At 43.5% G+C, this 61,270-nt stretch overlaps 1 protein-coding gene across 1 annotated transcript; it reads left to right on the forward strand.

Annotated features, from left to right (window-relative positions):
• The first annotated feature begins 24,843 nt into the window (after positions 1-24,843).
• Positions 24,844-50,911, forward strand: LOC106924468 (transcription activator GLI2.S-like). The gene is made up of 14 exons (XM_088003962.1): positions 24,844-24,853; positions 25,661-25,766; positions 27,989-28,058; positions 32,877-33,198; positions 33,868-34,050; positions 37,785-37,986; positions 38,276-38,468; positions 40,139-40,246; positions 42,289-42,429; positions 43,399-43,548; positions 45,015-45,179; positions 45,842-46,108; positions 48,153-48,489; positions 48,645-50,911. Exons 1-14 carry the CDS (start codon positions 24,844-24,846, stop codon positions 50,477-50,479), a joined length of 4,089 nt encoding a protein of 1,362 aa, XP_087860088.1. The 3' UTR covers positions 50,480-50,911.
• The last annotated feature ends 10,359 nt before the right edge of the window (positions 50,912-61,270 follow it).

Consider the following 61,270-nt stretch of genomic DNA (forward strand, 5'->3'; position numbering starts at 1 on the left):
TTCCTGCAGCCTCGCAGGAAGCGCTAAGCTACCTCAAAGAAAGGTCAAGGTCTGCGGAGCCACACAGGTGGGAGGTGCTCCTCCAGTTCACCCGGATGGGTCAGGAGGGGAGCCAACCCTCCCCTGAACTCGGCTGCCACATCTGTTTGCTGTTGCCGAGGCCGGGAGGAGATCAGCCACAGGATATTGAACATCCAGGCTCATTCCTCCGAGGAGAATCACTCAGCCTCTCTGCTGAACGTGTTGAAACCAGACGCGCTCTGCTGGGAATACGTTTCCCCTGTGTTCTGTTTTTAGCCGATACATCAGGGACTTTGGGTCTCATTTGCTTCTCTTGAAGTTTAGAGGAACCGCTTGGTATAAATTCAGATGTCACTGTTAGCCTCTATTTGTGCTTTCTTGGCTCATACAATAAACAACCCCGTCTCGGCTTGAAGCTGCTTTCTATTTTAGAGTCGCCACCGACCCGGGCTTCTTTTACACCACAGCTATTATTCAAGAGGAGAATAGGTGCGAGGCCCCAGCCATAAATTCCAGCAAGTGGTCCTTGGTAAGGGGTGCCGCGCCGAGGAATTGACTGCATGCTCCGTGATTTTACTCTGCTATGCAGTGACCTTTCAGGCTTAGACAGAGTCATTTGTTTGCTTGACAAGAGCTGTTCTAAAAATTCAGGAGACACTTGGTGCTGGTTATACTTGGTGATGAGCCAAGGTGGAGTCTGGTTCACCTGAGCAGCTGGGCATTAGTTTTCCTGACGTTGTGATCCATATTCGCTCCGGCTCTGGGAGTTTGGTGGGTTTTGATCAACTTGACACACATTTTGGTCTCTTTTCTGCCTCGATAACTAGTTCAGCATGTTAGCCCAACACTCACAAATGTTAATGAACAGGTGAGAGTTCCTCTAAAAGAGATTAAAAGCAGAAATGTCACAGAAGAGAACAAACAGTCATTGACTTCAATGAGTCGGCAGAGAGGGGGAGGGTCCCTGTGAAGCTGTTAGTCCCTTAAATAACCTTATTGTGGGGTCCCTTTGTCATCTGTTGCTCTTAAATAAATCACTGTGTGTCTTTGTGACGGGAGCCTCCAGTCCGCCGCAGGGGGCCGCGCTTCATCGGCTAGCCTGTGCCACACAAACGGCTGCTCAACGTTTCTACAGTCACTTCCTGTAACAACCAGCATTTCTGCAGCTGATCAATAATCAAACTACATCACACCTCAGCGTTTCTGTCACAGCAACATTTTAACTCACAGAGCAACACACACACCAACACACACACAAAGATCATCTAAAAATAATCCAAACATAATAAATTATCACAGCACCAATTTAACTACCCAATGCTAACGCTAATGCACTCTATAATGACCTTAGATATTATATTCATGTTTATATTTTGTTTTTTACCATCTGTGTTTTACTTAATTTGGAAAAAGAGACAAAATGAGAGGAAATGGAACTGCTGGGTAGACGGACTTCAAAATAAGAGCATGAATATAGACGTCTAACTACCTTAATAATCCTTAACAGTCAATAATAAAAACTTCAACACAAACGTTGAACTTCAGAGGAAAGCTTATAAAACAATCAACAGTTAGGGAAAGCTAAGTGCGCTAAATATTTTTGAAGTTAGCAAAACTTAAATGCTAAGCTAAAAATTAGCACTGCTATTAGCAGGTTAGCAGAAGCTTGTCCAACACAGGTAGTTAGCTAGTTAGCATCACTGCTAATCTCTGGTTTTCCAAGCCACCATGTTTCTGTGTGATGGTTTATGATGGGATCTGTGAGGAAAACAAATATTTACCATTTTATACGTGGATAAATACATAAAACAAGATGATGACTAAAAATCAGGCTGAATGAATCTGGTTTTAGTTCCAGAATGGATCCATTTAAAGTCCAGCAGGACGGAGCTGAAGCTGGATTTTCAGTCTGAACCTTCGGTTTCCTCAGAGAGCTGCTGGACGTTTCAGAGCAGAGTCCGAGTCTCTCTTGGATCAGCTGTTACTTCCTCCTGCCCCGCCGTTCTGCTAAATGTGTGAGCAGCAAATGTTGAGCCTGACTAATATTGATTTGTGAGGCCAGATCAGAGAACGGGAGGCGTGAAAGACTCCCGTCAGGTGGCTCGTATATCACCTTCTGAACGCGGCTGTGTGTGGTGAGGACTTCCCATGAGGCCGCGCTGCGTCCGCCCACACCTGTTAGCCGATTCATCCGCAGCAATAAAGACGATCCAGACAGAGCTGTCAGTCAGGCGCTGCTTTGTTACCAGGCAGTAAATGAACTGGAGGTTCATCAAAGTCTGAAACCTGCAGCTGCTCAGCGGACGAGACGTGATGGAGGGAGGTTCTGAGGAAACCGACCTCTCTGGGTTCTAATTCGACCTCTCTGGGTTTTCCAATATGGACGCCTGGCTGAGGTGATGTCACAGCATCTCCGTCAGATTCCTTAATTTCCCACAATCCTGCTGGAAACTAGCAGGTCTGATGAGACAGTTGGGTTGTGTTTCCTTTACAAATGTGGACAAATCTTCGTCAATATTCTGCTAATGCTGGAAACTATTTTGCGACATCGTGTTTAAATTGTTCATGCAATAAGTCATTAAAAATCATGGCAGTTAAATGAGATATTCACAATTCAGCCATGGTGATGCTAGCACTCATCCATCAGCCAATCAGAGGAGCCATTGGCGTCTCATTCAGGCGTTGGAGGACATGTCCGGTGGATGTCCGCTTTCAGTCCGGTCCAAAGTATGGAGGCCTGAATTCTGAAGTTCTGGTTCTGTTGACTTCATCCAGACGTAACCGGACCATCGCCTCCTATCGGTCCACAGAGGATTTCCTCAAAGGTTTTGGAGATCATCACAAAGTTTCTGGTAAATGTGAGAAGTCTTTGGGTTGTTTTGGGTTGGCAGTGGTTCTGGACAGTCCAGGTTCTGTTCTTACTGCTGAATCCTGGTTAGATGTTCTTCTGGGTTCTTCTGGACCTCCTCATGGTTCCTGAAGTTTAAGAAACGGTTCAGTTCCTGGATGTCTTTAGACTTGATGTGCTGCTTCCTGTTGAAGAGATTTTTCTATTGATCTGTCAGTGATCGGGTCCGGATGTGGAGCAGAACTCAGATTCTGATTGGTTTGGAGAAAAGTCTCTACATCTGGGATTTGATATCAGTGAACATAAACTACATAAACTGATTTTCCAGGTGAGGCATTGAAGGTTCCTGCTCTGCTGAAATCTGGTGAATGTGTGAGAAACCGATCCGATCAGTAGGTTCTGGACCAGAGGGTTCTGGACCAGAGGGTTCTGGAGCAATGGGTTCTGAACCAGTGGGTTCTGGACCAGTGGGTTTTGGACCAGAGGGTTCTGGACCAGTGGGTTCTGAACCAGTGGGTTCTGGATCAGAGGGTTCTGGACCAGTGGGTTCTGAACCAGTGGGTTCTGGATCAGAGGGTTCTGGATCAGTGGGTTCTGGATTCTGGATCAGTGGGTTCTGGACCAGTCGGTTCTGAACCAGTAGGTTCTGAACCAGAGGATTCTGGATCAGTGGGTTCTGGACCAGTAGGTTCTGAACCAGTGGGTTCTGGACCAGTGGGTTCTGAACCAGTAGGTTCTGAACCAGAGGGTTCTGGAACAGTGGGTTCTGGACCAGTGGGTTCTGGACCAGTAGGTTCTGAACCAGTGGGTTCTGGACCAGTGGGTTCTGGACCAATGGGTTCTGGACCAGTAGGTTCTGGACCAGTGGGTTCTGGAGGAAGATGCCACTTTCTGCTCCCCAGTCTTCATTTCCATCCAGCTTTGAAGATAAAGTAGCATTGTTCTAACTGTTGAGGCTCTGAATGGGCCTGTGGAAAGGTCAACAGCCAAATAAACTTTGATGACATGCAGCCTGGACCCCCACCTCCTTATCCTCTGCGCCCTTTGACCCCAGAGCCCCCGGTCCGCCCCCTGCCAGAGAGCAGATTGAGCTGTGAAAGGCGGGAGCTGCAAACTGCACAACAAGGCCGGGTTTATGAGCAAATCCTCCGACATGTTTGCTCAGCGCTCCAACATTATCTTCAGATTCCTGGAGAATGAAGGGGTGCCAACAGGCTGGGTGCCAACAGGCTGGGTGCCAACAGGCCGGGTGCCAACCGGGACGTCCAGCGTCACGCTGCGGTTCACATCGAGTTTATGTAAATACAATATACCACAGATGTTGACCTGTCGGCTGAGCTGCTGCTGTTGCTGCTGGTTTGGTCAGAGACGAGTTCACAGGCTGAGGTGACTGCAGACAAAACTGTTAATATCACTGATTTTACAGCAAACAGAGGAGGATTCATTTGTTGTTTCACTTGGTAACTTGGAAAAAAAAAAGGGAAACTGTTTTATTTGGTGGAAATAACCAGAAGAAATAAAAGGTGCTTATTTTCAAGATTGTAAAAATGGCCAAAAAATCAGCAGAAACTCACTGAAACGTTATGAGATACGACAGAAGATCAGGATGAAAAAATAAAAATCTGCCTTTTTTTGAACATTTTTTTATTATTTTCACAGAACTCAAGTTATTCTGAGAGTTTGTTTTTTTTACTTTTTGCTTAAATCCAGGTCGACTCAGTTCGATTAGGAACCCAAACTGCAACATCTGTTCCATTTCTAGCCGGTGTGGTTCTCGTTCACACTGCACTGAGTCAAATGATCTGAACTAATTGAAAAACCTGTTCCCCTCCTCGCCTGTGGGGGCGCTGCACAAAAAACCTCTGAAGACACTGAGCGCAACTTCCTTCTTTACCAAATGGAAACTAAAATGGAGTGTCAGATCTTAGCGGTTGGAGGATTTCTCTTTAGTCTTTGACTAAAGACCAGGAGCCATTTCTGCTGTTAGCGCTAAGCTAGCGCTAGGCTAGCATGTCAGCTTTGGTTGTATTTACCCAGAATGCCCTGCGCTGAAGTCTACTTCTTGCTTTGGTCTGCTTGGTGTTCACTATGCATTCAAACTGAACCAGAGTTCACGTCAACTGAACCCAGACCGAGGCTTGGAGGACCAGAGGTCAGAGGTCGATTAGCGTTCATACCAACTGAACCGGACTTTCTAGACAAACAGACTGCAGTCAGGTTAAAGTGGATTAAATGGTTTGGTGTGAATGAACCTTTAAAGTATCAGTTGGTGTTTCTGACTCTGGGTTCTTAAAACAGGAAACGTTTCCAACCGTCTGATTGTCTTTGCTTAATCCATCAGTTCTCGTTAAAGCCGGACATTTAGAGGCTCTTGGCTCGTTGTTGTGACCCTCAGTGGGATCACAGGCAGAGCGTCCATCCAGCCACCTGAGTTCTTCCTCAGTTTGTCTCAGATCGACCTCGTGTCCTCCCAAACTGAGAGCTCTGCGTTAACGGCCTGTTTTATGCTCCTCTCCCCTCACAGCGCCTCAGTCGGCCATGGAGACCTCATCACCGCCAGCCGCACAGAAAAAGGACAAAATGGACGGCAGCAGCTTCAGCGACCTCCCCAAGAAGCCGTCGCCCTCGGAGACCAGAGGTAAGGCGCCGTTTCAAAGCCGGGTCCGGTTGTCTATGAGCCGTGAGCCAGCTGAGAATGAGCCGGGGTCTCACAGGTGCTCAGCCAGGGGGCAAAGGGGAGCCATGAAATATACATTTCAAAGAAGAAGTGTCGTCCTGGGAGCCGACGCTCTCTGCGGCCTGATGAGGAACCCTCAGCAGTCAGAGGTGACTCACTGCGGATGTCTGACAGGAATCTTAATAGACTGTGACCCATGAAAGAATCATGAATGCAGATGGGCGCCGTGTGCAGGCGCGGCTCGGTAAACGCGGATGAGTAGAAAACACGGAGTGACAGCAGAGCTGGGGGGCCGGAGCAGGTGAGCCTGGTGTTGTTGAACTAAATGAAGAGTAGCAGTGATCCTCACTGGCTGGCAGGAAGAGAGAATACATGTTTAAAGATGCCAGGCAGCGCGTGATGAAAGCTGGGCATAATGAGGCCGAAAGACCTTGTTCTTACCTCCAGAGTATAGAGAAGAAAAAACCTTAAAAAGTGTCCGGGGTTGATGGAGCCGGGGACGACACGCAGCTTCAAAAACTGACAGAGATGCAAGCTGATGGGGCCCTTTGACATGCAAATTAAACGTGTGATTTAGTGACATTTTTACTCATTCATGGAGGACTTGGTGGCCTGCCATTACAAAGAAACGCTCATTAATTGATGAAGAGGAGACAAAGCTGGAAACAGAGTCTGGAACGAGGCAGAACTCAGAGCGGCTCGGCTCTTTGTGAAAACGTTTACTAAGGAGGAGACGATTTGAGCCAGAAACATTTCCTACAGCAGAACCAGAGTTTATCTGCCTGGTTCTGATGCCTCCAAACACCAAACAGAGCAAGACGGAGTTTACCAAGACACACAGAACCTGACAGAACCAAGCAGGATGATCAGAACGCACCGAGTTACGATCATCTACACGAATTCAGGGAAAGTTTCTGAACGTGTCCAAAACTAAAACAGGATTTCAGACCAAATGTCTGGAGCCGCTGAGCTGAACGATGTTTAAATATTCATAAAACCAGAAATCCAGACCTGAATTCAGCCTAAATCCTCTACCGTAACGATAAAAACTCATTAAATTAAAGTCGGTCATGTTCATAAAATCAATAAATAATATTTATATAACAGATATAACATTAAGGTTACATTAAACCATCATTTCCTTCTGGATGTGATAACTATGTTACCACTCAGGCCTGATGTGTTAATTATGATACAAACTGGATTCAATTCATTTCTAAAAATTCTACTTTTGAAAACATATAAACTTTATTTTAGACTTTAATAATGCTAAATGTATCATTTATGACATATATTTCTGAGAATCTGCTGTTTGAACTAAACAGGCCTGATGAGATTTATTGTATAATTATGTTATAAATATGACAAAACAATGCAAAAATTAAAATACATGAAAATTAACATCTCAGTTCTTCACCAAAAAAACATTTTTAGTTAAATAATAAAAGAAAAGGTCAAATGTGTAGAAAATCATGTCATGAAAATAATTTTTATTTATTGTCATGATGATTAAACCTCCTAAATACTCTGTATTGTTGGGATTGTTTATTATTTTTCCACTGAAAGTATCAATAAATATAAATAAAATCTGATTAAGTGCAGCTTAGCGACACAACCAAATCAAATAGAGTAAAGAAAAGTTATTTTAGAGCAGTATTTAGCTTTACCCAAAGTTAAATCGTCCATCTCTGGTTAAAGAAAAGCAGTCGGTCCAGGTCCAGTTCCCTCCTGTTCCTTCATGTTCCCAGGAACATTTTTAGGGTTTTATCAGAGTTCGTATCGGTCCAGAAGGACAGGCAGACGTTGGGTTGGGTAGTTCTGCAGCGGCCCGGTTCCAGGAACCCTCCAGAACCAGCCGAGGTGAGGACGTTTGTTCAGAGACGTCAGCGGCTGCCTGATGAAAGCTGAGCTTAATGAGGTTAAAGGACGTTGGCCTCACCTCCACCGTATCACAGCAGATGAATCAGTGGAAACAGAAACGGCAGCAGCGGCGATCGGAGTGCTGAGCCGGATGCAGAGCGACAGGACACTTTTGAAATGTAAATAGAGCCGGAGGCTGAGCGGACAGAGAACCTGGTGGCCTGCCACGATGAAGAAGACCAACATTAATTGTTCATATGAGAATATCAATGTAGGACACTTCTTTACATTTGGAGCTGCTGCTGTTGCTCCACTTCTCTCCTCTTCAATATTTGAACAAAGCCGCCTCGTTCCCTCGCCGGGTAATAATCCCAGAGCGGTCAGAGCAGCGGCCTGATTGGGTTCTGGTTACTCATGTTCTGCTCACACGCTGCATGTTATATTCACAGGACAAAAGGAGGAACTTTACTGTGTTTTAGGCAGATTTTACCCCGACACTTCAGAGGCTGGTAGTCTGAGCCAGAACCGATCAACCACAGAGGGAAAACCAAACTAGAGCAACTCAAACCGATGCTTTCATGTTCAGACAGAAGATATCAGGAGGAACCGGACTGGATGGTTTATCCTGGTTCTGGTTCCAACACTCTGGTGTTTAAAAGGAAAAACCAACCTGAATGTCCAGACGAATCATCTGTTTAACAGTGGCTGGCTATGCTAACTGAACGTTAGCTGCAGTAACTCTGAAGACCTAGCCATAGAAATTAGTTCTGCTAATGCTACCATGCTACACTAGCATGTAACTCAGCTAAAGCACTAGCTTCAACTATCATGAGAGCATTAAATGCTTTTAAAGTTAGCAAAAGTGCTAAGCTAACAATGTGGAAGCTAATGCTAAAGAATTAACTTCAATTACCTGACAGTGTTAAAAGTTTTCTAAGTTAGCAAAAATGCTACACTAGCAATGTTTTAAGTGGAAGCTAACTTCAGCTACATTGACAGAACTTTCAAAGTTAGCAAAAATACAAAAACACAAGACCAACAATTAGTGGAAGAAAATGCTAAAGCGCTAACTTCAACTATGTTATTAACGCTAACCATTTTCAAAGTTAAAGACACACTAAAACACTACACCAACATGGTATTTAGTTAAAGCTAATGCTAAAGCGCTAACTTCAGACAGTGTTAAATGTTTCTCAAAGTTATAAAATGCACTAAGCAAAATATTAGCTGCACCATTAGCAGATTAGCAGAAGCGGCTTAATTTGCTTAATGAAAACACGGCAACTTAGAAACACTCTTGATTTTTCATAAAACGTTTTGCCACTAGGATGGGGTGGGTTATAAAATGTACAAAATGGGTTGGGGTTACATTTTACATCATACTTTAAATTCAATTGGTGAAATAAACCAATTGAAATGAGTTTATTTCACAAAACTGCAATGGAAACTTTTTTTTCTCATAAGTCGAGTCACATGATCAACAGCTGGATTTTTCTATTGGTCAAACCAAGAAGAAGACAGGAAGTAGTAGGAGTATGACGTGTTGAGAACTTATCAAACTTATTCAGATTCTTATTTAATGGAAACGTGATTGAGAAATTATGCTTTTCAATATTAGAATATTCACGTTACAGTTTTGTGCATGTTTGTAATGAAATGCAGATGGAGAGTCCCACCGAACAGAAACTATTTGGTTAATTCTTACTAGCATTAAAACTATTATTACATCTCTACCAAACTCTACCATCACTGTTTGTTTAAAGAGTTTACAGTTTTTCCTCATTATTTCATCCTCTCTCTGTATGTGACCCAAACTTCTCGGCTCGCCTGTATATTTATATTTCCAATATCAGCAGCAGGTTTTTAATCTTCTAACAGCTAAATAAAGAGTCTCTCCATAAGTCTTCCTCCTATCAGCGCCTAGTGTTTTCATCTTAAATAAACAAGCAGCGTGGCTATCCCAGCCAATCAGATACCAGCGCTTAAACTACGAGCGTCTGCCACCGCCATGAGACAACGCAATTACTTATCTCAGTAATATGCATTATTATTCCAGTTGCCAGCTCCTGATAAGTCAACATGCATGCAGAGAGAGCGGGGTCCTTGAACCTGGAGGCAGCGGCTGATATACTGCAGCTTCCTGCGGGGCTGCTGCCACCTCTGAGCCGACAGCAGCCGTATACCAGCCGCCTGTTTTATATTCCCGTCCGCCTTTATTTATTTACAACAATTTCGTCTCTATCAGAGGACATGGCTAATGCGGAGTTTTAATATGTTATTTACACATAAAAACCAGCTATTTACAGCAGCCTGAGAGCAGGAGGGATGAATGGGCTCCGGTCTGTTGTATCACAGTTTAACAATCTGGATCGCTAATAGAACCATTTATCATGGAGCGGTCATTTATCCTGCAGCCCGGTGCCGGTGCCGGTCCCAGAGGCCTATGGAAATGGGCTCTGCATGTAATGAAGCTCAAGCGGGACTGGTTTAAAGCATGGATGTGCTCTCCGAGTCAATTAGGGCCTCAGGTGTTCCTGTCGGCCGGCCTGATGATGTCTTCCTCCCGCTCCGGGCCAACCCGGAGTCAGGCCGGGTCTGGACGCCGGTTCTGGACGCCGGTTCCGGTTCGGCGGTGTTAAGCAGCAGCAGCTGAAGTCCTCTCTCCGCCCTGACCCGCCGCGGCTCCGCTAATAGATTCAAATGAGAGGCTGAATTTCCTCTGACAGCTCGCATCTGTCTGAACGCGGAGCCCGGACCTGCAGGATCCGCGGCCCGTTGGCAATAACCCATAACCGCAGCGTCAGATGGAAACATTACTGGGAAAAGCAGCAAAATGACACAGAATCCAGCGGAGCTTATTGATGGATGTGTCAGGGCGCAGAGATGAAGGGACGAGGTTTTATTCATAGGCGTTCAGAGGTTTGATTCAGATCTGATTTATTTGGGATTAGTTAAATTTAGAGTTATTGCCTTTTTAAAATAACCTCTTGGTTCACACAGGAAATACGTCACAGCAGCGCCGCGTTTCAGACAGAAACTTTCTGACAGAAGGAAAAGTCAATAAACCTGAAATGTATTAAACATCTACTGTATTATTTAATGTTACACAATTCAAACCAATTCTATCAATACACGTAATTAATCTCCCATAAATTAATAAACCTTAAAGAGACGGGTTTCAGTTTCAGCTAGCTTAAAGCTAAGCTAGCCTTTATCTTTCCACTGACTTACTGTATTAATGTCAAACCTGCATATTTCATTCTGTTAATATGAAAAATATTTTCATATTCTGCTAAATATTATTTGGGATATATTAGAAAACTTGCCCACAACAAGCAGATTTTCAAAAAGTTAAACAAAGTCAGTAATTTTATGCTGTTTATTATAATAAACAATAATTATATAATATTTACAATCCAATAAGGGGGTCAAGTAAAAGATATTTGGATACCTGACATTTATTTAATAAACAGACTAAAAAGATTTAAAACTGAATGCTAAGCTAGTTAGCTTTCACAGTTTCCAGCAGTTTCTACACATTTCTTTTTTAATAACTTTTATGTTTTTATTTAAAATACATTTTGATAATTTTAGTACTTAAATCTATGTTGCTGGTTTGTTTGGGAGTTATTGATATTAAAGGAAGCTGATAGAAAAAGGCAAAATAAATTAATGCTAGCTTTAATGATTTTTAGCAGCTACTTTTTAAAATGTTGCAATTTAAAATAAATGTTGACAATTTTAATGATTAAATATTAATCCCTGCACAAGGTTTATGTATAAACTATCCTGGATTTCTAATATTTATTCAATAAATTGATAAAAAGAAACAGAATATCAATGCTAACTAGTTAGCTAGCTAGTTTTAGCAGTTTTTAGCCATCACATTTTCACAGAAATATTATGTTTAAATTAAAATGATTTTAACTTTAGTATTTAGATATATTTTGTTATTCAGTGTTCATTAAGCAGCATTTGTTAATGTGTTAATAATAAACCAGGATATTAACCAGTCAAACCAGTAAAAATGAAGGCTAGCCTGGCTGATTTTCACCAGTTTTTTTATTTTATATTGTACTTTAAAATTAATGTTGATGATTTTATAAATTAGATATGAACCCATATACAAGGATTATTCAATAATTATTGAGTATTTCAGACATTCAATTAAAAGAAAACAAATGTTAGCTAGTTAGCTTTAGCAGTTTCAGCACTATGTGTGACATTCATGAAATCGTTGTAATTAGATGAAACCTTTACTAAGGTCAGGTCTGGATCAGAACTTAAATACAGATTAACTAAATTTGTGATTTTAAGAATATTGTAACATTTATTTCACATTCTCTGCCCAGATTCAAACCTAGTCATGAATGTGTTTGGTTTTATTTTTTGTCTGAATTTTCTTTTGGTTGTGATTCTTTTGTTTTGGCGGTGGATGTTTCACAGGAAGTGTCTGTGTTTGTCTCGCTGTGTGTTTCTCTGTAAACTAGGCCAGAGGCTGCAGCTAATGATTTGATTAACTGGCTTCGGTGGCTCTTGACATACATCTTGCTGAGAGTGAGTTTGTCGTTGGAGAGGGAGATTGATGAGCGCGCGGCTCCCCGACCCACAGTTCCTCCCGTTCTGCCTCCCAGGCCTTTCTGCTGAGTCTGGCTGGTTCGCAGGGGAGGACCGAAAGTACTTAGCACCTCCTGGGCCGTCCCAGGACACAATAAGTGGGGGGTTGAGACCTAAACAGGCGTAGCATTCCCATATATATCAAAGAAAGCAGAGCGGAAAATGCTTTAAGCTGCTGCACTGCAAAAACACAAAACCTCTCCAAGTATTTCTGCTCCACTTTCTGATGCAAATAACTTGGTTCACTTCAAAAAGGCAAAACTGACTAACAAGTAACTTTACAGCAACATACAGCTCAATGTTCTCAGTAAATAATGCAGAAATATTAACATTACTTCACTTAAAGCAAAACATTTTCCCAAGTTTTAAATGCTTAAGGAATTATTGACTCATCAGCTCATACATTTTGCTAAAAAGTTTCATGTAAATCAGTTTTGTTGTATTTAAATTGTTGTATTAATTAGGGCTGGACTATATGGATGAAAACTGTATCACAAATAAAAGTTTCATATCAGCCAATATCTATAATTATTGATTAGTTTTGTTTAAAATATCTGAAATATTTCCAAACTGGAGTCACATATTTCCTGTCTGATCCACAGTTTTCTCTCCATGCTGTTTTTATTTTTAAATAGTTATGACAAATGGTGGTAAAACTTTAAACTGCTGCTGTGCCTGTTATGCAACAAGCTGTTGCTAGGTAACCAAGGAGTAAGAGAGTTGTTGCTAGGTAACCAAAGAGGCAACTCCACCAACCTCCTGCACACCTTCGCTGTGATAGTTTGAGCAGCTAAAGTTTTTCCTCTGCCTTCAGTTCAGTGAATATTCTATTTATTGAATATTGAATCAGATGGATCATCTATTGATATTGATAATTTATCTGTTCTGATACGTATCATTATTGATTTATTGTCCAGCCCTGATACCAAGATATTTGTTCTAGGAACTGGACCAGAAATACTTGGCAGGATTTTGTGTTTTTGCAGATTAAGAAGAATGTTTTCTACATTCAGAGGCTTGGTAAATTTATTATTAGTATTAATAAATTAGCTGCTAATCAATACGAGGTTTTGGTCTAAAGCTGATAACCTGATGAACTTTAAGCTGGGAGTCGTACTGGGACCACTGGGCTGGGTGTGAGGCTCCCAGTGCAGGAGATGAATGAGCAGGCGGCTGAGTAAATGGTATTTTAGGCGCCATCGGTAGATCAGCGATAAGGACACATTTCTTTATCACCAGGTGGACGGTGAGTAATTGATGGCGGCCGGGCGCGAAGGGCCTCTCTGTGAGCTGCAGGGGGCCGCCGTGGGGGTCAGGGCCCGCTGGCAGAGAAAAATGCAGCCGCTAACGGCCGGCCGTCCAGCGCCCCGCTCCAAAAGGACGGCCACTAATCTTCCTGAGAAGGAGAGGATGAAGAAGAAGAGGGGGCGACGGCTCCTTTCTCTGCTCCTGCCTCTAAATGAGGCCCTGCCCAGGAGGCCTCGCAGGGGCAGACACACACACCCACACACCCGCACGCACGCACGCACGCACACACACACACACACACACACACACACACACACACACACACCCACACACACACACACACACACACACACTTTATGCAAGCAAAACGCATCAGCTTTTAGCTTTGCTTCAGTCAGAAAACAAACCTTTTGGGTTCATTCAGATAAAAACAGATTCATGGGAGTTAGAATAAAAACAGCAGAAAAAACTGGGAGGAAAAACTTTTAGATGCTGAAATTATCACAATAAATCAATAACTATATAGATCACAATAGATAAGTGATCAATATCAATAGCTAACACATTCAATATAACCTTAAATATATTGAATATTCACTGAACCCGGTGCAGAACTGCATTCTGGGAAATGTAAGAGGAAAGGCTTTAGCCACTCAAAGCTAGCTAAGCTAGCCTCAGCTTGCTCTCTCGCTCTCTGGTTACCTAGCAACAACTTGCTGGGTAATGAGCAGTTTCAACTGTTTCATATCCGATCTACAGACACGTTTCAGTGTGACATCCCACCCCCAGCTTCCTGCTGGAGGGCAAAAAGCTGCTCGCTAACGATGACTAGCATTGATTTTAGCTAAATTGTTAATATAACAACTAAATCTTAAATTTACACCTGATACTTAAAAGATGGATGCAGTTCTTTGGTACTAATTGTCAACACAAAGTCAAGTAGATAACCAGGTCAGGAAAAGTTTTAATTAGGGAAGCAGGTCAGCTTTGCTAGCTTGACTTTGATAACCGAAACATGTAGATGTGCTGTGGAATAAGGTGAGTTTAGGTTCAGTTAGCAAAAAACTAAAAAAGGCAACTGAACACCAAATCTGACAGATCATGAGAAGAACAGGAGTTGAAATTAGCTAGTTTACCACCGCTGTGTTAGCCTAGCTAATAGCAGTGGTAGCTAATAGCAGGGATAGTTAATAGCAGCGGTAGCTAATCTTCCACAGCGATCAGCTATAAATAATCACAAAATAAACACCAAGCCTGAAAACATAAAACAAATGGACTGAATGTTCTCTGTGTGGGAAATGATTGAGTGTTTTTGGTGTAGAATCCTTAAACAAAAAGTGTTGTTGTTGTCAGTTGCTATGGCAACGAGTCTGTTTATAATGTAGCAGATGCAGAAAGCGAGTTAACAGAAGAATACATGAGGTTTCAATTTGTTCTTCAAAGTTTTTCTGCATTATTTTTCTGTTTTCTCCTGTAAATGAACAACAGCTTCATCTCCAGGTTTGTTTTTAGTAACATTGTTGTTCTACTGCAGCAGTGTTGCCATGGTGATAAGGAAAACAATCGTGTTTTTGCCCAAAACGTCTGGATGTAAACAATAACATGCAACGTGTCCATATGAACTCCAGATCCGTTCTGGATCCGTGCCGGTAACAGTGACCTCCGCCCAGGTCCGTTTGCGGTCCGGTCCAGGTATTTGGTACCTCAGCAGGCTGGTCCTGTTTTCATTCTCAGTTCTGATCTTCGGTTGGTTTTTGTGTTTGCTGTTGTTAGAAAACTCAGAATCCAGTTTGAACCTGTGACGACGTTGTAGCGCCCCCTGGGGGAACGTGATCCTGTTTGGTGGCGGCCAGTTCCCCCTGCGCTCCCTGAGGCAGCCCGGTTATGGGCCCCCCGTATGGGCCCCCCGTATGGGCCCCTGCAGCAGGCCATATGGGAGCCAATCATGGCGGATAATGGGCTCTCTGCAGCGCTTTGTAAACATTTAGCTTGATGACTTTCCAAGATGGCCTCATCCTCATTTATCTGACGCTGCGCTCGACATCAGACGCTCTAAGTGAAACCAGAAGGCTGCTCTATTTCTGGATCAGACGCTTTCTGCTGCTTGTTAGCCGTTTTCAGGCCTGAGTCATTAGAGCAGCAGCACAAACACGGCCTACATATTTCACATGAATCAACAAACAAACATGAAACCTGAACTGGAAACCAGTCCAGAACCGAACGCAGAGAGTTCAGGATGAAGACTGGAAGCAGATTCAGGATGTTCATGTTCAGGTTGTTATAGTTAAAACAAGATAAACATTTTCCTTTACTGAAACAAATAAAAACAGTAATTAATGTGAAAACTAAAACTAACTGGAACTACAGCATTTATGAAACTAAAACTTTCTGAATTATAGATAATCGTCCTCCTGTTTATCAATCTATAACTGAATCTATTTTTCAACATAAATATATTCACAATACTTTGTGAATTCTGCCAAGAAAAACAGACTAACTTATAAAAGCTAAACAATATTTAACTGATAATAACTAATAAAGACTGGCTGGATTAGACACAAAGTCCCAGTAACGCTCAGTTTAACCCTGATTGCTGTTGCTGGTTGCTGGTTGTTGTTGCTGGTTGTTGTTGCTGGTTGTTGTTGCTGGTTGTTGTTGCTGGTTGCTGGTTGTTGTTGCTGGTTGCTGATTGTTGTTGCTGGTTGTTGTTGCCGGTTGCTGATTGTTGTTGCTGGTTGTTGTTGCCAGTTGCTGGTTGTTGTTGCTGGTTGCTGGTTGTTGTTGCCGGTTGCTGATTGTTGTTGCTGGTTGTTGTTGCCGGTTGCTGGTTGTTGTTGCTGGTTGCAGCAGCAGAGCGGCGCTCCATTGGCTCAACCTCAGCGTCTCTTAATGACTTTAAAGCCTGAGCTCCATCCAAAAACAACATTCCTGGAGATTTACAGCCCGGCGTGGGGAGCGATAAAAGCACGATTCTCAGGATTAAGCCAGAACTCCTCCTCCTCTTTCCCCTCTTTCACCTCCTCCTCTTCTTCCACCTCCTCCTCTTCTTCTGCAGTGTTTTTCCTGCAGCCTGCAGGCAGCTGTGGGTCTGACTGGACTGAACCCGGGTCCAGATTAAAGCGCCTGCAGTCACAGGTGAACCGGAGTGCCGGGGCGTTGTTAGGGGCGACGGGCGTCCAACAGGAGGTTAAACGGCGGAGTGTGAGGGAAAACAGAGGCGGGTGTCGGAGTGTGTGTTGGTTTAACTTGTGACCCGCTGAGCAAACAGAGGGGCTGCTGGGTAAACGCTGCGGCTGACAGGAAACGCTGCGCCGCTCATAACTAAACTCACCGCATGCCGATGACATCACTGTACTGTCACTTCAACAATAACCAAAGCACGGCTTTATACAAAATGGGAAAGACAAGTTGAACAGCAGAACAACTTAGGGTGAAAAATGTCTGATGGAAATTATATTTTTGGATATTTTCTCCACTGTTTCTTCCAGAGAGACTCAGTAAATTAGTAATACAATTAAATGCAGTTACTGTTTGCAGCTTAGTGACATAAATCACTTCTTGTTAAGTATATGAAGAAGAATCCTGTTTCAAATGGGAATGATTTTCTAGAACAATATTCAGTCAGTAATAAATCTTTACTATAAAATACTGTGATTTAATTTAAACCCATATCACCCACTGCTAGCATAACGAGTAACTTTATCATTACCAGTAGTTACTGGTAACGATAAAACGGCGTGGTGTTTCTATCCGTCTGCATCTGAAAGGTCTGACAATCTGCTCAACTTTAAAAACTTCAAACTGGGATTAAATATTCTGTTTTTAGTGTAAATTAATCGAGTCCATGCTTGTAGAATCTGAGTTGTAGGTTTTAAAGTAGAGCTAAATGTGCTAAATGTGCTAAAGTTGGTGAAAACTAATCAATCTTTTACTTGGTAAAGTTTTCTTTAAAGAAGAAAACGTCTAGTAAAGAGGGTGACCAACTTAGGTATGCTAGTTGCTAGCCTAAACAATGCTAACTATAGCATGTGTAATTCTAATGCTAGCATATCCAATGCTAACTAGCAGCTAGCCTCTTTAATGCTAATGCTAACCAGCAGAGGAAGAAGGTAATCCAATGTGTGACCAGCGTTGGGTTCTGGCCTCTTCAAAGCTAACGCTAGCTGGTTCTCTCAGTTAGCGGTGCCTGTCATTAATCAGCTGGACTCAGGATGAACGTAGCTTCCTGAGATAATGACGTAGCCTCTGCTAGGTGCCTGCTAGTCTGAATGTTGGCACCAAAACAATTCCAAACAATCCAGAGGTAAAAGAGAAGAATCTAAATGTGAAGAGTCATTTATTCCCCGTCTTTACACTACAATTATAAGCTAAGCTAGTCTCCAGGAAGGATGGTGCTCATGCCAGCAGATCAGTCTGGTTGGACGGGTGAGATTTAAAACGTTAGTCATATTTTCTACATTTATAGATCTAAATGTACTCAAAGGTTTTTCTTCACTAGCTGAGCACCATGAAGGGAACCAGCCATAGTTTTGGTATCTACGTCCCGCTGTGTGGGGTAAAGGTTGGCGGACGGCTGATTCCTCTTCATAACGAGTTTTGGTTCAGATTCCAGGCTCTGGTGATGCCTTCAGGGCCCGTCGGTCCCTTCTGTTGGCTGAAGCTGCAGCCTGGTGATGCTCTGCACAGCTGCTGCCTGAGAGCCTCCCTACAAAGTTACAGTGAAATTAGAAGAGGCACGCTAATTGCCTTGTAAGTATTGCAGAAAGCAGCTGGAGATTAGCAATAACAGCTAATTAGCTGGGCTACAGTGGAAATCAAAGCTGAGGCGTGACGATAAACACAGTCTGCAGTTTGTCTGCCATAATAAACCCAACAAAGCTCCAGGTTGTCACATTCTGAGTTTTAAAAGCTCCGGTCTGAGATGTTTCATAAACTGCAGCAGCAGCTGCTAAACTCTGCAGCCGGACGCCGTCCGACGAATATTCTCCTCATAAACGCTGAAGTGAGCGTTTCCCCATCAGAGCGGCGCTGCAGCCAGCACAGCCTCGTTACACAACCTGAGTTAGACTCAGAGGTCCAGATCTGAAGAGAAACGCTACAGGATTTTCCAGGATCATGGAAATTTATGCTAAATCCTGAAATCCCCATATTTTTTCACACTAATTGTGGGTTTATTATAAATTTACACAAAAACATAAAGTCTATGTGAAGCTAACTCCCACCTGCAGGGGGCAGGATTCATTTTATTCCACTCAGCCTGAAAGAACAAGAATCACATTTACTGTCATGTCAGCGCAAACAATATAGTCATAAAATACTCAAAACTAGATCAGATTTAAAATAAGAAAATTAAAATAAAAACTAATCGATTATGAAGCACTTATTTTGTGATTAAGCCGGTGATGATGATACATTTTGCTGGATCATAAATTGTCCCAGTAACAATAAATTATTTCCTAATGCGATGAATCAATGAATTGATTATTGTAACATATCTAATGGTGATGCGTTCAGTTCAGAGCTCAGGAAGCGGCTCTGACTCCCGTCAGGATAAAACATGGAAGCTGTCAGGATGTGGGCGTGACAGCGGCTCCGACTGAAACCTGAGCCACGGCGAGGGCCGACTCCCCGGCAGGCGGCGGTCCGCCCCCGCCCACGGCCCTCTGGTTTCCTCACCGGGGTTTCCCTCAGTGGCGGTCTGACCTGGTCTGCTGAAGCATCTGCAGCGCTGCACCTGCTGCAGAGGAAGAGGCAGAACTCCTCTTCCTCTCCTCCTCAGACTGATTGTTGCTCCGTCTCTGGAGGTTTAAACGATGCGATAAATGCCCACCCTTAACAAATAAATAAACATATGTGGATTAAACAGAATTAGGTTTTTATTGATTTTTGGTTTATTTTAAACGTCGTTTAGTTTGCATGTCGTTAAAATCTTTTAATATTTACAGGAATCAGCTACATTTTTTCTTTCTGTTGTTGGAGAAATGAGAGATTGTTGTTAGATTCTCATTTGAATTAAAAGAATAAATCCTGCTGTTTAGTTTGAAGCTAATCTAAACCTGTTGGTGTGTTTTCCTGCGCTGCGTGTGTTTGTGTGTGTGTGTGTGTGTGTGTGTGTGTGTGTGTGTGTGTCCAGCAGTGTGGAGGTCCCGTCCTCCTCGTTAAGACGCAGTAACAATCGTGTCCTGATCTATTCTCGGCTCCGTTCTGAGAGGAAACTGGGTCTCTGCTTCCTGCCCGCCGTCCCAGAAGCCCTCCTGGTGGGGGCGCCGGCGGGTGATATGGATGTTAGCCGGGATCGCTCCGGCAGCCGCAGGAGCGGCTCTTTAATTCACCGCATGTTAATTATCGCTCAGCTCCTCTCTCCTTCATCACAGGAGGATAATAAACTTCAGCTTTAAGGAAATCACCTAATCTGGACAAACCTGGTGTTAAGCAGAGCGATTAGCAGACGGACCATACATCAGCTGGATTACCCGACACCATCAGTCTGGGAACCTGCTGAGGAGCTACGCTACGCTAACACCTGATCAGGACAAAACCTGATCCAACCACATGCAGTGATGGAAGAGGAGACGAATTAAAGGAGATCTGTTATAAAATTCACTTCTTACATGTTTTTGTTCCTCCATTTGGGTCTCAGCCAGAAACACAGTTAACTAAAACTAACTAATCCTAAAATAAACGGTAATTAATTAACTCTCCCCGTTACTTAGCAACCTCAGCGGAACTTTCCCCGTTACCTAGCAACCTCAGTGGAACTCTCCCTATTACCGAGCAACTCAAGCAGAACTCCAGCTGTATGCACTGTACAATGGCTGCTGGAAAACAAATGTGTTTGTTGTTGACTTTCCATCCAGAAACAACTTGTCACATTCTAGTTGGTTGTGCAGCAGGCTCTACTATTGCTTTTCAAAGACGTCCGGTTGTATAATCTGTTAGCAGACATTCTGTGCAAATGCTGAGTTGTGGGCGGGGACAGCGGCGGGTTATCTGGATTTAAAGTGACAGAGACCCTGAAACTGCTGAGAACTGATCAAACTGAAGAGTCTGGAATGATTTTGTTAAAAACATGACGAAGTGTTCATAGAGCACAGTGGGATCAGATCCACCTGTCAGAGGCCCCGCTGGAGGCCCCGGAGCCTCGCTGGAGGCCCGGGAGCCTCGCTGGAGGCCCCGGAGCCTCACTGGAGGCTCCGGAGCCCTGCTGAGTTTCTGGCTGGGAGCCGCTTTGGGAGTTTGGGGCCACAGCCAGGATCTCCAGCCAACATCTCCGGCCTCACGCTGCGAGTCAGACAGAATGGATCAGCGGTGAGAACACGCCGTTACAGTCGGCGGTGAACTGGATGGTCAGCGCTGCCCCAAGGAATGATGGGAGAAAATGGCTGACAGGTGTGGACCCAGATCAAAGTCCTGGCCTACCAGGATGAACTCCAGTCCTGTAAACTGGAACCAGTCCCACCAGTACAGGATCACAGGCTGAACTTCCTGCTGCTGCAGAGAGGCGACCATCAGAGCGCTGGGGGGGCGGGGCCACGCCGCACTCAGGTGAGCCAACTCTCCGGAGCGCTCGCCTTTTGTTCCTCGCCCGACGGCAGAACAATGCAGCTGTCTGGGTGATGGAATAAGACTTCAGGAAGCCGAACCGGACCGGACCGGGCCAGCTGGGACGGAGCCGGCTGCTCCTCTGCAGCTCGTTTGTTTCAGTCTGAAGCTCTGAGCTCCAACTCAGTATAGAAAACTTTTACTTTCCATCTGTTTCTTTCACTTTAAGAGCAGAATGAGAAAAATCTGGAGAAACGTTTCCTCCACCACCAGGGGGCCCCCAAGAGCACCAAGACAGCATGATGGCACATATTTATACTCAATAATACAAACTGAATCCTGTTACACGTCCTACAATATTTTTATAGTTGCTACACAAATCATAATGTAGCCCCAGTCCAAATTGCAGCTCAGGGGCCATTTGTGGCCCCTGAATGATACAAATTTGTCTCACCAGCACAGGTGGTCCAAATTAAAACTTTTTCAAATAAATAAATAAATAGTGACCTAAATCATATTTTTATTGCTGAGTTTTCTTCAGTCAAGCCTAAAATAGAGGAGCGAAGATTTGTAACTACAATAATTCACATGAGCAAAATTCTCAATAAAACTTTCAGTGCTTTATTATTTTTTTTAAATAAAATTTTTGGCCTGAGTGTTGGGGTTAATGTCTTCCTGCCACTGATAACAAATCAAACTGTTAGCTTGTTTTAGTGTTTATCAATGGTCACTTTAAAATGTTTAAACTCATCTGCTACATTCAGGTATATTTTCATCAATACTAAGAACTTATGAACTTAAAACAAGCTCCTATATTTTGCTGAAATGTTGCTTCTAAATTAGTTTTGTTTTAAGTGTATTCAGATGTTGTCAGTAGAAACCACATCAGAAATATTTGGTTAGATTTTGTGTTTTTGCAGTGAAAACATCCAGATCCTGATCCAGTTTCAGCAGCTGGACTTTAATTTCTGGACTAAATGAATCAAACTGTTGGTTTGTTCTGCAGCTTCCAGCCTTTTAATTAAAAAATAAACACCGTTTGGATGATTTAAAGGAATCTTCTGGTGTTTATTTCCCTCTCTTGTTCTTAAAGCGTATTTAGCACAATGATCTCCTCTTTGACCCTCAACCCTCTTCGCTCCGACTGCCATGAATGGAGCATTAAGTCGAGATGCCCTTTGCTTTCAATGGGCCTTTAGCTGCTGCTGCAAGCGCGGCGAGGCCGGTTGGGTGATTACTGAGGACATGGAGGACATGGAGGACATGGAGGACGTTCTGGAAGAACCAAACCTCTGAATCTCTCTGGGAATCAACCTGGAATCAGAATCCTTGGAAAGTTTTCATCCTTCAGCCAAACTGGACCAGTTGGTGCAAACATTTGGTTTCTTTCTGGTTTCTTGAAGATCTCTGCAGGATTTTATGAGAACTCGATGTGGCTCCACTCCCTCCAAACGGGCAGAGATGGACTGGACCCCTGGTTTGTTTTTTATGGACTGGTTGGATGTTGCTGTTTGGTGATCCTCAGTTTCCAACCAATGAGGTTTATTATCCAAGCTAACAATCTACTGCTAACATGACTATGGTCCAAAGATGTCACAGGATTCGTCCAGCAGAGCTCCCCTGAACTCTGACCCAATCAGACCAGGTCAGAACATTGATCACTCATCAGAAACGCACCTTGAACTCCTGGGCCTGAAGTAAAGCCTGACCTTTGACCTCTGCAGGAGCAGGCTGTGTGTGTTTTAAAGGTTGAGGCCGAGACACACCAGAGCTGACAGCTGCTGCTCTGTTTTCTCATTCAGGAGAATTAAATATTCAATCTGGAGAGGAACCAGTTCATTTGGATCCAACTGAACCAGAACCGGTTCTCTGATGGGAGTTTAGTAGAAGAAATATGAAAAACTACAAAACCAAACAAGGAAAATGAAGAAGGTCCAATATTTTCCATCTAGATTCCTCAAGGCTGTGTTAGCCTAGCCTAGCCTAGCCTAGCTAATAGCAACGCAGCTAATCTACTACAGTGATCACTTATTAATAATCGCAAAACAAACGTCAAGCCTGAAAACATAAAACTAACAAAATGTTTTAGCTCTGCTCTGTGTGGGAAATGTTTGAGTGTTTTTTGGTGTTAAGTCTTGGCATTGTTGTCAGTTGCTATGGCGACGAGTCTGTGTGTAGTGTAGCTGACACAGAGCGAGAAAACAGAAGAACATGAGCGGTTTTGAGTTATTCTAACGGTTTTTCTGTTATTTTCCCTTTGCTGTGGCGCTCTGCACTGACCAGCTTCGTCTCCAGGTTTTAATCAGTTAACAGATTGTTTTAGCGCAGCAGAGCCGCTAGGGAGGGGAAGGAAAGGAATCGTGTTTTAGCCTCCAGCGTTGAGCGAATGTGTGAAATTTCCTGATGTAAACAATAACATGCAACGTGTTTATATGGCTGAGAATCTCAGCAGAAAAACGTTTTACCCAAAACTGTGATTTTTTTAAATTGTCCTTTTTCCATTCAGTGAATTATTTTCCATAATCTCAGTTTGTGTTTCTGTGGTTTGTGTAAACGTCGTTAGCGACGCTGCCATGACTCCTGTCCTCCATCAAGCGGCGCGTGGCTCAGACGTGAAACGCCACTGGGTCGTCATGACGACGTCCAGTCGGTCCCGCAGGCCGAATGGAAGCACAGCGAGGGATTCCTGCTGTCCGTCAGCCTGTCAGGACCTGGAATGCTGACTCACTCCGGTCCGGGGCCCCGCAGTGACCCGGGGGGCCCCCGGGAGCCCGGGCCCCTCGTCGAATAATGATCCGTGGCCCTGACCCCTCAGGTCACCCTGACAGATTCCCGCAGGAGGGAATGTGTGAGACACTGGAGGAATTTTAATCCAGTCCAGGAATCAGCTGGTTCTCCTCCGAGATTAGACGCAGCAGGTTCTGATTAACTGGACCGGGACGCCACACCCTGGACCGCTTCCAGATTAAAAACCTGAGAAAAATGTTAACGAGAAACACGACTCCATAAAGTCCATTAGAGCCTCGAAGGCTGCGTTTATGTGACGGGAAAACAAAGCCTGTGGCTTCATGTTACACAGAGGCTAATTAGTTCTGATGTTCAGGAAAAACTTCCCAGATCCCAGAAGAATCCCTGAGAGGAAAAATAAAAACGATAAATGGAGGCAGGAAGATTCACACAACGTTCGTAAAACCAGCTGGGTTAGAAACAGGAATGCATCTTTAATGACACCCAGAGCTTCATGCTCCTTTGATACATCTGAAACTAAATCCTGAGATCACAAACTAAATCCTGAGATCACAAACTAAATCCTGAGATCACAAACTAAAACCTGAGATCACAAACAAAAACCTGAGATCACAAACTAAAACCTGAGATCACAAACAAAAACCTGAGATCACAAACTAAAACCTGAGATCACAAACTAAATCCTGAGATCACAAACTAAATCCTGAGATCACAAACTAAAACCTGAGATCACAAACTAAAACCTGAGATCACAAACAAAAACCTGAGATCACAAACTAAAACCTGAGATCACAAACTAAAACCTGAGATCACAAACTAAAACCTGAGATCACAAACAAAAACCTGAGATCACAAACTAAAACCTGAGATCACAAACTAAATCCTGAGATCACAAACTAAATCCTGAGATCACAAACCAAAACCCGAGATCACAAACCCGGGATCACAAACTAAATCCTGAGATCACAAACTAAATCCTGAGATCACAAACCAAAACCCGGGATCACAAACTAAAACCTGAGATCACAAACCAAAACCCGGGATCACAAACTAAAACCCGAGATCACAAACTAAAACCTGAGATCACAAACTAAAACCTGAGATCACAAACTAAAACCTGAGATCACAAACTAAAACCTGAGATCACAAACTAAAACCCGAGATCACAAACTAAAACCTGAGATCACAAACTAAAACCTGAGATCACAAACTAAAACCTGAGATCACACAGTTTGGTTTTAGTGCCTTTTGGATCTGAAGCCTGGGATCAGGTAGTGGCAGCATGGTGGCCGGTAGGTGAAGGTCTGAGCAGCTGGGGTACTGGGTCCAGTGAGAAGGTGGACTGATTTGTTTACATCAGTGATTTTAATGATTTATTGAGTGAATAATGTTATTTTTAGTGGGGTTGTGTTTTTACATGTTTTTACATTTGTCCTCATGTTTTACTGGAGACGCTGCTGCTGTCTGGTTGACTTTAACCCTCCTGATTCCAGTCCTGTCCTCGTCGTACGGACAGGAAGTCTCGGGTCTGGTTTTGAGGCGTTGCATAGCAACCAGACCTGGTGTTTGGGCTTGGCTTTGGGGTGTTGTAGAGTCCAGATGAAATCCTGAGCCAAACCTCTGGCTTGGTGCTGACCATTCAGGACTGCAGAGGGAAATGAAGACGTCTGCTGGAGCAGCAGAGTGTTTGTCGCTCCAAAGCGCCGCTCGGTGTGTAAACATGCAGTCAGTGAGGAGTTTCTGTGTGTTTTCAGTCTGTTTGGATAGAGCAGCAGAAGAAAGCTTTTCCCAGAGCTGTCAGGGCCGGTTTGGGTCTGGCTTCACACGCTCCATCATCCTGTCTAGTTCAAAGCTCTGCTAGCTGCAGGTCTTTGTCAAAAGCCTGGTTGGAGATCTTTTATGTCCAAGATGTAGGATTTCTTAGCACGACTTTGATTATTTATTTATCCCACTTCTCTTGTGTGATAGTGCCAATATTTTACACGAAAGTGCTCAGCTTGCTCTGAAATTCATGTTGCTTTATTGTAGGCCTTTTGCTTTGAAATTTCTTGTTTCAAGTCTCTCAGTTCTCGGCTCTGCTTCTCTGTTTGTCCTTGCAGCGCCGCAGCATCTCTTCCCCACCTTCCACACGCCGATCCCCATCGACATCCGCCACCATGAGGGCCGGTACCACTACGAGCCGCACGCGCTGCACGCCATGCACAGGTAAACCGCCTCTGCTCTGCTCTCTGCAGCACCAGGCTTGTTTTTGCTCTCTCAACTCCGGACGCTGATTGGAGCTGAGCGTTTGCCAACTCCACTATCAAACGCCGACGACACACGCTGACTTCCAAAGTGAATAAGAAATGCCGGTTCTGGATTCCTCCGGTTTGTGATACCAGAGCCGTTCAAACGCTGCGGCGCTTTGAGGAGTTTAGCTGCAGGGATCCGAATCTGACACACAGTTTAAGAAATCGCTTCTGGTTTGGTGATCGAGGAGCCGGAGGAAGTTTTCCTGACAACAAACGAGTCGCCGCTCCTCTTCTGAACGGATGCCTGGAAAAGTATTTACACCCAAACGGATTTATTCTGTTCCTGATTGATTTAAATCAGTTAAAAGATATTTTAGTAAACAACACTGCAAAAACAAACACAAATGGACCAAAGATTTTTGCTCAAGTAGAAAAATATAACACACTTAAAAAAGACAAAACTAATTTATAAACGTTTCAGTGAGAAACAGCAGCTTGTTTAGACTCAATAATTCATTATTATTGATGATAAATTACTAGTTCAACTGCAGATTATTTCACTAATAAGATATTTAGTAATAATCTACAAATGCAACTAGTAATTTATCACCAATATTAAGGAATTATTGACTCTAAACGAGCTGCTGTATTGTTGAAAAGTTTCCTGTAAGTTAGTTTGTTAGGATGTTGTGTTTCTGCTGTGCAGCTGGTTCAGAGGTCAGAGGTCAGAGCCGTGAACTAGACTCTCATACCTGCAGCGATGGACAGACTCAACGCGCCGCCGCCTCTTTATGTTCATTAATCGCTCGTTTGGAGCTAATCTGCGCGGCGCAGGCCCAGGCAGCCGCAGGCTAACGCCATAATTAAACTCCCAGAGGTCAGAGGTCACAGCTCAGGCTGCATGTTGCAGGCAACACATCCAGTGCTTCTCTCAGCAGCTTCCCTCGGCTCTGGTTTTACGAGCTAGCGTTAGCGGCACACTTTCAGCTCTTACTTTATCACAGCAGAAAAACTGGCGCCAAGACAAAAAAGTCAATAGACGGCAGCGAGTGGAGCTCTTACATTTAAATTCACAGATTTGATGGTGATGCATACTTCGCGCCTGGCGGCAGCAGGGCTATTCATCAAGCCGGCTGAGGAAGAGGAGGGCGGGGGGGGCTGTCTGCGGACTTGGCCACCTTGATTAATGTGATTTGATCTTGACAGTGGACCCCTAATTCATCAAGACCTTGATCTGGCTGTCGCTCCCCCTGCCGCTGCCAAATTCACCTAATTACAGCAACATTGCGCAGCAAATTAAGTGCAGTGTCATTTGTCGCTGGGCGCGGCGCTTTATTATGGGCTGGCGGCGGCGTGTCAGAGGTCCGCTCCCTGATTGTCTAACATGACACCCCGGTGCCGTCCGCTTTGTCACTGTTTGCATATACTGTAATGAGAGGCTGCTGCTGTAGTCAGGCCTGTCATAACGCGCAGCCAGGGGGCGCCGCTCTGTTTCTGTGACAGGAAGCAGAGAAACCTGGAGGGAGCCGGCCTGATCAATCAATCAGCCATTTTGTCATGTATCTGTCTCTTACACATTGGTCCAGAGTGTCCACATATTTTGTTTTTGTTACTCTGGAGGTCAGGGTTCATCTATGCTCCGTGCTGTGCTTGCCTACCAAGATGGCGCCGATCACTTCTGTTTCAGACGTCAGGGAACTTTTTGTAGTTTCACTGAACTCTGATCCAGAACTGCATAGCATTCTGGGGGATGTAGGCTGAGAAAAGGCTTTAGCCGCTAAGCTAGGTTGGTGGGATCAACTAACTTGCTCACTCTCCGGTTGCCTAGCAACAACCTGCTGGGTAACAAGCAGCAGAGGTTTCATGTTTCGCCTCATAAATGCTTAAAAATAAAAAAACAACATAGTGAAGTGAAAACTGGACAGAAATGATTCCAGTTTGGCATCAAACATCCATCAGCATGTACATGAGGATGATTGACAGTGCTAAGCCCCTCCTCCTGCCTCTGATTGGTTGTTTTTGATCAGTTTTAGTAAAAACCTTTAATCACACACTGCAGCTTTAAGGTCTTAATCCTGACAGGATGAAACTTCAGAAATCCTCAGCAGTGAAAATGTTCTGGTTCATTGAATCAGGATGAAAGTGGGAAGCAACCTGAGCGTTGTGTTTGTTTGTATCTGGGTCATTTCTCTGCAGTCTGCAGTCACAGATCTGCTTCAGACCTGGAAACCTGCGCTGGGAGTTCATTCAGCTGCATCCTGGACGCGTGATTTATCTAAATCAGAGCTCTGCCCGACCGGCACCAGAGACGGGACGAGACGGGAGTCACTGTCGCCCCGCAATTCATCTCCGGTGTCAACAAACACAGAAATACTCAGAGTGAGGCGGGCTGCTCCTACAGCCAGGGAAGGTTTTATTTAACATGTAGAGTGGAGTACAGAACCACGAACAGAACCAGCTACAGAATCAGTCTCTGCTGAAGGAAATCCAAAGCCCTCGTTAGCGGCTGCTGTCGGGTCGTTTGGACCCGGTGGGACCCGGCAGCGCCGCGCCTCATTTACCTCAGTTAAACCTCAATCATGAGGAGGAAAATGTGTTTTACAAACTACAGCCGGCATCACGTCATCCGTTGATTCACACAAAGCAATCCGGGTTTCTGCAGGTTCACAGGCTCAAATTAAAGACTTAATTTCCACAGAAATATACAAGCTTCGTCCAGACAACTGAAGATTAATTTTCACTGACACATAACAGATGGAAAAGCTCATTAGCTAACTAATGGCATAGTAGCAGTGAGTTAGCAGTAGCTTCAACCGTTCAGAGTCACATGTAATGTAGATAATCTGTAATGTAGATAATCTGTGATGGACCCTAACTGGGTGATTCTCACGAACATGGTACAACTTACAACAAAAATAAAAATGCATTGTATGCACACAAAAACACACCTTCTTTATAAAATAGAATCTAATTTTATCTTTCAATGTAAAATTATAACCTCTATGCATATTTTTAAAGGTATTTTTAGACATTTTAGTCTGACTTTGAAGAAATAAATTCATTACCGTAACACAATTTTGATGAAGAAATATGAAACCACAAAAACATTTTTCCACTTTTTTTGGACACCATGGACTTCAGTGTCCACAAAGGAGAAGGTACCAACAAAGAATAGTCATTAATAACAAAATTTATTATTTTAATGTAAACAATTATTTCATTACCGTAACATGAATACAATTTTAAAATCTATTTTTGTTCTAATTTTGTGTTAAATCATTAAATTGAAAAAACAACACAACCATAATATAAAAGAGTCTGACCATTTCATTGAGGAATTAAAAAGTTCATGTAATTCTTTTATCTAATCTAAATAAATTATCATAAAATGAGCATAGCGGTAATGAAAAAACGTATGTCGGTAATGAATAAGAATGTTTCGGTAATGAACACTTTATAATTACACTAACATTTAACTACACATAAATAATAAAATGGCATGTAACAAAACATACATCTGCAAATGTACCAACGGCTCTTTCCATGGCTCTACCAACGTTGAGCCATGGAAACAAACCCACAACTGACTTTTTTTCATCTCTGCTAATGTAAGGTTGGGCAATTGGACGAATTCATCAATCCTCAGGAATAGTAGGGCTGTAGTGATTCAATAATCTCACGACACAATACAATACACGATATTCTGCTCACGATACCATATATATTGCGATATTCAGCAAAGAATACAATTCAATACACTTTTGCAATTTTCTGAAAGATTTTAGAGGGACAGAGTGATTTTGGTGACATTTTGTGACTTAGAGTTGGATTGAATTAATTTAACTGAAAACTGATTAAAAGCACCAACTACACAACACCTGGCTCTAGTTGGACATGGACACAGACTTAAAGTCAACAGCTGGACAAAATGAATCAAAGAAGTGGTGAGAAAACATGTTTCTTTTAATTGAAACAGTACAAACTGTAGCTTACATGCATTTGTGAAGTAAATAAAGTGCACCAAGTACCTGCTCTGAATAGTTTGATACCTTTTTAACCTTGACACTTAACATCTGAAGGAATCACTCTAAGCCTGATGACCTAATCACTCTCCCGGCGAAGCAAGCAATGAGTGAACAAGACGACAGTTGGATGTTGCAATACTTGCATTACTATATCGATTTTTTCTAGGAAAGAAAATATTGATATATATCACAAAAATCGATATTACACAGACCTGGATAATAGGCTATGTCCTTCACTGGGTGTTTTTTTTAATTTTTATTCATTTATTTTTATGTAAGGGTGATTTATTTATTGAGGTGGCTCGGGCATCCTCACCAGATGCCCAAGCCACCTCAACTGGCTCCTCTCAATGTGGAGGAGCAGTGGCTCTACTCTGAGTCCCTCCCAGATGACCAAGCTCCTCACCTTGTCTCTACAGGAGAGCCCAGAGAAAAAACATTTTGGCCTCTTGTAGCTGTGATCTTGTTCTTTTGGTGATGACCCAAATCTCATGTCCATAAATGAGGGAAGGGTTGTAGATTGGCCAGTAAATTGAGAGCTTTGTCTTTTGACTCAGCTCTCTCTTCACCAGGGCAGACCAGTGCAACTGAGAAAATGTTGCATATTGCTGAACCATAATGGAAAGCCATTACTGCTTACAATGAAAAGCAGTATATGCTTCACTGTGGACGCTGCACCAATCCACCTGTCAATTTCTCACTCCATTTTCCCATCCATGACTACAGATATACTGGGAACTAAACCTGTAGATCATGACCTGATGAAGCCAACAGGACCACATCATCTGCAAAAAGCAGAGATGCGAAGGCCACCAAAACGGACCCTGTCCACATCTTGGCTGTGTTTAGAAATTCTGTCCATGAAAGTAATGAACAGAATCGATGACAAAGGGCAGCCTTGGCGGAGTCCAACTCTCACCGGAAACCAGCCCGACTTACTGTCAGCCCCTACAGGGCTCCCTGAAGGACACGGTCGAACACCTTTTCCAAGTTCACAATACGCATGTAGATTGATTGGGCGAACTTCCACGGACCCTCCAGGACCTGCTGAGGGTGTAGAGCTGGTCTAGTGTTCCACGACCAAGACAAAACCCACACTGCTCTTCCTGAAGCTTAGATTCGACTAATCCAGATAATCCAGAACCACAGAATAGACATTACCAGGGAGGCCTAAGAACCCTCTGTAGTTGGAGCATACTCTGTAGGTGGACCACCCCCCCCGGGCTGCCAGTCCAGGAGAACTGCCCCCAGTATACATCTTCTTTCACTCATTCACCTTCCAAGTAAAATTTTGATAGTGGAATATCCTTAACTGAATCGAAAAACCATCAAATTGGATCATGAGCTGAAATGGGTCCCTCTGAATCTAAGCATTTTTGGAAATTTTAATTGATATCCAGCACTACTTCGTTTTGCCCTTCACATTAGGTAATTAATATTTGTTGCCATAAAATAGTATAACCATTTTTCATAAGTAGGAAGTAAATAAAAAACTGCTGTAATTGTGTAAAAAAAACAATAAGAAGGAGCATTAAAGTTTAAATGCACTATGTATTTATCTATTTTTTCATTTCAAAAAGACACTGTTCATCACCGTAATCTTGTTTTTCATTACCGCAACAGGTCTAAAATTACGCGGTAATGAAAGTTGTGCATTACGGTAATGAGTGACAATCGCATGAGATAGCTTAAAATGGTAGCATGCCATGGTGAGTCAGCTAAAATTTTTTCACCTACAATACAAATTCCCTGATATCTTCTCTACAGAAAAATATCTAATCATTTACTTTTTAAGCACATGAGGTAATGCACATTACGGTAATGATCGCCTATGGTGTGCGAATAGGCGTATGCAAGGAGAAACATAACAATTATCATAATCAAAATATGTCAAACAATCTTATTTTTTAGCCATATTTTGTCTTCTCTTCTTTGTGGTACATTATGGGTCAAAATAACTCAATTTTAAAAAATTCTATAAATTTAACAGGACTTCGAACAAGGTGCTACGGTAATGAGTTTTGCACCTCTGGACACTCACTTTTATTAAAATATATTTTATTATTTAATAGGAAATCATTAGATATCACAATATTGAGCTAGTTTACATTATTTTACACAAGTTGGTAGTATTTTTTTATAAACCAGCTTGAATAATTACAATGATAAATTGAGGTGAAAGCATTTTTTTTTACTGTGGACGCATTACGGTAATGAATTTCTGACTCTAAAATTAGTTAAAAAACATTTAAAAAAATATTTTGGTAACTAACAATTAACTGTGCCAAATATTAGAAATGATGATTGTTCAAATAAAAGTGAATTATTTTTAATTTTCATGAGTATGACTTTAAAATCTTCTTAGACATTCAAATGACTGGGTTCGTGAGAATCACCCAACTGTTCTTTTCACCAAGAAGACATGGAAATCCAGAAAGAGCTAAAAAAAAAACAAATCTATGCAGTGCTTAGCTGTTTTTTTTTGTTTTAAATCGACAAAGAACTCGGGACGCAAAAGGTGGAAAAATTCCTGAAAGATTTCTTCACCTTTTGACTCAAAACGTTCCAGATTAATGTTTGCTGTCGTCCATCTTCTATAAACTGAGACGAACCGTCAGTTTGAGGTTTTTATTGAATCCCATCATGGAGTAAACATGACGAACTGCAGCCAAACGAAGCTGGTAGACAGGATTCAGAGGCCGCAGGCCGTCACACAGCAACCGCATCAGTGATTCCCGCCTGCGGACGGAGGCGACTGTTTCGGATGGTTTGGTTTGTGGACCTCCACCTGCCGGGTGGAGGAAATGTTGCCTCATCCGCCAATCGGCTGTTCTGCATGATTCAGGACGTTCATTTTTAATCTGCTGCTGATGAAAGACAGCAGACATTTGTTCAAGTCAAAGACGGTTTGTTCATGAAATCAGGCCGGTGGGTCTGGATGAGCCGACAAAAATATTTACCACTTTTTCTAATTATAAACACAAAAACTGTTTTATATTTTAATGAAAAGAGCGGAGCAGTCAGAGCTCTGCAGTTCTGTGTAGAGATGAACTGATCAGATATTAATATCTGTATTGGTGCTGATATTTGAAGGTTTATTTTTCTCAGTTTCTTATTTATTTTATCCTGCCTGCCCGGCGCTGCAGCTTGGAGTCAGCCTGACTGTTTCTGTTTCCAGCCCTGCAGGTCTGACCGGCAGCCCCGTCATCTCTGACATCTCCCTGATCCGCCTGTCGCCTGGCGCCATGGCGACCGGCGAGTCACCGTTCAGCCCGCCTCACCCGTACGTCTCGCCCCACATGGAGCACTACCTGCGCCAGGTGCACGGCAGCCCCACCCTGTCCATGATCTCAGCAGCCAGAGGCCTCAGCCCAGCAGACTGTGAGTCAGACCAGTACCAGCTCACGCAGGTTTACCAGTTCAGCTTATTGGTGATGATCAGTCAGAAAGTGAACGAGTTGGAGCGCCGCTTGTTTCCTGGGAACTGATTGGTTGAGGACTGTTAGCTTCTGTGCTAGCGCTAAAACACTAACAGATTGGCTAAGGACTGTTAGCTTCTGTGCTAGCGCTAAAACACTAATAGGTTGGCTAAGGACTGTTAGCTTCTGTGCTAGCGCTAAAACACTAATAGGTTGGCTAAGGACTGTTAGCTTCTGTGCTAGCGCTAAAACACTAACAGATTGGCTAAGGACTGTTAGCTTCTGTGCTAGCGCTAAAATGCCTATTAGTGCTTTTATATCTCCTACATTTTTACATTTTACAAGTTAAATACTCTTTTGTTTAAGTTTTCTCTACTTTTTTTACTTATGTTCTTTAATATAAAATGAAAATGGATTTTTAAAAGATCCTGTTCCAGGGTTTTTTCAGGCTGCTCCAGGTTACTCAAGATTGTTAAATGTTTTGTCCAGGTTGTTAAAAGCTTTTTCCAGGCAGTTAAATGTTCTTTCCAGGCGTTTCCAGGCTGTTTTTCCAGGCGTTTCCAGGCTCTCTGCCTCTCCGTGTTGCTCAGTGAACCATCTGTGACGTTCCCCTCCCCGTCTTGTTTCTCAGTGGCTCATGAACATCTGAAGGAGCGTGGCCTGTTTGGCCTTCCTCCTCCTCCCCCCCCTCCCCCGGGGGCCGGCGCGGCAGCGGAGTACTACCACCTGATGGCCAGCCACCGCAGCCCCTACAGCGAGCTGCTGCTGCCGGGGCCCGGGGCCCCACTGGCCGACTACCTCTCTCCTGTTGACGGTGAGTTGATGGACGCCTCTCTGCGCTTCTCTGTAAACACAACGCACCGGCGGCGCTGTCGCCTTAAAAGGCCGCAGACGTCGGGCGCTGATGAACTCCAGATCGCTTCCTCTGACACAAAGAGCAGCTTCCAGATGAAACCAGCCAGCCGCACTCTGGAGATCAGACAGCTGCCAAAACAAACCGGAGCGCCGGCGTTCCCAGAGACTCCGACCGGAAGATTATAACGGGTTTACCGGCTTCTGAGCTCAGATCTACAACAGCAAGCAGGAAATGATCACCAAATAAATCTCAGGAACATCCCAGAAAAGAACGAGGTGGAAATGTTGCAAATTTACTAAAAAATAAAATAAAAATCTCAGCAACTTTCTAAAAACAATTTAAAACTTTTGAGTTTCAAAAGTCAAAAATGTTGAACTTTTGAAAGTTTTTTTTATTTACCCGTTAATTTTATTTTGTTATTATTCATTCTCTTATCTAAACGTCTTTTGTTATTTGTTTCTCCATAATGTTTCTTTTGTAAGCACTAGTTGGTGAATAAATAAAAAAATCAAAAAAAGAAAAAAATTCCAAGTTTTTTCTAGAAAATTTGCGACTTCTCAAATTAAAAAATTTCCAAGTTTTAAATTTTTTTTTTTTGACTTTTCAAACTTAGAAATTTCCATTTTTTTCTAGAAAATATTCTGAGATTTGCCTGTTTTTCTATCTATGGTACTGATATGCTGTCATACATCCCAGAGGATCGCAGGTTTCAGTTTGTCATGATGTTACCTAAGCCCAACCTTTGACTAGGCCACTTCCCAATGGGTTGAGAAACTTATCATGATATAAGTGTTTCATATCAGTCGATAAAGAAGCGTATTGGAAATGGAAATGTTTTTCTAGAGCTGCGTATTTGTGGAGTCATGATGTCACAATGATGGAAATAATAGTTTTCACAACATTACCTCAAAATATCATGAAATTCACCCTAGTGGCTGAAAGTGGAAGTGACTGAGAGTTTTCAGAGCTTTTCTGATACATCACAGGTTTTCCAGCAACAGGTCAACTTTGTCATCAACAAAGGAATCTAGAATGTCTCCAGATTAAATTCACTGAACATGAGAAGTTATCAGGTACAACATGATGCTTAGAGATTTAGAGATTAAATTAACCACAACATTGAATCTCCTATATTTCCTTTATGAAGTGAAACGTAAAGAGTTCAGGTTTGTCTAAGAAATTATAAATATTTAATGATTTCCCACCAAAATGAGGTGTTTCTCTCTCTTTCAAATGCAGAAGTTCATGTTTTTCTCCAGAGAAAGTTCAGGTAGAGAGTCAGTCATCTTCCACCAAAGAGACGAGGAACAGAACAAATGTCTGAACTTCCTGTTTCCTGTTTCCACTAAAACAAAAACATGTCCATGGAGTCTGAGTCTCCCCATCCAGCCGTCCCGACGGCGGCGCTGATAAATGACGACAGACGAGTGGGGGATCCGGCGCTCCCATTGGTCCATTCATCAGTGGCAGTGGGACATTAATAAACTTCTCCCCAGAGGTGAGAGGATGAATGCGGCTGCCTGCTGCGGATGGACAACACCTGATCTGTACCTGTACCAGCCCTAAATGAACCATTAGAGTCCCACGACGACACGCCGCCGTAATGAAGCTGAGACGTCCCTGGAGACGACGTCCTCGTCTGCATCTGGTCCCATCATCAGTTAAACTCCATGTGATGAAGACACCCTCCTCCTCATCAACGCTGCCAAACAGGCGACATGTTGCAGGTTTTCATGGAAACAACCTCAGAAGATCCATCATCAGGACGCCGTTTAGCAAAAATATGTTTAATTCCAGTTACTGAACAGTCATCGACTGAAAAGGAGGACGTTTTCCAAACTAACTGCATCATAATTTCCAGAAATCACCAGACTAGCACCTGTCTGCTGACAGAGGCCATGCCCGTCCAAAGACACTCAACACCAGAGCAGGAAAAGTCTCAGGATGGTTCCAGAACCGCCTGTAAGGTTTTGGATCTCCAGAGAACCAAACAGTTCATCGAATCGTTCCAGTTCCTCCATTACTAAAGTTCCTCCAAGCTTCGTTAAGTTTTACTCGTTAGCACAACACGTTCCAGCAGGATGATTATTTGTGTTGCGCAACACTTGTACTTCCACTGATGAGCCGTTGACGAATGCTAAGTGCTATTAACATAGCACATCCATTTTTCACGTTAAGTCCGGTGCGATGGATGAAAGGTCACGACCTCTTCTGTCCACTTTATCTTATTAAATAGAATATAATTTCAGAGTTTGGAGAGGCCTGATGGATTCAGATTCACCCTATTTTTTTCATTTATCCAGGAAATCCTCCAACATGGCTGAACTAAAGACGGTGGATTAAAATTCTTCTTCCTTTATTTCTTCAGTGAAAAGATGTTTTATCGCCACAATAAGCAGCAACCAGATAAAGTTCAGGATGTCTTAAAGCTCCAAAGTCACCAGAAAGTCGCTGTTTTTGGATGCGTTCCTCCAAACTCACTGATAAACTCCACCAAGCCTCCTCAGTGTTTCCGTTTAAAGTCCTTGTCTGAATTAACATTTTAGAGCTGAAATCGATCAGATTGCTCTGAATACATCTCCATGCAGAACCAAATCAATTCCCAGTAAATTGCCCTCATTTAACATGGTGAAGTCCAACCCGGCCTGGTTGATGTTTATCTGAAGTGATTAGGGGGATTATTGTGGACAAATTGATTAGTTATACCTGAATCTTAATGGGGTCAGCACACATTGCTTCATTTGACTAAATTTGAGTTTCTCTCAATTTTCTCCATCATAGATTTATTTATAAATAGTATTTTCTCAAACTGGCCTCTTTTCAAAGCAAACATTTGTTCCTTGATTTGCCTTCAGTTGTTTTAGTCATTTAAATGTTTTTTAAACAAACATAATGCATATTAATGAGCTGCTAAGCTCAGGTCCTATTAGCTTAGTCTAAGCTAGCTGACGTACTGAACTTAGCTAAGTTTAGCAAAACTGTTTTTATTTGTCTTGCTTAAAGTTGGGCTGGTTTAAATAAGATTGAAAATAAAATTATGTCTAATAACCTTGTGAAAAAAGTCACAAAGGAGCTCAACAGTTTAGGTACTTTATGTCTACTTGCTAAGCTAACCTAGCTATAGCATGTTAGCAAAATCATGAACATCTTTAAAGTTCACAATTTTAACAATTTGATTTAAAACACAAACAGGCGACAACGTTTTAACTTTTCTGACGCTAATGGAATCAAAGAAGTGATTTTCAGATTCCATTAGAAAATCACTGACATTGAAATGTCTGAACATTTTAATGATGTTAAAATGTTTTAAATGTTCCACACACCTTTAAAAGTTATGAAAAAGTAAATATTTACTCATGAAATAATGCAGTCAGTAAATCTTCTGCTGAGAGGAAAGATTAGCTGCTCCAGAATCATTTTCAGATTTCAGCTGAAATAAAGTCTGACTGCTACAGAGATGATAAGACGACTCAAAGGGAAGAACCAGAGTGATCTCAGGGACTTTGATTAAAAATTTACCAGATTTCACTGATTTATACCTGAAGAAATCACAGAGTACAAGAGAAAAAGAATCTGGGTAACGTGAATGATGTCAAAGGTTCCCAGGTTTCATCAAACAGCTGAGTCTGTTTGTGTCAGTGGGACAGATTTTAGCCATAAGTCGTTCCAACCTCCTACCTTTGTGTCCTCAGTGTCGCGGTTCTCCAGCCCCAGACTGACGCCCAGGCTCAGCAGGAAGAGGGCGCTGTCCATCTCGCCACTGTCCGATGCCAGCATCGACCTCCAGACCATGATCAGGACTTCGCCCAACTCCTTGGTGGCGTACATCAACAACTCCCGGTCCAGCTCAGCCGCCAGCAGCTCCTACGGACACCTGTCGGTCGGGGGACTCAGGTACCGAGTCACCTGAAAAGACAATGAGACAGAAATCTGCTTCAGTCTTTATTTCTTGTAGTTTAGCTTCAGATTTGATTCCTCACGTCATTCTTGTGATCAAATCAAGTACTTCTTCATCCCTGATGTTTCCTTGATTATCTTCATCATTCCTTTGTTTCATCCCCTGATATTTACCTATCTTCTTTCATATTTCCATCAGCTCATTGAAATTATGTTTCTGTACTGCTGTTGACTCAAATTCCTCGTAAAGCCGATGAATGTTACATTTTTCCCCAATATGCCGCAGCCCGTCGTTTCCCTTCCCTCACCCCATCAACTCCATGGCCTACCAGCAGCTCCTGTCCCAGCAGCGCGGCCTCAGCGCCTTCGGTCACAACCCGCCCCTCGTCCACCCTCCACCCACTTTCTCCAGTCGCCAGCCGGGCCTCGGCCTCTCCTCCCTGCCCACCTCCACCCACAACAACGACGTGTCATCCAAGGTAAGAGCCGTTTTACATGAAATGTAGAAAACAAGCTCCAATTGGACTTGAAGGAATGTCGGTGTAATTTAGGATAAACCTCTCTGATTACCGTTCGTCCTCCAGCGACGTCATGCTGCAAACTCCTAAAACAACCGTTTATCCAAGCCTTGAATCTTGCAGCTCTGGTTACCAAATGTTTGTTCTCACTGCTGATTCTGTTTGTCATTGTCTCTTTTGATGTCCGTCCCACACTCCGTCTCTGTGTTATGATTTGTGGCTAAAGAAATAAAAAAATCACCCACCCACCCACCTCGGAGGCAAACTCTCAGTGGGGGAGACCCAGGACTCCTCTGCTCCCACGCGGTTGGTTTTCATATTCCAACCTCTGATTCATTCTCAATACGATGTGAGGGGAGGAGGAAGTGAAGGTAAAATCAGGTTTTCAGAGAGGAAATGTCAGAATATGTCAGCTTTATTCCCTCTCTGGTTCCATTGTCCGTCCCAGTCGTCTCAAACTACGGAGTAAAACTTTACTTTGCATTACAGTTCATGAGTTTAAGAGTCAAGTGGTCCAAAGTACATAAAAGTAAGTTTGGGCCAGTTGACTCTGATAAAGTGACCCAACCAGAATGACCTTATGTGACCTCCTGCTGGTGCAGAGCAACACTGCAGCCTTAATATCCATCAGTCCTGCCTGAGCAGGAGTAGGATGAAACTTTCCCTGGCAGACAAACCGAAGCTCAGAGTTTCTTATTTTGTCGGCTTCAGGTTGTTACAGAAAAACAGTAAATCAACCAGGACCTTTAGATCAGGAGGTTATGGGTCATTCTGTGATCACTGGTCACTTTCAAGAGCAGATTAAACAGGATTATACAACAGCTTAACCAGTAGATGAGTTTATGGATTATAGGTTTATCAGCTGTGGAGATCTTGTACGGTTTGACTGGGAGAGCATTGTGGGAAAGAATCATTTCTTTCCCACAGAGAGTAAAAGCATCGTAAAGTGAATGGAGTCATTGTTGACGTGAGTTTATGTTGCTCTTTGTCAAACATAAACAGAAAAATCACGTCATCCCAGGTGATGGTTCCTGTAAACTGAGAACATTTCTGCTCCATGCAGCTTCAGGCTAAAGAAACTGAACGCTCCAAACACAAAAGCAATGATCAGGAATTCAGATTTAAGAGCCTAAAGTCACTGAGACTGACTGGAGAGTGGGAACCCAGAGGCATCTGACTGTGGACCCATCAGATCCTCTCCATTTGCAGATCATTCCTGGTTTTTGGGAACACCTTATGGGTGGAACAGGCCGGGCAATGGATGCAAACAATTTGACTGGCAGCAGATTGGATTTGTTTATTGGACAAAGGATTTATATCACTGGATGAGTGAAGGCTCGAAGAGCAACAACTCAACCTCCATTTTCAATCCGTGATAAGACGTTAGTAGATGTGGAGCTGAAAATCCATAATCATTGGTCAAATCTAAGGGTCCAAACAGCATCAACTGGACGGGGAAATATAACAAGAGATTTCAGAAAAACTGGCCTACTCTAAGTAAGCCCAGAGGAGTTGTACCTGGTGTGGTCTTCTGCCAGTAGATCACCCTGCCATGTTCACTTAAATCAGCTGATACAAGTCATTGATCAGTCCTCTCATTCTGTCAGCTGTATCCTTCATTCTGTTCTCAGAACCACGGAGGAGACTCTGCTGTCAGCAGCTCGGTGGATCCCATCAACAAACGGTCCAAAGTGAAGGCGGAGCTGGACGGCCTGAAGCCGGGATCTCCTCTGTCACCGGTACGACGGGGCAACGGGGCTTCCTGATTGGCCCTGTGGGGAGTTGGACTGTAGCCTGAAGGTTTCCACGGACTCAGGCGTACTGTGCATTTTCTGTGAACCGCATGGCTGGGATTTCATAGTCAAGTGTACCTATTGCTAGTATAGCAAAGCGTACATCGATACATTGTACCGATGTAGGCACTCGGTACATTGCCTACATCAATACAATGTAGGCAATGTACCAATTCCCTATATTTCTCGTGACAGATTCTTTTATTTCCCACAATTCTAAAGGATACTAGTAAGTTTGTTGAGCTTGTTGGGTTCCTGGGCCCGTTTTTCTCCATCAGGGCATCTTTTCCCCTGTCAGTGTGGGGCAGAGAGCAGCAGTCACTCTGTGCGTCCTCCTGAGTCGGTGCGCTGACTCTCAACCTTATCAGCCCGGTGTCACATGATGCGAAACAGTTTGACGTGATCACTGTTTACTTTGATCACTGTTTACTGTGCGACACCAAGTACACGGTGATAGAAATGGTTCTTTATGTGGAAATGTCTGGTGGACATCCACTTTGACCCAGAAGTATGTTGGAGCCTTAGAGGAGTCCATAGGACGGGTTTTACCAGAAATTAAGAGATGGGAAGAGGACTTTCTGATTGTGGAACATTTATTTTGATAAAGAGCGACTTGATAAGCGGCGGACGCCATTTAGACAGCTTGTGATCCTCCAGAAGTGTGGCATCCGGGCCCCCGGGAGCCGCAGCCTCTGGTGACCTCCATGTAAAACCGGTCTCAGATAAAGAAAAACTCCACATGATAACAGCTTTGCATCCATTTGTTTGGTCCCCCCCCGCCTGGCCACAGTAAACTGTGCCACAGCACTTCATTTTCATGAAATATTGGCCCGGCTTTATTGTCATCTGAGGAGCCTTTTTCTTCTTCTTTTGACAAATTTGCGGCTGCTCTCCGGTCGCGAGGCAGCTTTGGTTGTGATGCATGGGGACGGCGCCGAGCGCAGTCGTCTTGGGGCCACCAGAATTGATGAAGAGAGTGTGTGTGTGTGTGTGTGTGTGTGTGTGTGTGTGTGGGGCAGAAAGAAGCATGCTGCCGTCAGCACATTGTGTTTTGGTGTGTAGCTACGGCTCTTTGTGTCGGTGGAGCCGTATGGGAACCTGAAGGGGACACACTGAGCCACCGGCAGAAATCAGACACCAAGGAGAGAAAATTTAGAAACAAAGGAACTTTTTCAGTTGGAAATTTAAGAATAATTTAATAAATAATGTTTGAGGCCATTTTAGAGAGAAAACGTATCTAGAATCTTTATTTAAAGAAACTGAAAAAATGGAAAAGCTGAAAACATTATTTATTCGGCATTTTAAAATAGTTCGTAGATTATAGAACTACAAAAAGACGATGTGTAGAAAATGTAACTAAGACACTTTTTTAATAAAGAAAAACATAGAAAATAAAATGTCACTTTTTAAAATATTTTTTTTAAATCATGAGAACTATAATAAACTCAAAAATACAAGTGAAAAATCCCTTAAAAGCATTTCAACTCCTGAAATGATCATTTTTCTGAATAATTTGTTTTATTTTTGAGGATTATTCGGAGATTTTAACCATTTCTGAAGAATAAATTGTGCTGTCAAAATAAAAAAGAGCCACAGAATATATTTTTTTACATATTTAAAAACAGGAGATTGAGTCTAAACACCTGAGATTCCTCTGCACACCTAAAACGTCTCAGCTTCATTTCTTTTTGTTGAAATGTTTACAGGAAAGTGTCCTGCAGCCTGATTTCATCTTGCTGACTTGCAGAAACTCTGTAATGTTGCTAAATTATAAAGAGTCCTAAACAAACGTCTCGTGTGTTAGTTTGTGGTGAACGAAATCCAAACACGTCGGATTCCTGCCTCTTTAACTTTCCTGCAGCTTCATGGAGACGTTTCCAGATGAATCTGTAATTAACCGACTGGATGCTAAATGAAACGCGAGGAAACGTCAGTTTTCTGTTTAAGAGAAATCTCTAACACATGTTTAAAACCTGGACTCTCTGCAGAACCAGTACAGCAGCGCTCAGGACCTGAAGGAGGAAGTGGAACGAGACGAGTGCAAGCAGGAAGCCGAGGCCGTCTACGAGACCAACTGTCACTGGGACGGCTGCAGCCAGGAGTACGACACGCAGGAGCAGCTGGTGCATGTACGTACCACACAGACCGCTCACGTTTCAGCTCATCGTTCAGCCGAGGAGCTTCAGGACACGCCCTCCTGGGTCCAGTTTCCCATCGCAGCGAGCCGCTCGGGTAAAAAGCCCTGCAGCATTCCTGGCCTCCAGTCAGGCAGAGAGAGAGACGGATTACGGCTCCAGTCATTCACTAACCAGACCAGAATCCACAGGCGACACTTTTCTGTACGAAGCTCTTCAGCTTCACTGTTTCAGCTCAAACAAACACTTTATTCTGTCATCTCACTGCTTCCCCACATCTATAAACATCAGTTACTGATTAAAGATTGAAGATCTGCTCCGGTTTAGAACATTAGAGGATTCCTCATGACTTCACCTCTTAATCTGCTCAATCTGACCTCAGATTAGACGCTTCCCGTCTGATCATTTCAACTCAAAGCCTCACATCTATACGATTTTAATTTTTTTTTTTAAATGTTCCAAGATTTAAAGTTAGAATTCCGAGAAAAGTCAGATTTATGAGATTATAATCATCTGACTTTTTTTATTTCCAGTTTATTTTAGTTTCCTCTCATGGCTTCAGGTGACCCATTCTCTCAGTACCTGCAGGTTGTTTTGGCTCCGCCTCCTGCTCTGATTGGTCCAAAGTGAAGCAGCAGCTTGTTGTTTTCTGAAAGGAAGCAGGAAGTAGTTTTAGATTCAGTCTGACCTGGATTCAAACCCAGCATCTATCTTACTGCTGCTGATTCCTTCAGTGCTGATTGAAGTGAGAAATAAAATCATCATATTTTCCTCCACGCTGTCAGATCGGATCTCTAGTTCCCAAAGATTTGAGCGTCAGGACTCATTAGCAGCATGTGCCGCTTCGCTCCGGAGGGATTTGCTCTGATAAGATTGATCTCTCCAGAAACATCCAGGCTGACGGTCCAGAGCGGACCCCCTCTGCAGAACGCCCTCATCTCTCCCTGCTCTGTGTCCCCCCAGCACATCAATAACGACCACATTCATGGAGAGAAGAAGGAGTTCGTGTGCCGCTGGGACGACTGTTCGCGGGAGCAAAAGCCCTTCAAGGCGCAGTACATGCTGGTGGTTCACATGCGCCGGCACACGGGGGAGAAACCACACAAATGCACGGTGGGTAACGGATCGCTCCCGGACGGGCCCCCAACGAGCCCCTGGGGGGCAGCACCGCTCTAAACAACGCCAAGCGTTCACATGGGGCTGGTGCTGCAGCTGAGCAGACTGAGGCTCAGGATGGGGTTCATCCAGGATCCTGCTCCCTCAGATTATTAAAGTCAGATTATTAACATCAGATTAATGTTTGTCCTTAATGGAGGTTTTCTAAATACACCCATCAGGTCAGGATTATTCTCTCCCCGATGAAATCACACAAAGCTGCAGTTTGTAAGTTTTATAAAAATGTTCTTGTTAAAACTATCAGCATGTTGAGACAGATAACCTCATCCCTGAGCTACTGTTGCTGTCTTAAAAAATGCACCAAAAACAGCCAATCAGAGCCAGAAGGCGGGGCTTAGCACTGTCAATCAACCTCATGCACTGGCTGCTAAATGTTTTAATGGCAGAGAAACAACTTACCGTAACAGGAAAACCATTTATCCACCATCATTGGTGGCTATGCTAACTAGTCTTAGCATTCATGACAAACTGCTAGCTGCAGCAACCAGAGAGCAAAGTTGTGATTGACAGCATTAAGCCCCGCTTCCTGGCTCTTTCAAATACATAAAAAACTATTTTTTAAATAAACCTTGAAATTTACTGATTTCATCTCTGATATTTTAGAAGCAGAACAAGTTTTTTTTAGTCATTTCTGTTGAAACATCAAAAGTTTTTCATCAGAGGGAGGATAATAATTCTGACTTCAGCTGTATTACTGTTTATTTTAACAGTTCAAACTCCAAATGTGTTTTAATATGCATTAATACGTCCAGTGGAAATAACCTTACAGCCAATCAGCACTAAGGAACGCTAGTTCACAAATGCTAAGCAATAACATGTCAAATAGCATCACTGTGCAAAAAATTTTGAGTGACAGTAAAATAACTAAAACGATGAACATAAATGTTCACAGAAATGCTTTCAGTTATAAAATGTTATCCAGAGTTAATTTAAGAATCAAACTGTTTCTGAAGATGCCTCATCAGTCGAGGAGTTTTAGTAATAAACAAAGCAGCTTTACTCATGAATGGTGACCAGGAGCCAATCTGGTGTTTGTGTTTCCTGCTTTCTGAGTCTGATCCAGTTTTGAAAGAAGAAAAACAGAGAAACTTATGAGACGAGACGTATCTGGGCTCCAGAATGATTGTTTAGGATCCTAACGAGGTAAATAAAGGCCGAATCTCCCTCAGATATTCTGGAAAACAGAATATTTAACAGTTCTGCTGGAAAATAATCTAAATAATTGAAAAGGTAGTTGTCTGATGAAAAGGGAGCATGTTGGTGAACAAATTGGTGAGCAGTTTGATCTGCGATGTTTCCTCTGGTTATCTCAGCTCCTCATTGAAACAGAGAAAGTCAACAACAATCAGAGAATGGAAGGATTTTCCTGTCATGAATTTTCTCTCTAACGACCTCCTCTGCAGTTCGAGGGCTGCTCCAAGGCCTACTCCCGCCTGGAGAACCTGAAGACCCATCTGCGCTCTCACACCGGGGAGAAACCCTACGTCTGCGAGCACGAAGGCTGCAACAAGGCCTTCTCTAACGCCTCGGACCGGGCCAAGCACCAGAACCGGACACACTCCAACGAGGTACAGACGGCTGGGACTTCACACAGAATCCATTATGGGTCTGCTCACACTGCTGGATGTGTGAACTGATTGAAGTAGTTGAAAAACTGACAGGAATTCATTTGTGAAGACCTGAAGGTTCGGATCAGAACCGATGCAGCTGGTACTGAATGTTTCAAAAATACAGGCGATCCAGAAGCTGAATCGTTTCCTCTAGTCATCCACTGAGATCAGATTATTGACCTGTTTTAGTGTGAAATACTGATTATAGCAAGTTTAACATTCATGTTGACACTGAAGGTGATAGCCTAAATGTAGCCTTAGAAGCTACATTATCTAACCGTTGTAAAAAAATGTTTTTTTATGTATTTGCTAAAACGGTTTGTTGTGATATAAATAATCTGTTAAAAGATTGATTTTCTCCAGCTCATCTCTGAGCTTCTATTGCTATCTTAAAAAAAAATCCCACAACACTCCCCACCAAAAATAACCAATCACAATCGTCTCTTGTTTTCATCTTTTATTAACTACTTTAAAAAATTTAGTTTTCTGTACTGTTTGATACCTATGATTAGTTGGAATATATATGATTTCATTTAAAATAATTATATTTGAAAATTGCCTCAAGACTATATTTGTTTTGAATTGATGCTGAATAAATTGAATATAATTTGTCCCCATAGAAACCGTACGTCTGTAAAATCCCGGGCTGCACCAAGCGCTACACGGACCCCAGCTCTCTCAGGAAGCACGTGAAGACGGTTCACGGCCCGGAGGCTCACGTCACCAAGAGGCAGCGCAGCGACCTGCCGCCCAGACCACCCAGGGAGAACGGCGAGAACGAGAGAGCCGCCAGGCTCCACGGGGAGGACAAGCTGATGGAGAACAGCTCCCCCAGAGTCACGGAGGAATACCTGCACGTGAAATCCATCAAGACAGAAAACCCTGTGGTGAGAACGACACGCAGTCTGATGACACTTTGTCTTAATGCCACCACTGTGCACAGTGAACCATGGAGTTAACTAAACCAAATGCTTGATGCTTTCCATGTCTTTCTGCTTTTACTCTTCCCTAACGGACAGACTTTACTAAGGTGAGCTAACCTTAGATTACTGTCACCACTCACCATTTCACCCCATGCTTCAAGGACATCTAGCATTTTACCCTCAACTCATAACCTCAGGTAGTTTTCTGAGACTGGATGGAAAACCCAGAAGCTTCTTTCCGCCAGTGACATTCTCCTGCTTCTCAAAGCGTTCCCAGACCCGGAGGCAGAACCGGACCCTCCAGAAGGTTCTGGGAGTTTCCTGGCAGCACCCAGGTGCCTGAACCACTTCAAGTGACTCGGTGGAGCAGGAGATCTACTCAAAAACTGAAGACACTGATCGCAAATAACATCACACTGCTAAATTTAGAGCAGCGAAAAGTGGCCATTTTAGTTCTGGACAAACAGGAGCAGAAAGCTTTAGGAGAAACGTCTGTGTGTCTGAAAGCTGGTTTAGTTTGTTAACGGCTGATTTAGATTATTAATAGGTACAAGTTAATCCGCACCAATAGTTATTCACCAACCGCAAATCAACCAAAGAAGAAGAGCCGTTTAATATGGTGCAGGAACAGGAGATCTAATCGATTCACAGGTTTTTCCTAATTGATATTTAATTGGAAAAATTTATTGCAAAGCATTGATAAATCAATATTTTACCTACACTGATTGCTAAGCAGAAACTTAATAAGGTAGTGCTAGCGAGTGTTAGCTACCATTGACCATAGCTAGAAGAAAAGCCCTACCATTCAACCAACGCTGCCATCTTTCCACCCACTTTGAGTCCGCTGCAGTTCAACCATCGTTAAAGTTTCTCAACATTCAGCTTCTGTATTGAAGAATATTGAAACGAAGCTCCTGGGATGCTCTCATCTCCAACATTACATGGTGGATGAATAGTGACATTTTCTTCAGACGTCACCATTCTGTTTGTGCTTTGTTTGTCCAAAGATCCCGGCAGCAGTGATGTCATTCGGGCTACTTGCATTGATGGTCTCGTTCTTTTGGCCAGAATCTATGTCTGATGACCAAAGCTGAGGGTTTTAGCGTAAACAGATCTATAATCAGCCTGAGAGCCCACAGTACCGCCTACATTACCTCAGACAAGACCCCAACCGTCCATCCATCCTCTGCTCCATCCTACAGTCGCTCATGAAGGTTTGACTTTAGCAAAGTCTTTCCCCATCCATCTCCATGTTGGGATGTTAAATAGGCAGGTTTGATAGAAGAATGAGGAAATAGTATGTAGAAACCAAATGAAAGAACAAATAGATGAAAGAATAAAAGCTTGTTTTGTTTGAGGCCTTTAATCTGAACTGATCAGAGTTTCTGTTTCACTCAGAAATTCTATTTAAATGAAGCTTTTTTCCTTTTTTTAATGAGCTTTTCATAGGGCAGCAGGGGGCTTGTTCACTGATTTACACAACACTGCATTAACTTTATGTATTTTTGATATAATATTTATTATTTTTGCATTGTCAGTGTTGCTTTTTCCTTATTACTTCTTGGCTTTGCATCAGGAACCACGTGACCCAGGGTCCACTTCCTGTTTTGGTGAAACTAGAGAAATGAAGGAGTTTTCAGATAAAACCCAGAGATGTGTTGAGGAACTGAATGAGAGGCAGTGAAACCTGCAGCAGTCTCCTCCAGCTGCATGGTGGAGTGTTTGGTTGAACCATCTCATGATGATCGCTGCTCCACTCAGCCTTTCATCCTGCACATTTTAAATTCACAGACAGACTCAGAGAGCCTGTAATCTGGGGAGCCCCACCTCCCCTCCCCCAGAAAACACTCATTATTTACAATTAAGGCGGGGGAGGATAAAAGGCCGCTCAACATGCCGCTTTCCCCACTGTTCCACTTTTGTTTTGCAGAAGGAAAACAGTTTTTAGGACAAGATGTTTCTGTTTATCCCAGCCTCTCTAATGCGTAGCTCCCATCTCTCCTGGTAGATGTATCAGTCCAGCCCTGGCGGTCAGTCATCATGTAGCAGCGAGCCGTCACCACTTGGCACCAACAATGACAGTGGAGTAGAAACGGCGGCGCACAGCGGGGGGAGCCTGGGGGACCTCAGCGCGCTGGACGACCTGCCTTTCCTGGACTCTGTGGATTTCTCCGGCGGGGTCGCAGCGGTCGGCCTCCATCTCAGACAGCAGCTGAGCAGCAGCCAGTGCCTGGAGAACCTCAAGAAGGAGAAGCTGAAGGCGGTACGCGACTCGTGTCGGTGGGCCAACAACCCAACATCCCCTGCTCATCAAGGGACCACGCTGCCGCCTATACCGACAAGCGGTGAGTCTGGATCATGTTAGGAATTAATGTCAGACTTTTAAACACATAGAAGCCAAAATAATCAAAGTTCAAAGTGCAAGAACTCTCTGACTCCAAGACTAGTTCTAGATTTGCTGAGGCTGTGCATCATGGGTAATGTTTCTGTTTGTTCTCAGGGTCCCTCCTGGAAAATTCAAGTCTGTGTGGAGATCCAGCCTCCTTCCTTGGCTCTGGCAAAATGACTCTGCTGGGAAACCTTTCTGAGCGCCGAGACAGCACTTCCAGCACCTTCAGCTCGGTCTACACGCTCAGCCGCCGCTCCTCAGGCATCTCCCCTGGTTTCTCCAGTCGACGCTCGAGCCAAACTTCCCAGTTTGCTGTCAACCGCCTGACGAACATCAGCTCAGCTGACTCTTACGACCCCATCTCTGCTGATATTTCTCGGCGCTCCAGTCAGGCCAGTCAGTTTGGGGGGAATAATAGCGGGCCTGGCCTTGCCGGCCCGCTCACCCTGACCCCAGCCCAGCACTACCAACTGAAAGCAAAGTATGCTGCTGCAACTGGTGGTGCACCTCCTACACCCCTTCCATACCTGGATCAATCATGTCTGAAGGATTTCAATGAGTACTCGTCCAAAAACAGCCTCCGATCCTTGCAGTTCAGCCAGGAACGGAGCTTGATGCCCCATGAAGTTCCTTCCAACATTCCCCGTCGAGCTAGTGACCCTGTGCGACCTTTAGATCCTCTCAGCCAGCCTCCTCTACACCGGTTCAACAGCATGGTCTCACTCAACCGAAGGGTCTCCCTGCAGCCTCATCCCCCTCCTGCAAAAGATCACAGACGCTTATCCCAGCAAGGATATGCACAACCGAACGTCAGTCCTCATGGTTTCCCTCACAGACTACGACCAGCGAGCATTTCAGAGGACATCACCATGCAGGCAAGAAGGTGCAATGGGAATCCCTCTGGTCAAGGAGATTTCTACGGAGCTGCCAGCAGCCAGCAACAGCTGTACCATCAGAGACGGATGGATGGGACGAACAAGAGTCCACTCATGAGTCCGTCCTCACCACACAGCGGAGCTGCTAGTGGGCAGTGGAACATGGACACCACCCAGCAGTATTCCAGGTTAGATCCACATGGGAATCTGATTGTTGTCCAACAGAACCAGAACTCTGGGTCTTTCAGTGGGACCTCCCACCAGCAGACAGCCCAAAACTTCAACAACAGATGCATGCAACCTGGACAACACCTCTTCCAGCAGTCCTCAAACCTCAATGAAGCTTCTAGCCCTCAGTACAGGTTCAGTCAAAGTTCGTATGACAGGAATGGCAACGCTCCGTATCCACTGTGTGGGAACATCCTGCACTGTAAAGAGGAGCCAGCTGACATGGACTTTGGTCAACTCCACCCTGCGCAAATAAAAGCTGAGAGTTGTGATTCATCCACCATGACTTTAGACCAGCAGAACTGTAACATGACTGGTTTCCAGACTGGGACTCAGAACCATTCCCAGCTGAGACCACCAACAGAACCAAACTCTCCAAACGTCTCAATGCAGAAGGTGTTGCAGCAACCAGACGATTCCCAGCTCTCCTCTAGCAGAGTTTCTGAACTCCCTTACATCTCTGAAGACAACGCTCTATTCTACATGGGCCAGATCCGAGTCCTGGAGCCCAACGGGAACCTGGACTGTCACGTTTCCCTCCTGGTGAGCTCTCCTCCAGCTGCTCCAACCGACAACCAGGGGAGCAGGACTGCACCTGAGCACCCTCAGATAGACTTTGATAGCATGCTGGACGATGTGGATCAGTCCAGCCTCATGTCAGGAACCCTGAGTCCAGGGCTGCTCCAGAGTTTCTCCCAGAGTTCGTCTCGCCTCACGACGCCCCGGAGCTCGGTGACGCTGCCCTCAGTGCCAACGGGAACTGGGAACATGGCCGTCGGGGACATGAACTCACTGTTGAGCGCCCTGGCTGAGGAGAACAAGTTCCTCAACCTGATTAGCTAACGGTGTGGACATCAAACTGTGGACTAAAAACTGAGCTTTGAATTCATCCGTCTCCCTTGTGTCCTTGTTCATCCAGCTATAAATTATTTTCTACTTTTCACCAAAAGCCATACTTCTGTTCTTGCCTTAGGATGTGAATATGATGTAAAAATTAGCCGTGGAACAGAGGTGATCTTACTGAAGTGCCTGCTGGTGGAAATATGAGCCTGGACTGCAAGACGACGGGTTCAGAGGTCAACGATGATGTTCCTGAATCATTTTATGACACATTAACTGTGACCAACCTGCGACTGGAGGCAGGAACAGCAGAGGACTTCACCAGAACGTAAATCTATCGTTAGACTGCAGCTCTTCCTGTTGTACATTACTCCTGTTTTCTGTGTAAATACAATTTGTACATTTTTAATAAACAAGAATTATGGATTTTTTAAACTGTCTTCCTGGTTCTTTCCTTCACATCCACAAGTTCAGAGCAATGAATGAACTCCAGGCTCTTTCAGAATAAAATCCCTCTGCTCGACATCGGGCTTCACAACAGAATCTGGTAGAAGGACCTTGGAACGCGTTCCAGATTTCTGAGCAGCATCAGTTCCTTCTCCCAGGTGGTTGAGGACATCTTGATTTGACTAGGACTCTCCTCTTTATCTCTGAGTCTGTCCTGCTCATGGTGTTTCTGACCCGTTTACATATTCTGGTCTGAAGCCAGCAGGCTTGAATCCCAGCTCTGATAACGCTACATGTGCTCCATTCCGGCTCTGACTAAATATTCTCCACCAGTTCATCCCCTGATTGTTTCCTGGGGAGAAGAAAGTGTTGCTGGCTTCAATAATTCAGGAAGAAAACTTTTGTCTTTGAAGCCCCGCTCCTGCAGCCTGTGCAGACAACGCACTTTCCTCTCTCCTTTCTTGTCCAACATCAGTCTGCGACCTCTTTGAAATAACTTCCCCTGACCTCGCCTTCCCTCGGCCGGCAGAATGTGAACACTGCCTCCTCCGCTGATGAAAAAGGAGGCTAACCGGAGAGGAAAAGGCTCGACGTGTGCAGAGCTGCACTCCGCCTCGCCGCTGTCCGATATTAGCTCTGACAGAGCGGCCCAGAGGACTTGGCTGCTGAAACCACATAAAACAAACCAGCTGAGAGGAGCGAGCAGGCGCCGAGCGCTCACAGGAACAAATGATTTCACTGTGTCAGTTAATTCAGCCGAGGATACGTTTGATCTGCAGGCTGTGATTGCTCCTGCCACTGGATTTCCTTATTCTCTCAGAGAAGTGGAGGAGGGGGGCATCGCCTCAGGCTGCAGTAGCCAAAAAGAGCAGGAAGCTAGCAGGGATCATGCATCAGCAGCACCGTGCTTTATGGAGGGGATAACTGGCTGAGGAAGATGTAAGACAGGTTTCCATTACCGCTGGAATCAAGTGGCTTTGACCTCCAGCTGACCTGCAGGGACCTGCCAGCAGGGGGCGACACCTCTACAGGGTTTCTGCTCCTCATCCTTCAGGTTCTCTGATTTACAGCTGATTCAGCTCAACCTGAACAGGTGAAACTTATTCCTGTCAGATAAAACAAACTGTAAACCAGGTTTAAATGTCCAAGTTCTGGATGTTTGGATGAGAAACTCCAACAAGCAGATCTGACCTTCTGTAAACTGAAGGCATAAAGTGAATCTGAAGCAGCAGATCCACGTCTCTATTGTAAATAACTAAAAACAGTCAAACTGCCATTGCTTCTTTAGATCCACTAAACTGAACTTCCCCAGAGAAATTAAAGAATCAAACTATAAACTATTCGGTTTCTGATAGTAAACAGATCATTATTTACCTACAGTAATCTGATAATTGTTAATATTTAGTGTTATGCTGATGACATAACACATGCGGCTCTATGTTCCAGTCTGCCAACGATCCGTCGATGAACGGATCGACGGATTGTCAGAATCAGGACAAACCTCAGAGAAAGAAACTCACAGCTCAACTCTAAATACTGAACCAAAGAACCGGATCAGATCAGAAAACATCTGGAGAACCAGAACGATTCTCTCCTAATCCCTTTAGTTCAAAACTTTCATAACCTACAGAATAAATCGCTAGCTGTTTCAAATATTTGTCTATATTCTGCTAATTATAATAAAAAACACAACTGGAAAGACACAAAACATTTTATGACCTGGTAAGGCTGTGAGAGTTCGAAACAGTCCATAACAAAAAACAAACCACAAAGAAGACTACTTCCTGTCTTCTTCTTCATGGTTTCTTCCAGTAGTAACATCAGGCTGTTGATCACGTGAAAAAAACTGTTTCCATTTCAGTTCTGTGAAGTACATCTATTTAGATTTTTTTTTAAAAACATCTCATCCCAGCATAAAAACTATTGATCAAAAACTTGAGTTTTATAAAAAAAAAAATCCTGTGTTTTCATTTAGCTAAATTATTTTTGTAATTTCATTTTAATTTGTTCTAAGGTTAATGGAAGCGCAGCTCCTGATATTTCAGCTGCAGTAATCAAGCTCACTTCACTGGTTTCAGAGTGTCTGCAGTGGCTCCCAGTCCATGTTAGAACTGGTTTTGAGGTTCTTTACTGGTATTTAACCTTCTAACGCTCTGAATCAGAGAAGCAGTGAGGTCTGAAGTGGACCTAATTAGGAGCAGTGCTGATGGGAGCAGCAGAGAGCTGAAGGAGTCTCTCCTCCTCCTCTGACCTCCTCCATCCTCCTCCCCGCGCTCCTTATTGCCTTATTATCACACATGTGACGGTCTAACAAGGCTGAGAGCCGGTGTCAGCGCCGATGATGGATAACGCCGGCCGCTCGCTGATGTCTCATTCGTTTCTATTAGACTGGTATGTAAATTCCCCCACCGCTGCAGCAACGCATTAATCTGGGAATCTGTGGTCAAACTGGCAGCTGAGGAGTCTGTCTGTCTCCATTTGGGTCTGCTGCCGGATGATGGCCTGTCAGGAGGCCCAGCACGCCGTCCAGATGCAGAGACGATAACCATGACATGTCTGACGACTCCGGCATCACCCCGATCATCTCAGAGCGAAAACAGCAGTGAGTCAAAGGCTGCAGGCGTTTTAAGGTGATTCAAACTAAAGTGAAACTCTGATTTCCTCCAGAAGGGAAGACTTCTCCTTGCCTGGGTGGCCCCTGAGGGACGAATGCATTATTAAGGCTGGACTCCTCATTTCAATACGGCCACTTTCCTGCAGACGGAGAAGAGCCCTGTGGGTCATCGGCTGCTTCATATTAACTCAGGTCAAATGAATAATCCTGAGAAACGGAGCCATACAGAGGAGAAATGTTGGACCAAACAGAGACACCTTCTACCAACGGCTGTTCCACAAACCACTGATCCACCAACGGCTGATCCACCAACGGCTGATCCACAACAACGGCTGATCCACAAACCATTGATCCAGAACAACGGCTGATCCACAAACCACTGATCCACCAATGGCTGATCCACCAACGGCTGATCCACCAACGGCTGATCCACCAACGGCTGATCCACCAATGGCTGATCCACAACAACGGCTGATCCACAAACCATTGATCCACCAACGGCTGATCCACCAACGGCTGATCCACAACAATGGCTGATCCACAAACCACTGATCCACCAATGGCAGATCTACCAATGGCTGATCCAGAACAACGGCTGATCCACAAACCACTGATCCACCAACGGCTGATCCACAAACCATTGATCCACCAACGGCTGATCCACCAACGGCTGATCCACAAACCACTGATCCACCAACGGCTGATCCACCAACGGCTGATCCACAAACCACTGATCCACCAACAGCTGATCCACCAACGGCTGATCCAGAACAACTCCAGACAATTTACCAAAAAGATTCAAACATCAACACTCAAACATGCAACAAATGTTTTACTGGGAATATACGAAGTTCCCTCAGGTCTGAACCAGAAGTGATCTGCGCCATCTTGGTAGGGAAGCGCAGCGTAAAGCATGGACCACGGCTTCCAGAGCACCAAAAAGAAAGTTTTCATGTGAATAATGAGGTTCTGATTACTGGCAGAGTGAGTCATCAGGTAGTAAAGTACAGGTAGGTACATGTTTAGCTAGCAGATCAAAGCTACATTAGCTAAGCTAACTTTGCAAGTCGGCAGTAAGGTGTGATGTCACATGAGGGAAGAGTACAGATTTGTTATCAGCTGTGGTTTCAGAAATGAACTGCACCAGTTTGGAAAAGCTTCCAGAAAATCAAACATTTCTCAAGTTAATAATCATCTAACTTTTATAAACCTTCAGCTGCTCCCTCCTAAACGCCGAGCCCTTAGAACAAACCGCCAGAAAACTGCAAAACAGCCGAAACACTGAGACTAAAAACCCAGCTGGTTAGAGAGGCGTTTGAACCATAATAACTGGAACATATTCAACATGTGTTGATGATTTTATGATGAAACTCGATAGACTGTAATGTTTGTTACTGGTTTCTGAAATATCAACCAGTTCATGAGTTACTGCATTAAATTAAAACAGCAATTAAATATTAGGCACAATAATAGGAACAGAGGAACCATGAAGAATATTTATAGCTTTTAATCTGAGCTTCAGGAGGAAACTTAAGAGCCAATCAGCTGCGAGGCCTTTGGCGTCCTGAACCAATCAATCATCCATATTCATAGTTTGTCCTGCTGCAGAATAACATCTGTTTTCCAACAGCCTCCATCTGCTGGAGGGGTTTCTGACCCGGCTCCGCAGGGGCAGGGCGCAAACATAAAGGTCTGCTGGTTGGACTAGAACCAGCAACCTTCAACCAGTTCACCTGCACACGCTGCAATGGGTCACCATGGCGACCGTCAGTACGCCCAGGGGATTCAGTCGTTCCATCACGAATAGTTTCTCTGGTTCTTCATCAGTCACTAAACCCACCACCATCATCATCATCATCATCATCATCATCATGTTTCCAAGATTTAATTTATCATTCAGGTGTTTTTATTTGGTTCTTTATCATTTCTAAATATTATATTATTATTATATTTCTATTTTTATTATCATATTTATTTTTATTGTATTATTTTATTTTTATTATTGTTCATGTTTATCTTATTACTTTTATTGTTGTATTTTAAAAGTTTTACATTTTTGTTAAATATTATTGTTACAAATATTGATAATAATTGCTTTAATTATAATTATTGATGATATGGAAAAATAATAATAGCTGATTACTAGACGTAGAGAAAACATAATAGTAGAAATTATGTCCCTTATTATCAATAATAATCAGCATTATTGATAATGTATTATTTTTGGTTCGTATTCATCATATTTTCATTGCGACTAACTGCTTTGGTTTCTCTTCTCAGTTGAAATATTAATCTTTATATTTTATGACGTCTTCATGCCTCTGCTGTCTGTTTTCTTTAAATCTCCATTGTATTAATTTAAGTTCATTATTGGAATTGAAGATATTTTTCTGTTTCCCCTTTAAATCTTTTTCTCTCCTCTCTGGTGTCTATTTACGTTTCTTTCTGTATTTCCTGTTTACTCTGTCAGGTGTTTGTCTCTGTTTTGCTTTAGTTTCATGGTTTTCAGATATCTGAATGTTTCCAGGGTCGTTCTGATCGTTTCGTGTCGCTTAGCAGGACGGCGGTAATTTAAGTTTCTGTGCGGCGCCGAGCCGCTGCTCTCTGGGTTTAAGGACAGGTTGGGTTGAGGCGGTGGATCCCAGCGGCAGCTGAACGGGGTCAGAGCCGGCGCCTCGCCGCTCGCCGGGCCCGGCAGGTCCCGGCAGGTTCCGGCAGGTCCCGGCTCTCTGGAGGGATTCAGGATGGAGGTCCTCATTAAAGCTCCCCCCGCTCTGGCCCCGGCCCCTCTGAGAAGCGGGCGGCACCTGAACGTATGCTGGACCCGTCCAGGTGTCAGGCAGCAGGTGTCGTCTGACAGCTGGTCACGTGTGAGCGGGTCTGGACCCGATCAGGAGTTAGAACCAGAGAAGTTGATGTTCGGTTGGAGTTACAGGGAGATTCAGCTGCAGATCAGAAACTAAAAACACTAAAACTCACCAAGTATCTGTTTCTGGTTCCTACTGAGCTTAGAGCACTTTAAATAAGACTAAATATTTATGCTGTTTATGTGTTTCTATCTGGACCCAAATTTCATTCTTAAAACAACCATAAAGATTTTATTCTATGAAATCTTGGATTAAGGCAATAATTTAATAATTTGGTGCCGTAATTTTCTCCAGATGAACAGAAACCAAACAAACCTGAAACCTGAACATTAAAGATAAATAAACTTTACATTACAAAGTTTCTGTAACTAAATCCTAACAAGTATTTTTCATCTAGTTTCTAGTGCTGATATGTTAGCACAAGAGAAATCAGATAAAAATAACTCTTTATAAGTCAGTAGAAATATGAGCTTGTATTGTAAAATATTGAGTTCCACTGGTAAATTATTTCACTAGTAACATGGGAAAAATGTCATTTTATAAGTGAAATAATTTGCCACTGGAACAAACTTTTTCATCAATATTAAGGAATTATTGACTTAAAGGAGCTCTAATATTTTGCTGAAAAGTTTCCTGTAAGTTAGTTTAGTTTTATTTTAACTGAAATTAAATATTTACACTGGAAACCAAATAACATTCTTTTTGCACTGTGGTTTGTTAAGTTGCTTTTTGCTGATTTAAAATATTTAAATGTGACAAAAAAAAAGACTTTTATTCTTATTATACATTTCATAAATATTGAAGATATTTCCTTAAACAAGCTCCTCTATGTTGCTCTAAAGTTCCCTGTCAGTTACTTTTGTCTCATTTCAACTGTATTAAGAAATTTGCAGTAGGAACCAGACCAAACTACTTGGTAACATTTTAGTTTTTGCAGCGTCAGGCCCGTTATTCAGGAGGTTCTGCTCCGGCCCGGTCCTCCTCTGTCCGGCCAATGCGGCATGGAGCGAACAGGAAGCAGGAGGAGGCTCCACATTATGCAGGCGGCGGCGGTGCGGCCTGTCAGCGGCTAATGGCAGCGAGGATGATGGATGGTGTTTATTGTGGGACGGTGACGGGCCGCCGCCCCCCGCCTGATCATCATGGTAATAAAAAGGACACATCAGGCGGCGAGTTATTGAATTATCACAGCATAATTTGCATTAACTCTGGCTGCAGGGACCCGGGATGGGCCGAGGCGGCGGGAGGGGGCTGACAGCAGATCGGCTGGATACAGGCTCCACCTTGAGCTGCTCCATCCGTCCTTGGACCCCCACGGATCTCCAGCCTGACTCCGTCATGATGGACAGAACAGACCCATCCAGCAGACTGTCAGTATGAGGCAGGAGGGCCAAACCATCATACCGCCACCACCATGCTTCACTGTGACTAAACATCTAGCAACACAGAGGAAGCATCCAAGAGAACCGGTCCAGATCTAAGGGCGCGTTCACACCAGCACCATTTAGTCCGCTTTAATCCAGCACTGTTTTCGGTCCGATAGTTGATTTGGGACCAAAACTGAAACATTTGTTACATTTTCAGCTGCTGTGATTCTTTTTCTCAAAATATACATAAAACAATGCATATACACAAAAGAAACCAACTGGTTTGGAGAAGTAAGGATACTCACTGCTTCAACCATCCAAAGAGGCTGTTCATATTAATAATATTAAACAGTCTATATTTAATATATTCATTATACTAATTAGTAAAAATTCTTTGAATTTCTGTCAGTAAAAATGTTTTATTTTTGTGTGAAGGTAAAAACAACAAAGAAGCAGAACAATCGCCTGATTACTTGCAGCGATGCTAGTTAGCATAGTTAACTATGAACAGTTTTACTCACCTGCTTCACAGGGAGGAGTCAGGCTGGTCTGCGGGGTTAGAGGTCATGGCTGCTGCTGACTTTGACTCATCTGTATGGTAAAACGTACGGAGACAAGATAAATATATGAATCTTTATAAATCTTTTCGTTCACTGACTGAATGCTGGTGAAGTGGAGGCTAATACTCGTCTGCAGCTAAGCTAGCTAAGTCTGAACAGTGCTGCTCACCTGCTTCACAGGAGGAGTCAGGCTGGTCTGGGAGGTCAGGGGTCAGGGCTAACCTGGTTAAGCTAACATGTTCAAGTCAACATAATCACAAAAGCTTTCATCACTGACAGGTCTGAGTAACCCACGGATTTTATTTTGTTCCTTTTGCTGTTGGACAGTTTAATGTTCTATTTATATTTCTCCAAATAAGTTTATAAAATCATTTTTAAAATTAGCTGTGACTTCTGACCGGAAGAATCGTTTGCGCTTTCTGCTTCGACATGACTTTTTTAGCTGGCTATAAGTCAGTACGGAGAGCGGCGCCATCTAGTGTCTGTAAAAACGAACTGCAGGCTGACGTCACGGTTAACTCTGTTGGTAAATGTAATTAAAAGGAAGAGCAGTGACAAGTTAAAGTTGTGAATATCTTTACAAATATTTGTTTCCAGAGATTAAATGATAGTGAGTCACAACCTTACACTCATCTGTAACTAAGCTAACAGATACAGTAGCCTCCTGTGTTGGACAAAACTCCTGGTGAAATATTTTTTATATTTTCAATACTATAAACAAAAAAGGTTTTAACACATGAATGCAGTAGATCATTGAATATTTTTTAATTTGTCATGATTTCTGCTTTTTTGTTTTTATACCTAATTCTGTGGTATAGATTATTTCATATTTTGTGTTCTGCTCCTAGTTTCTTCCTTGTAAACAAAGATACTTTCTCAAAAATAAACAAACAAACAAATAAATAAATAAATAAATAAATAAATAAATAAATAAATAAATAAATAAATAAATAACATTCACCATCAGAGAAACAATTAGATTTGTCTTTGTGTCAAGATGAGTTTTGAGTTTTAAGTGATGTCTATTTTATTAACACTTTATTGTTTTTGGTAAAAGCTCTTTAACATGTAAATATTATTCTGAAAAACAATAAACATAGCCTGAGAAGCTTTAGGGTCTCTGTCACTTTAAATTCAAATGACTCAACATTTACAATCACACATTCAAGCAATTACATAACCGCACATCTTTGAAAAGTAGAAGTAGAGGCTCCTGCACAACCAACAAGAATGCAGCAAGTGGTTTCCGGATGGTGAGTTAACAATAAAACTCTTGTGTTTTCCAGCAGCCATTGTATAGCGCATTGTATGTCGGACAAACCAGCTGACTAAACAGGCTGGAGATCAGCTGGGGTTGCTAGGTAACGGTCTTTGCTGGGGTTGCTAGGTAACGTTATAAATACCAAAAAAAAAACCATTAATTTATCACCAAAAACCGTCTGTCTGCTTTTATGGAAGAATAAAAACGAGCAAAATGAATTTACGTTCCCTTTAAGAAAATAAAGACGTTAAAAAGTGGCGCGCCCTCTAGTGGACAGAAGCAGCTCCTGCAGGTGGACAGTCTGGCGTTCAGAAGGAAGATGAGGAGAGATGCTGCAGTGCGGCATCATCCCCCCACCCCCCGGCCTCATGACGTCATCAGGGGGTCGGGGCGGGGGTCCTCCATATTAAACAGCCACATTAGAGCGTTAAACGGAGGGCAGCCGCCTCCAACACCAGAACTGGAAGTGACCCCGCTCCTCTCCCCGCCTCGGCCCCTTCCCATCATGCTCGGCGGGCTCCCAGGAGCCCCTCAGCCCCCCTCCCTGCCATCTGCCGTGATTTATAGAAAACAGCCGATGATTTATGGGCCAGTCAGCGCCTGATGAAGTTGTTCTCTCTCATCGCAGCGACCTCCCGACCCGCCAGCCCGGCCGGTGCTAATCATGCGGCGAACGGGGCCCCTTAATGAAATTAGGGCTCCACGGGGCCAGAATACTGATGGAGCTGAACCATCCGGGTCCGATTAGCACTCAGAACCGCCCAGGAGTCCTGCAGGCACAGGCGGCACAGGAACGGCCTAGTCAAAGGGTGGAAGAGCCAACAGAATAAATAATAAACATGCAGTTAAACTTCAAATATTTCAGTCACAACCTGCTGAGATTTTTATTCTGAAAAATCTCCAGGACAGGAAGTTGATTTTAAAACAGAATTTCATTCAATCCGGTTTGAAATTAAACAATTTAAACCGATTTAATTGATTTCACATCTGATCACTAATCAATGAACAGTAATCAGTCATCATGTGAAGTTTGCTGTATTCAGGACCAAATGAAACCGATTAAAAACAGAAGCTTGTAACCTTTTTATCCCACCTCCAGTTTTTAACACTTTCTGAGTAAATGAGTTTAAATCCTGCTGGTTCCGAGTCCAGGTTCGGGTTCCGGTTTGGTTTACCTGTCTGCAGGTGAGGAGCGACGAAGCCGAGCTGAGCCGCAGCAGCAAACAGCGAGCTGAGAGCGCCACCTGCTGGATCTAACAAGGACAGTCAACCAGCCCCAATGCCTCATGGGAAATGCAGTCCGGCGCGTAAAACAAGTTAGAGAAACTAAAATCTCCTCGCTATCAGTTGATCAGCAGCAGATTTTTGGTGCGTCATCAGGGAGCGCTGCAGAACTCATCGACGTGATTGGCCTGGCGGACGGCTGCGGGAACTGTGCGAGAGGATCTGCGGTGGCTGGTGGGCGGCGGTGCGGGAACCCCCGCAGTGGCCATTGTCCAAAGATCCATGATGGAATAACAGGAGTAACAACCACAGGACTAATTACAAAGTTATCCATTCCAATATCTTTTACTTTATAATTATCCATCCAAAATTATTAATTACTTTTCTTTTTCTTGACAAGGTTGCAGCGTAACAATTGGAGGATGAGCTTCATTATGTCCTTTAATATTTGTCC

This window comes from Poecilia mexicana, unplaced genomic scaffold (assembly GCF_051168715.1).
Source record: "Poecilia mexicana isolate PSO_F unplaced genomic scaffold, ASM5116871v1 scaffold_2, whole genome shotgun sequence".
NCBI lineage: Eukaryota > Metazoa > Chordata > Actinopteri > Cyprinodontiformes > Poeciliidae > Poecilia > Poecilia mexicana.

Bases quoted from the DNA above. Each gene is read 5' to 3' on its own strand.
- LOC106924468 (XM_088003962.1), top strand. The intron at 25,767-27,988 runs GTAAACCGCCTC...ATTTCTCTGCAG, and splicing joins GCGCTGCACGCCATGCACAG to TCTGCAGTCACAGATCTGCT. The intron at 28,059-32,876 runs GTGATTTATCTA...TGAACTGATCAG, and splicing joins TTCAGCTGCATCCTGGACGC to ATATTAATATCTGTATTGGT.